Raw genomic sequence first — 72,089 nt, 5'->3', positions numbered from 1 at the left:
GGTTGATGCATTACAGGAAAAAGAAAGCAATGTTTGGAGAAAAAGGAGCACTTAAATGTTAAGTGAAGTGTTAAGAGTACATTTTCATAACTTTTCCAAGACTTGAACAAGTCAAACCATACATATTTGATGAGTGACTCCAGCCGGGTCTACTAAGCAACCAAATTGGCCCGGTTGCTAGGGAAGGTAGAGTCACATGGGGTAACCTCCTTGTGGTCACAATAATGTGGTTCTCGCTCTCGGTGGGGCGCGTGGCGAGTTGTGCGTGGATGCCGCGGTGGATGGCATGAAGCCTCAACATGCATCAGCCTATAGCTCCGCGGTAACACGCCCAACAAGCCACGTTATAAGATGCGCGGATTGACGTCTCAGACGCGGAGGCAGCTGAGATTCGTCCTCCGACACCCGGATTGAGGCGAGTCACTACGCCACCATGAGGACTTCGAGCACATTGGAAATTGGTCTTCCAACATCTTTTAGATGTCTCACTAATCAATTTTGGAAACCCTCTTTTTTTGTGCTCACCATTTAGAACAATGTCCCTTTAATGCTCTAAATGGTTTAAATGAATGCATAGCACTTAAATGAATAAGATGTTTCTTCATGTTTTTTCAGCAGGGGCCAAAACTAACTTTTAACCATCAATGGCTTTTCTTTCCTTTGTTCTAAGCTCCGAATATCCACTGACTCTAGAACAGCCCCTGGCCATTACTAACAGAATATTACAAAGTAACATGCACCCTGAAATTGTGTAAGACAGCCAAACAGAGACAAGCTTGTAATTGTGAGAATGCTCAAGCCATTCTTGTGAGCAATATGCATTAGACGGACCATGAATGATCCGTCTGCCGGTGAAAATGGGACTGAGGTATTGTGATGAAGCAAGGTAAAAGGTTTCTGATTATTTTCACTGTTGTTTTGGAAAGCTTTTATTCTACATATACAAAGCACCACACTAATGGAGAGAAATCCCAACAAAGAAAGCGGGGTCAGTGCACCAGTCGTGCCGTAAAGGCCTCACATGACATTTTCAAAAAGACTAATGACTGTTTTCGTACAACTGAAATTAAACTTGGTGCATATAAAGTTACTGAGTGTTACACTATACACTCACAGTATAGTACAATATGTCAACCCTTAGCACAGAGAAAAATATAAATCACACCTATTATTTAACACCTTTATGAAAGCAGAAATGCTGCTGGACTCCAGACACCATTTAGAATTATGCAACTCGTGCACGACACATCTGAATAATGATTATTATATTACCAGAGATGTTTTATATTCTGGCAGTAAAATTATGAGCTTGTCATGACAATCACATTTATAAGCCATAACACACACCGACAACACACCTAATGCAGCCCTCGTTATATCATTACTTGAGTCATACTAAAACATGAACAATGTTTCACTTCCAGTTTTTGTGTCTGCAGCGTAAAAGCGAAACTAATTGAAACACAACATCCCCTGAAACTGGAAAACACCATCAAACCGGCCTTGAGCAAGTATTTCAATTCCCACGGCAAGCTGTTTCAATTAAAGGGATAGTTCCCAGTGTGGTCCGATTCCCAAATGAATTATTATTTTGAGCCAGCTCTTTTAAATCTACAGCATAAAACGACCAAAGCGACCAGTAGAGCCTGACTCCCGAAAGAACGACTCTTACCAGATGGTTCTTTTTTTTTGTTATTAACAATTTTTATTGATTCCATTCATGCACAAACACAACATAAATTATGGGATCATTATATAAATTAACCCCACTCCCCGAGAACCCTCCAAAAAAGCCAAATATCCACCCCACTTCCTATCAAACAAATCCCATTTTCCCAGCCTTCTAAAAATCACCTCCTCAATCTCCCGATGATGACATCCCCACGCACCACTCCCAAAACGAGGGTGCCCCAGCCGACTTCCATCCCTCTAGGACCCAACTTTTTAAATGACTGTAATCTAGTTCAATGGAAAGGAGGAGGCGAGAACCGGCTTGACGATGTAAATAATATTTTAATGAGAAACTTAAAAGACAAACACACACATGACAGACATGTCTGTAAATGATCTCTCTCTCGTCGCACCTCCGTCTGCCATCAGCCTTTATCCCTCTCGGAGGCTTAATTAGCCTGATAAGGGACCGGGTGTGTATAATCACAACCCAGCCCCACCCCGCCCTCCTCCCTGCCACATTCCTCCCTCGTTCTCTCAGGCTGGGGAGCCCCCGGCATGACGTACATCCCCCCCTCGCCTTCCCCTGGGGGAGGGCGGGACCGAGTGTGTATAATCACGACCCGGCACCGCCCTCCACCCTGCCAACATTCCTCCCTCATTCTCTCAGGCTGGGGAGCCCCCGGCCTGACGTACACACCCCCCCCTTTCCCTGGGGGAGGGCGGGACCGAGTGTGTATAATCACGACCCGGCACCGCCCTCCACCCTGCCACATTCCTCCCTCATTCTCTCACACTGGGGAGCCCCCGGCCTGACGTACACCCCCTCCACCTCTTTCCCTGGGGGAGGGCATGCTTTAAGCCCGGTCTGCCGGCAGGTCATCCCCATCTACCTGGACGAGGGAGGGGACAAGGGGAGGGAAACAGAAATAATAAAAATTGGGGGGGTACTTCCTGTAACAGTGTAGTTCCCAAAAAACACTGTAAAACACTGTTCCCAAAAAACACTGTAAAATTTAAACGAGAGGGAAAAGGCCAACGCAGAGCGGCAGTGAGAGAGAAAAAACCTACTCGCCAGTTCTCAGATACACCGTTGCATGGTCCTCGATCACTTCTTCACCCTCTCAGGTGGACAACAGCTGCTTCTCCCCGGGCGGACCGGAGTCAGACTCACGACCCCCGGAGGTCAGAACGCCCCTCCGCATTCTTGGCGACTCGTGGGGACACTCCTCCGCCCCTGGCAGCGGCACTACCGCTCAAGGCAGTCGGGGAGACACTTCCCTCCTCCCCTCGTGGACGGCGGTCTTCCTTCGACCCCTCCGCGTTTCTGGGGGATGGCAGGGCTCTCCTCCGCCCCTGGCAGTGGATCCATTGCTCCAGGCGGTCGGGGAGTCCAGTCCCCACTCGCCTCGTGGACGGCTGCCGTTCACCGCGTCCGGGCGGTCGGTCTACTCCCTCCCCCCGGTGGATGGCAGCGGCGCTACCCTGAGTGGACGGCAGTGTCGAGGACTCCGCGACAGGTATCCCTCCTCCTTACCAGGCTTCGGCACAAGTGTAACGTAGTTCAATGGAAAGGAGGAAGCAAGAACCAACTTGAAGATATAAGTAATATTTTAATGAGAAACTTAAAAGACAAACACACACACATGACAGACAAGTCCGTAAACCATCTCTCTCTTGTCGCACCACCGTCTGCCATCAGCCTTTATCCCACTCAGACGCTTAATTAGCCTGATAAGGGACCGGGTGTGTATAATCACAACCCGGCCCCGCCCTCCGCCCTGCCGCAATGACTATCCCCAATACAGATACAGAGTCTGGGGCAAAATGGAGTGTCCAATACATCACACATAAAGTTCTGAACCCTCAACTAAAATTCTTGGACCTTAAAACATCCCCAAAAAACTTGGGTTGTGTCCCCATCTTCTGATTGGCATTGCCAGAAGGTGGGTGTGTCTTTAAGACCAAGCCTATACAATCTAGAGGGGGTCCAATAGACTCAACCAGATGGTTCTTTTTAGTGAATGGAAAAACACTGAACCTCAAGTCATTAACTTCCGGATAACTGGATAGAAGTTGATATAACAATGTGTAATAATATAAAAAAATACACATTTGTGCACGAATTCACTAAACACTAAACTTTTGTCCCATGGGATTTCAAAGCAAAAACTCGCACCACCCGCAATTTAGATTAAGCATGTTTATACAAGTTTTATTGTAATTTGTGGTATTTCATACACAAGAATAAATTAATAAAATATCTTAATTAAAAAGATAAAAAATACATGATCTCTTTATTTGGTAACAAGTTAATACAACGAGAATTTAAAAAAAAAATTGAGGTCCAGATATTTCTTCCTCAAAACTACTAAAAGAACCGTAAATAGAATCATTGAGGATCCAGAAAAGTTAAGAGGAATCTGAATCATGAAATTCTTAACAATTCCCATTCTTAGTGCCTTTTTTGTCCTTTTTGGAGCTTGACAGTATAAATCACTTCAGTATAAAGCTTTCATTGTATAGAAAAGAGTAACTCATCACTTCTTCGAAAAATCTCTTTTTGTGTTCCACTGAAGAAATCCAATTTCACCCAATTTGGAATGCCCAATTCCCAATGCACTTTTAAGTCCTCGTGCGTAGTAACTCGCCTCAATCCGGGTGGCGGAGGTCAAATCCCAGCTGCCTCCACGTCTGAGACCACCAACCCACGCGCATCTTATCACGTGACTTGTGGAGCACGTTGCCACGGAGACATAGTGTGTGTGGAGGCTTCACGCCATCCACTGCAGCATCCACGCCCAATTCACCACACGCCCCACCAGGAGCAAGAACCACATTATAGCAACCGCACGGAGGTTACCCCATGTGACTCTACCCTCCCTAGCAACCAGGCCAATTTGGTTGCTTAGGAGACCTGGCTGGAGTCAATTGGATTCGAACTTGCGACTCTAGGTGTGGTAGTCAACGTCTTTACTTGCTGAGCTACCCAGGCTCAAACATACTTGCAGTGATATACCTTTTGTAGGTTCAAAAAATTCATTTCAACAAGGCTACAGATAAGGCAGCAAATTCCTTATTTTTCTCCATCATATCTGCAATGAGTTATGAAGCTCTTGTCCTTTATGACAGCTGTGCGTTTGTGCTCTAAAGCGCTGTAGCCCAAGGATATTAGAGATGCTGTCAGTGACTATTACAGCACCCAGACTCTTATACATTACAATGAATCCTATTTGCACTGCCTCTTTTTTCACACAGTATTATATTGATTTAAATCACAGATTAATGAACTGCCCATGTATTTTGTATGTAGACCAGAGGGTGGACAGGATTTGTTGCGCTGACAGTAATGACACTGATCCCTGAATAAACAAAATCTTGTTTACACTTTAATAACCTTCAGTGTGCACACAGTCTAAATAAAGTGCCATTTAAAGGTTAGATGTAAAGCAGATATCACGGCTCAGGGAGGGAAATCCAAACCACAAAGCCTGGAATGATAACCGTGTAAAAGAAACCACCGATCGGTATCACTTCCTCAGGTGCTGTTTTAGTTCAACTGTAGTCTTGCAAAGCCAAATATTTGACTCAGCATAAAGTCTGGTCCACTTTAGAGTTAACTGTGCCAAGAACCACCCACTTTGACAGGAAATGACTGACTGAGCGACATCTAAAGAGTCCAATCACAGTTTGTTCTGATTTACATACCGTTTAAGGTTGGGTATATCTGATATTGTTGCAACCACAATAATAGTGCGCAATGGTCTGGTTCTGTAAGTAAAAATCCCATATATTTTTTCCATAGGGGAATAGCTTATTAACAATCTATTATAAACCTTTAAAGGCAGACCTACCGTGAGCTCCGAAGTTGTTAATCGATGGTACGTACAGTTGAAGTCATTAAAACTTGTTTTTAACCACTCAACAAACTATTAGCAAACTATAGTTGGGTGATTCTCGCGAAATTAGACATATGAGGTGTCATGAAACATTTTGATGATAAAAGTAAATGCTATCAAAATAAGGATACAGTTGTAAAAACATCTCTTCATGTACTATTTTGCACATGATTTCAAATGACATCATAAATACCAATTTTGTTGTTTTTTCCACATTTAAGGAGAAATTTTTCATTACCGCAACGTGTCCATGACTGGATTTGTGTTCTTTGAGATGGAAATATTTATAATTAAAAAATATAAAAAATAAAAAGCTTCAGTGCATGTTATACTATAAACATTTACAGTAAAGAAACATGTGGTATTTGGTGATCAATGTTAAATGTAGTGACAATAATAAGGAATATAAATGTGTCCAAGACCAATTTTCTCATCCTCCGCAACAATTTTCAATCATTGTTTAAGTCCTCAAGGAACTAACATTTTCAAGAAATTTTGTTGGAAGGGACATAATTGACTGTGACACTCAAGATGGCTACCAGGTAAGCAGTTCTTATTTTTTCTCTCCAAATAAAAGTTACAATTTTGTTTGTCATAGTACCTACACAACTTTTTAGTTCTCATTACTGAAACATGAGTTTGTGAAGTTTTAAAAAATGTTGCCGTTTTAATTTTTTGATTACTATATACCCCGTTATGGTCTAAATATAAAAAGAGAGGGAACGTTTAGCTAACCCTCATTTAGCTTCCACAGTTAGCAAGAATGTTTAAGGTCGCTCATCCTCCGCAACACCATTATCATTCACCGCAACAATTGAAGGCCTGTTGCGGTGGAGATACTCAATGTTTCGGTAATGACAAACAGACTTATGAAGGAGGGACACGCACTATAACTCTTGCTCATTTCAATATAACTTGATATTTGCCTTAAACACGAGTAAAATGTATTTAGCCTGCCTCTGCCATCCAGCACCCCCCTTCCCCTCTCCCGGATTTGTGTACCCAAATGTTGACAGATAACAGGCTGCGTGTGTGACACGACACGAGATTAAACAACTCAGGCAACGCGACGTCGGAAAGTACCTCCTACTCTGTATCAAGGATATGTATCAGATTTCTGAACCCTCTGTCCTCAACTATGGAGAACAGCTGGTCATCCAGGGCCATGAATTGCATAATTTTCCTCGTAATTGCTTTGGTCTTTTCACTGTTCATACCAAGGAATGATAGGAGAGGCTGCTGACTTGTGGCTCTGAGCTCTGGCTAGCTTTAGCCGCTTTCACTTTTTAGCTTCTTTTTTAAAATGGGCATTTGCAGCTGGGTGATGGTGTTATAAGTGTCTAATTAGGTTTGTTGTTCCGAAAGTTATTGTGGTGGTTCACCCACATGTTAACTTTGGCCTTACAATTATTACACATTTCGAACTTTATATATACTTCACTCACACAGTGAAGATCTCCCACGCCAACCACATGTTTACATGTGGCTGTGACGTTATTGCCTGCGACGCTGGCAACAAAACGGACCGGCTTTGAATCGGTAAGACGTGAGGCTGACCGGCCGGTTACCGGTCCGGGCCGAGCATGCGGAAAATCGGCTAATTCCGGTCCCTGGCCGGTCGATCGGTGCATCTCTAGTACAAAGCAGTCGTTCCAGTTGTTTGTTTTAGTTGTTTGACCAACTCATAAATCGAGTTGCTGCTATTCAAGTTCTTCACATGAAATTATTCTCAGAAAAAGGTTGTGTGGTTGAATGTCAGGACCAAAGTGTTTTAGCTAAACTAAAATCTTTTACAAGAGCACATGATGCTGTTACATTTAAATGTTTCTCAGGACCACATGATAATATGTTACATTGAAAAAGTTCTCATGAACACATGATTATATGTTATACTAGAATGATAATATTTATACTAATGGTTGTATATTTGTTAGTACTACAGTGTAGGCTACATGACATGATTCTTTATGAGCATAACATTGTAACTTATATACACAACACTTGTTAACACAAGGCATGGTACTGTGATGATTACGTATAAATGAGAAAATGAAACTCTGTTCATGAAATAAATATTATTTTAAAAATTGTATGCGTTTTAAATATGTAAAATAGGGTTAGGCATCAAACCCCTTTGTCAACAGTTAATGTGTGAGCTAAATCTCATTTCGAAACATTGATTCTCATTACCGAAATGGCATTTTCATTACCGCAACATGTATCTTTTTACAAATTAAGTAATAATTAGATAATCATATTTTGTTTTAAAATGTATATACATATTACACAACACTACTTATGTAAGGTCTGCTACATAACAAATGTGTATGTTATCTATTAGTAAAACAATTAAATAAAAGAAATTGTAAATCATCACGTATGTTTCGGTAATGAGAGAAAATAAGGAAATTACAAAAAAATTATAAATATGAAAACGTAATCTCTCCAGAGTTTTACATAGCTTTGAGCACGAGTAATAAGAGTCTACTTTAACATTAGCCAAAAATACACATTTTTAACCATATATTTAATGTAATGTCATGTTGCGGTAATGATAATTTTTTATGGGCTTCGTCTAAAAATGTAAATAATTATATAGGAAATATTTTTTTAAATCTTGTAAAAATAATGGTTATAGTAAGTTCAGACCTTAATCTTATATGTGCAAAAAGAAAATTGGCTTTAAGGGCATTTTAAAAATTCTGATGCTGGACACCTTCTAAATCTGGATTTCGTGAGAATCACCCAGTTTTGGCCTACCTTCAAACTCAGTGCCTCATTACTTGACATCATGGGAAAATCAAAAGAAATCAGCCAAGACCCTCAGAAAACAATTGTGGACCTTCACAAGTCTGGTTCATCCTTGGGAGCAATTTCCAAATGCCTGAAGGTACAACGTTCATCTGTACAAACAATAGTATGCAAGTATAAACACCATGGGACCACACAGCCATCATAACGCTCAGGAAGGAGATACATTTGGTCTCTTAGAGATGAACGTAGTTTGGTGCAAAAAGTGCACTCAATCCCAGAACAACAGCAAAGGACCTTGTGAAGATGCTGGAGGAAACAGATTGACAAGTATCTATATCCACAGTAAAACGAGTCCTATATTGACATAACCTGAAAGGCTGCTCAGCAAGGAAGAAGCCATTGCTCCATAACCGCCATAAAAAAGCCAGACTACAGTTTGGAAGTGCACATGGGGACAAAGATCTCACTTTTTGGAGAAATGTCCTCTGGTCTGATGAAACAAGATTGAACTGTTTGGCCATAATGACCATCATTATGTTTGGAGGGAACAGGGAGAGGCTTGCAAGCTGAAGGACACCATCCCAACCGTGAAGCATGGGGGGTGGCAGCATCATGTTGTCAGGGTGATTTGCTGCAGGAGGGACTGGTGCATTTCACAAAATAGATGACATCATGAGGAAGGAGAATTATGTGGATATATTGAAGCAAAATCTCAAGACATCAGGAAGTTGAAGCTCAGTCGCAAATGGGTCTTCCAAATGGACAATGACCCCAAGCATACCTCCAAAGTTGTGGCAAAATGGCTTAAGATCAACAAAGTCGAGGTATTGGAGTGGCCATCACAAATGCCCTGACCTCAATCCGAAAGAAAATTTGTGGGCAGAACTGAAAAAGCGTGTGCGAGCAAGGAGGCCTACAAATCTGACTCAGTTACACCAGTTCTGTCTGGAGGAATGGGTCCACTTTAAATAAAAGTGGAAATAAATAATTAGCTATCTCAACTATTATTGTGACATTTCACATTCTTAAAATAAAGTAGTGATCCTAACTGACCTAAGACAGGGAACGTGTTCTACGATTAAAATTAAAAACTGAGTTTAAATGTATTTGGCAACATCATATTTAAAAAATCGTGTTTAACAGCTGAATTTATGGAAAATAACTACACTACCCATGTTCCTCAGTAAAGATCAACCAATCAGAGAATCACAGTAAACAAACCACACCACAAGATTTGTTAGCAGGGAGGGAGGAAGGGTGCTGAAGGAGGTTTGCCCAGGGCGCCATACAAGCTAGAACAGCTACTGACCCTGACAGCTGAAAGTTTAGCCAGCGAATCAAACTACAACTGCAAAACTGCTTTTTTTTTCTGTGCAATTGTCCAATCCTCTCCAGGTGACCACAAAACATGCCACAAAAAGAACAAATCTGTGAAGCAGTGTTTATTGTAACACAAATAATTGCACTGTCAATCAGAAGTACCCAAAGCACCAGCCGCATCGGAGCATGAATCTAATCTGAGTCAGATAATGAGCAGACACGACCATGATTTTCTGCAGTCATGCAAACAGATCAAGCGCATTGTACACGACTCTTATCGCTGTATGAGAGCTTTCTCTCAAATGATAGGGCTCATTTCCTTTTATAATCTCGTCCCCTTGAAAACAGGCTGATCAGCTGTCCTGCAGTGACTGAGGAAGGCAAGCAAACCATGTGACTGGTGTGTGTATCCAAGTCACATTACAACACTTACACAAGTACACAAACTGCATGCATAAAGCACTTAAATGCACATACACACTCAAACCTATTTACTTGCACACACATAAACATTCAAGCACTCAAACACACTCACTTGCAAAGCATGCATGCATACTGTAAGTATACACAAATGAACAAGCACTCAAACAAACCCACTGCATGCATGCACTCACACACTCAGATTTATACATACAGACACAAACAAATGCACATACAGTATACACATGCATTCTCACACAGAAACAAAGAAGCACTCAAACATACTTTCACGCATGCATACACACACGAACAAGCACTCAAACGCACTCTGGCATGCATTTATAAACACTTAAACCCATGCACATACATACAACACATGCATACACACTTCCATATTCATACAAACATCGCGCGCGCACTCTTCAGTCTGACAGCTCGTGCATTACAAGCTGCGTTGTCAACTTATATTGCTTAAAATACCAAATGCAATACCTGCCCTTCTCTTTTAACCTACCCATGTATGTAAATGCACATATAAAGTTTGCAAAACACACTCACATGCACGAGTTTAATAATCAGAGATGGCTTTAAAAGCCCAGTGTGAATAAACGCACGCATGGGATACCGCCGCCACGCCATAAGCGAATTCGCAAAAGACAAACTACAGGTCATATAAATATTGTTTTAAAATATTTACTCACTTATGCTATTTCCACCCGCTCGTCTAGTTTATGTCACAGTTACGTATCCATAAATGTACAGGAATGACTGAGGGCACGAGAGTCCTTCAACAGTACTTTCACCCACTTCAGTCTAACATGGAGCGAGTTCGGATTGCTGATTGACAGCGGTATGGGCCAATAGCGGAAGAGCATATAAATCCCAACGTCGCGTCCACAAATAGCAGCCAATCAAATTATTCTGAAGGCGGGGCATATTGGTTTCCACTAGCGAGAAAGGTTGTGCCTGTTCCATTGGACTGTCAGGTACTGTTAAAAGTGTGCAGTTACGCATTGTGTAATTCTTGACGGAATAAACACGTTTTATTACCTAAGTAACATTATTATACGTGTATATATATTATTGTAAAAATAATTAATGGCATAAAAATAAATCAAACCTGACATAAAGCCCTTACTTAAAGTACTGCGGCGGTACCATGGTACTGAATGATTACCATATTCATGTTTCATGCTATTTACATGCATCTTAAAGGTATTTCAAAGAATGCCATTGTACATGACAATATTGCAATAGTAGGGCATGCCCAAATAGTAGTACCATGCAGTTTTAACTACCATAAATATTGAGAAAGCATGTTCCCATCCCATATTAATATAAAGAATTGATATTAACCAAATTATGTTTGATTTGACATCAATTATATAGTATATATAATTTTATAATTATATATATATATATACACTGATAAGCCACAACATTAAAATCACATGCCTAATATGGTGTAGGCCCCCCTCATGCCACCAAAACTGTGCCAACCTGATATTCTTCTCACCACAATTGTACAGAGTGGTTATCTGAGTTACTGTAGACTTTGTCAGTTCAAACCAGTCTGGCCATTCTCTGTTGACCTCTCTCATCAACCAGGCATTTCCGTCCACAGAACTGCCGCTCACTGGATGTTTTTGGCACCATTTGGCATCAGAGTAAATTCTAGAGACTGTTGTGTGTGAAACCCCCAGGAGATCAGCAGTTACAGAAATACTCAATCTAGCCCATCTGGCACCAACAATCATGCCACGCTCCAAATCACCCCATTCTGATGGTTGATGTGAATATTAACTGAAGCTCCTGACCCGTATCTGCATAATTTTATGCACTGTACTGTTAACACATGATTGGCTGATGGATGTTTGTTGGTGCCAGATGGGCTGGTTTGAGCATTTCTGTTACAGCTGATACTTGTCTACCTGTTTCCTCCAGCATCTTCACAAGATCCTTTGCTGCTGTTGTTCTGGGATTGATTTGTACTTTTCGCAACAAACGACGTTCATCTTTAGGAGATCGAATGTGAATGAAAGCCAGGCTATTGTTTTCAAGTGCACATGGGGACAAAGATCTTAGAAGAAGTTGTTAATTGATGGTACGTACAGTTGGAAGTTTACGTACACTTAGGTTGACGTCATTAAAACTTGTTTTTTAACCACTCCACAGATTTAATATTAGCAAACTGTAGTTTTGGCAAGTCATTTAGGACATCTACTTTGTGCATCGAGTAATTTTTCCAACAATTGTTTACAGACAGATTGTTTCACTTTTAATTGACTATATCACAATTCCAGTGGGTCAGAAGTTTACATACATTAAGTTAACTGTGCCTTTAAGCAGCTTGGACAATTCCAGAAAATGATGTCAAACCTTTAGCCAATTAGCTTCTGATAGGCTAATTGGAGTCAATTTCAGGTGTACCTGTGGATGTATTTTAAGGCCTAACTTCAAACTCAGTGCCTCTTTGATTGACATGATGGGAAAATCAAAAGAAATCAGCCAAGACCTCAGAAATAAATTGTGGACCTCCACAAGTCTGGTTCATCCTTGGGAGCAATTTCCAAATGCCTGAAGGTACAACGTTCATCTGTACAAACAATAGTACGCAAGTATAAACGCCATTGGACCACACAGCCATCATACCGCCCAGGAAGGAGATTAATTTGGTCTCTTAGAGATGAACGTAGTTTGGTGCAAAAAGTGCACTCAATCCCAGAACAACAGCAAAGGACCTTGTGAAGATGCTGGAGGAAACAGATAGACAAGTATCTATATCCACAGTAAAACGAGTCCTATATTGACATAACCTGAAAGGCTGCTCAGCAAGGAAGAAGCCACTGCTCCAAACCCACCATAAAAAAGCCAGACTACAGTTTGGAAGTGCACATGGGGACAAAGATCTTACTTTCTGGAGAAATGTCCTCTGGTCTGATGAAACAAGATTGAACTGTTTGGCCATAATGACCATCATTATGTTTGGAGGGAAAAGGGTTAGTCTTGTAAGCCAAAGAACACCATCCCAACCATGAAGCATGGGGGTGGCAGCATCATGTTGTCGGGGTGTTTGCTGCAGGAGGGGGACTGGTGCACTTCACAAAATAGATGGCATCATGAGGAAGGAAAACTATGTGGATATATTGAAGCAACATCTCAAGACATCAGGAAGTTGAAGATCAGTCGCAAATGGGTCTTCCAAATGGACAATGACCCCAAGCATACCTCCAAAGTTGTGGCAAAATGGCTTAAGATCAACAAAGTCAAGATATTGGAGTGGCATCACAAATCCCTGACCTCAATCCAATAGAAAATTTGTGGGCAGAACTGAAAAAGCGTGTGCGAGCAAGGAGGCCACAAACCTGACTCAGTTACACCAGTTCTGTCTGGAGGAATGGGACAAAAGTCCAGCAACTTATTGTGAGAAGCTTGTGGAAGGCTACCTAAAATGTTTATATATATATTAGATTGCAACCATTTTTTCCCGAATGCATATACTTAATATTTAAGACAAGGCAAATTTGCACAAAAAAAATTTGCACAAAAAAAAATAAAAATAATATATATATATACACACACACACACACACACACACACACACACACACACACACACACACACACACGCATTCCCAATTGCATACTAACAATTCATATTTAAGACAATAATTATGAAAAATATAGATTGCAACCAAAAAGATTCTCATTTGAATACTTCAAACCAACAATAATTAATATTAAGGCAATAATTAAGACACAGGTTTAAGTGATATGTTTATTTAACAGGTGCACTGGTATGATTCTAACAAAAACAATTTTTCGACTACAAAATATTCAAATATGGAATAATTCTTCTAAAAGCAGTGGGCTCAAGCTCCAATCTGTCATCGATCAATATTCAAATATTCACATTAACACCAGGAAGAGCCAATGAGGACCAATTCTGAACAATGCAAGTGCTTTTCGAAACTAAACAGCAATTAATACCCTTTAAACGACATCATTAAAACAGCAGTTTAGTGTTCTGGTAAACAGAAATATACAGAGTAAATACTGTGTATTTATTTAAAAGGTTTTCTGCTTTACAAAATGTTTCAGTTCATTGTTTAAAAAAATTAGAACACTGTAAATACATTCCATGTTTGTTCAAAATAAAATTAGAATAATAAACAGTTATTCTAAAAAAAAAAAAACAATCTTTAACCTGTTTTAACCACCATATCTGCAAGTAGTTATTAGTGCCGTAAGGGACACAGCAGCCCAAATCACGGAGTGATCCCAGACAGCCGAGCCACCTCCTTCAGAAGTTCTCCAGCCTCATCCTTGTACTTTGGACTCAGTTCTTTTGCTCTTTTGGCCTCTCTGATGTTTTCCTTCAGGTTGTCTTCCAGCCTCTTCCGCTCCTGGTGTTGGGATTCGGCATCTTCAATCTGTTTGGTCATGTTCTCCTTGGCCTTCAGAAGAGAGTCGATCATCTCGTTGAGTTTTGTGCCGACAGATATGACGGCCTTGGCGGCTTTACTCAACTCCCCGATGTTCTCTTGCGTCCGCTTCAGTTTCTCCGGAATTTCGGCTTCTGGCCTCACCACTAGTAGGAAGTCGTAACCTTTAACCTCCAGACTGATATGATGTTGATCTAACAGATGGAAAGGGAGACACAAAACTGAAGGTGGAATTTGATACATCCGAGTTAGAAACATTCAATATAATGTTCCCTATGTAATATATAAACTCAAAAAATGATTTACACTTTTCAATTTCCTATCAAAAATGTTTCAATTTAATACAATTAAATAAAAAAAATATTTACGTTTATTTCAAGCGAATTAAATTCAACATTTTATTAAAAATTGACAGCCCTAGTAATAATGCAATAAGGTGTAAAATGTAATGTATATTCATTTTTGAGCATCTGTGTCAACATTGTATTTTATTTATTTTTTATTAAAAATTGTTTTCTGTATGTACAAAAAAATGCTTTGATGAAAACAAGATCATTATCAATGTAATTAATACAATGCACAATATTTATCTGCCAGTTGACAATGTAAAATGTACAAAAATATGAAAGTAAAATTAAGTCCCTTACAAAAGAGCCCAGGTTCGGTAACAAGTTACCATGATATTTACATGGCACTCTATATACTATATACGTGGTAAAAAATACCATAGTTATACCATGGTATGTGTCCAAACAAAACATGATATTACTGTGGTTCATGTCCAAATAAACATGGTGGTATTATCAAGCCCAAAAGTAGTAGTTAGGTTAGCTAAACTAACCTAACCCTAAGTAGTACAAAAAGTACTGTTGTGGTAGTAGCATGGTCCAGTGATGTTATCAAATGGTAATACGATGATTCTTTAATATATATATATATTAGGGCTGTCAATTTAACGCGTTAATTCAGTGCGATTCATTTTATAAAAAATAATGCGTTAAAAAAAGTTATGCAATTAATCGCAGTGCCCCCGTATGAGGAAGATTCCTCAGAAATGCAAGCTTGTAGTACCACCTGTTTACTCCTGGGGGCAGTAAGTGAAACTTCAGTTGTATGAGCAACACACAGTTTATACAGTGAAGAAACACTTCAGCAGGAACAACAAAAACATGAGTTACATTCTTGCGTTCAAAACACTTGAAGGAGCGCAAATCTGAACTAAGAGATCTCAAGATGTGTTCTAAGTATTAAACTATATTTAACTATGGGAGTGGTGGTGGTGTAGTGGTCTAAAGCACATAACTGCTAATCTGGTAAGCAGAAGGTCGCTGGTTCGAGCCCCACAACCATTGTGTCCTTGAATCAAGGCACTTAACTCCAGGTTGCTCCGGGAGGATTGTCCCTGTAATAAGTGCTCTGTAAGTCAATTTGGATAAAAGTGCATAAATGTAAATGTTTATGACGCAACGCACCTGAGACGCTACACAAGCATGTCTGACGCAGGTGTACATTGACGGTCCTTAAACAAGCCCTCATAATAAATCTCCAACTGATTGACAAATTCACTTGTGTAATGGATTGCTGTGAACTGTGTGCCAATGATTGACTTATGATCAATAATATGGTAGTAAACAATACATTGTATTCTAAAGCAGCTTTTTGTATCGTCTTATTAATGATTAACTCTTCTGCCACAAGAATGTAATGCATTTTAATTATCTGAATATTTGTTAATTATATTATATATATATATATATAGACATCCTAGATACACTTGATTTATAATGGTATGTTTTAAATGTAGTGCTTTAACACTACTTAGATATTTAGTTGGGTAAAATGCTTTATTCTAGCCTCTGAATGTAGCACATATTCTCATTTTCTGATTGTGTGTCCTCCGGGCAGATTGTGCCCCCTGCAGGTCGTGACTCACGATTGAGGGTCTCACCATGTTCCTCTTTGATTCTCTCCAGGGATTGTGACAGGCTGTCATTAGTCTGGCAGTTGTACCGGCTCGCGATAGTCTGAAGCTTTTCTTTCATGTTATTATAGTTCTCTTGCTGTTTGTTGAACGTTTCCGCAACATCCGTGAAGCGCTGGTCGAGGTCGGGCACACCAACATGCCGGGCAGTAAATCTGCCTGTCCTCTGAACGGTGTCTGCTAGAGTCACAATATTCAGCTTCAGTTAATGATGCATTTATTACATGTATATACAGTATATGAAATTTAACTGACACAATTAAGGATTAGAATAAGCCATTTGATTGGTCTAAAGATATAACAAATGCTTTTTAGATAGATAAGACAGATAAGAGAGATAAGAAAGATACAGACAGACAGAGAGTGTTAGATAGACAGATAGATAGTGTGACAGACAGACAGAAAGACAGACAGACAGACAGACAGACAGATAGATAGGCAGGCAGGCAGACAGTGTCAGAAAGGCAGACTGATAGATAGGACAGACAGGCAGAGTGATAGGTAGATAGATGGACAGACAGAAAGACAGACAGACAGATAGGACAGACAGGCAGACAGACAGTGTGATAGGTATATAGATAGATAGACAGACAGACAGAGTGACAGAAAGACAGACAGACAGAGTGACAGAAAGACTGATAGATGGACAGACAGAGTGACAGAAAGACAGACTGACTGACAGAGACAGAAAGACAGTGATAGACAGACAGACAGACAGAGTGACAGAAAGACAGAAAGACAGACAGACAGAGTGACAGAAAGACTGATAGATGGACAGACAGAGTGACAGAAAGACAGACTGACTGACAGAGACAGATAGTGACAGACAGAAAGACAGACAGACAGAAAGACAGTGATAGACAGATAGATAGACGGACAGACAGACAGAGTGACAGAAAGACAGAGTGTTAGACAGACAGATGGACAGACAGACAGACAGAGTGACAGAAAGACAGAGTGTTAGACAGACAGATGGACAGACAGACAGATGGACAGACAGACAGATGGACAGACAGACAGATGGACAGAAAGACAGACAGACTGATAGATGGACAGACAGACTGACTGACAGAGACAGATAGTGACAGACAGAAAGACAGAGTGATAGACAGATAGATAGACGGACAGACAGACAGCAGACAGAGTGATAGAAAGACAGAGTGTTAGACAGACAGACAGATAGACAGAGTGACAGACAGACAGATAGATAGACAGAGAGACAGATAGATAGACAGAGAGACAGATAGACAGACAGACAGAGTGACAGAAAGACAGTGTTAGACAGACAGACAGACAGACAGAGTGACAGAAAGACAGTGTTAGACAGACAGACAGACAGATAGAAATGCCACAAATGCTGTCGATTGATCTTAACTTGTTTTGAACCCAAAATATTCCTTAAATGTGCATTTTTATCACTTGTAAACATCTTTGCACAGCCAGACTATTAATATGGTTTAACTCTGCCCTGTTCAGCAATGTCTAATGGCAATGGTTATTATTTCAATGTATTTTGGTGATAAGTCATTGATATAAGCAATTTAATTCAAATATCAATGACAGAACCTGTTGAAATCGCTACAAATAACAGGACAGGACACATTTGATTTAACTCATCTAAAGTATTCTATATACACTTTTTTTTTGAGGTTATAAAACATTTTTGGTTCCATTTAGAAGCATTTGTTTTCTCAGAGTGATTATGAATGTATAATGGACCTATAAAACTGACCTTTAGCAGCTGAGCATGGAGACCTCACAGATTGAGGTTGAAGTGCTGATGGAGACCTCACAGATTGAGGTTGAAGTGCTGATGGAGACCTCACAGTTTGAGGTTGAAGTGCTGATGGAGACCTCACAGTTTGAGTTTGAACCAGTCGACGTCTCTGAAAGTGATGGAAAAGATTTTTGAAACTTAAGTTATTTATTAGTCACTACATTCATGTTTTGTTTGGTGCAAATACGTTTCATTAAACAAAAAAACATTGCTTAACTTAAAAAAATACAAATAGGAAGCATATCCTAATTGCTACTAATAGTTTTGAATTATTCTGCTCATTGCCCTGTTGCTCTCTTCATGACTACTAACACTTGCACAGATTACAAAACAGGATTGAACTAAAACTTTCAGATATAATTCCACTGCATTGAGTTTACTGTAATAATCTTCAATGCTCAATGTTTCCTTTCCTCTGTTGGTCAAACCTGTTTTACAGCTGACCTACTCTAGATTGTCCTGAACCACTGGCGCGTGAAACCAGTCTACAATACAAATCTACTGATTTAATAACGAAATGGTTAATAAACACAATCTCTACTGAATCCTCTCTGTTTCCTATATCTAACACAGCTCAAGAGAAGTCACAGACACAAAAGGGCTTCCAGATTCAGATTTCATGTTTAAACAAACACATTTCTAATTCCAACACACCAGCAAAACTTCGTCCGATAACCATTAAAAACTGTCCTACCTCGTCTTCTTCATCGGGAGAGGACTGGCAACATCCCATTTTTTTCAGCACGAAGGAATATTCACTGAAATAAAAATAAAAAAAATGTGTTAAAACGAAAGTTTGTTGTCGTGTGTGACGTGACGTGACGTGACGTCACACTGTCCCACTGCCCCGCGTGACAGTCAGGTGCATGACACCTGCGTTAAAAAAAAAAGTCCCGTTTAAATACCAGAAACAACAACAAAAAATAGGCTTTCCGTAGTTAACCTTGTGTTTTGAATGTAAAATTGTACTTTTTTAAAAAAAAATTATTATTATTTCTATGCATTTAAATGCAATTTTATGTGCAACAGTCTTGAACAGACAAAAAGAGAAAGTGTCTTAATTTATTTGTAAAGTTGAAACATGAAATGAATTTATTTGGAATTATATTTTTTTATTCAAGTTTCATATGCAATTAAATCATTCGGTATTTTATGCAATTAAATCATTCGGTATTTTTCCCAAATGTTGTGCTTGGAATCAAGGATATCACAATTCTCTATATTGATGTCTAGAGGGCGTCATTGAATCACTTTTACTGGGCTCTGCTTCTTATTCTGGTGTATACAGTAGAGTCCAATGTATCATTAATTATCATTTCATATACAGTTGAAGTCAGATGTTTAAAAATACACATTAGTCAAATACATTTAAACTCAGTTTTTCACAGTTCCTGACATTCAGTCGTAGAAAACATTCCCTGTCTTAGGTCAGATAGGATCACTACTTTATTTTAAGAATGTGAAATGACAGAATAATAGAAGAGAGAATTATTTATTTCAGCTTTTATTTCTTTCATCAGAATCATTGTTCTGAAAGCAGGCTGTCATCTGCTCAACCACGACCAACGCAAAGCTGGTGATGAGGAGTAGTCGTGTGAAGGGTTTGTCCGGGCTGCACGCTTCTGCTGACTAGCGCTGTTTAGTCACACTTTAAGATTTGGCATGCAGCTGCAAAGGGCTTCAACATGTTGATAATTCATACTCCTGTCTCTTGCTGTCGCTCGCGTGAGAGTGAGTGATTATTACAAATGCCAACAATGGTGGATCAAACAGTAATTTGCGGACCCCCTGTGGTACAGCCGCGGACCCCTGTTGAAGGCCCTCGCTTTAAATTGTTTAACATTGGTCAAACGTTTTGAGTATCCCTCCACAAGCTTCTCACAATAAGTTGCTGGAATTTCTGTCCCATTCCTCCAGACAGAACTGGTGTAACTGGAGTCAGGTTTGTAGGCCTCCTTGCTCGCACACGCTTTTTCAGTTCTGCCCACAAATATTCAATCGGATTGAGGTCAGGGATTTGGGATGGCCAAAGCCCTTGATCTTAAGCCATTTTGCCACAGCTTTGGAGGTATGCTTGGGGTCATTGTCCATTTGGAAGACCCATTTGCGATAAGCTTTAACTTCCTGATGTCTTGAGATGTTGCTTCAATATATCCACATCATTTTCCTTCCTTATGATGTCATCTATTTAGTGAAGTGCACCAGTCCCTCCTGCAGCAATGCACCCCCACAACATGGTGCTACCACCCCGGGATGGTGTTCTTCGGCTTGCAAGCCTCACCCTTTTTCCTCCAAACAAATGATGGTCATTATGGCCAAACAGTTCAATCTTGTTTCATCAGACCAGAGGACATTTCTCCAAAAAGTAAGATCTTTGTCCCCATGTGCACTTCCAAACTGTAGTCTGGCTTTTTTATGGTGGTTTTGGAGCAGTCGCTTCTTCTTCGCTGAGCAGCCTTTCAGGTTATGTCAATATAGGACTCGATTTACTGTGGATATAGATACTTGTCAACCTGTTTCCTCCAGAATCTTCACAAGGTCCTTTGCTGATTTTGTAGGTTTCATTTTCACTTTTCGCACCAAACTACGTTCATCTCTAAGAGACAGAGTGAGTCTCCTTCCTGAGCGTTATGATGGCTGTGTGGTCCAATGGCATTTATACTTGCGTACTATTGTTTGTACAGATGAACGTTGTACCTTCAGGCATTTGGAAATTGCTCCCAAGGATGAACCAGACTTGTGAAGGTCCACAATTGTTTTCCGAGGTCTTGGCTGATTTCTTTTGATTTTCCCATCATGTCAAGCAAAGAGGCACTGAGTTTGAAGGTAGGCCTTAAAATACATCCACAGGTACACCTGAAATTCAGTACACCTCCTATCAGAAGCTAATTGGCTAATTGCCTAAAGGCTTGACATCATTTTCTGGAATATTCCAAGCTGCTTAAAGGCACAGTTAATTTATTGTATGTAAACTTCTTCCCATAAAGAATTGTGATATAGTCAATTAAAAGTAAAAAAAAAATCGGTCTGTAAACAATTGTTGGAAAAATGACTCAATGCACAAAGCAGATGTCCTAAATGACTAAATCTTCAATCTGTGGAGTGGTTAAAAAAAAACAAGTTTTAATAACTTCAACCTGAGTGTATGTGAACTTCTGACTTCAACTGTAGTTTTTGTTTAGTTGTTGTATTTTTCTTTCTTAATGTAGGTGTTTTGCCAATCTTGATGTTTACTGTCTTAGTTTATTCTGCACTGAGTGAGAATTTGTTCAAGGTGTCCACCAGATACACAGTCTTGGCTAATCTATGATGATAGTTATAATAAATACAAAATCAAGTCGGCCTATCAAAATGTGTAGAATGAAATCAATCAAGATTACACGCTGTGATGGTTTCAGGGCTCAAAGGTTACATCTACACAGATTTCACAGCAGAACATTACTACACTATAAAGATGCATGTCCAGAAATGCTGTCTAGGTAAGCAGCTGACTATGTGCTTTTGTGGGATTATCATTTCTGGGGCCCGAGCAAAGCTCAGATTTCAGAGTAGACTGATGTCTGTGTAGGCAGCTTAGTTGGCTATGATGCTCAGGGTAGCAGTGTTGGGTAAGTTACAAAAAAGTAATCCATTAATCACATTATTAATTACTTTACTAACACTGAATAAAGACATTTTCTCCTTGTTCATTGTCGCGCACCCTTCAGCTGTCACAGAAATGCAAACAGACGTACATATGAACATACCAATTCACATTTTAATAAATAATATATTTTTAGAAATATTTGTAACTCAAGTAATGTACTTAAAAGTAATTACTTTCATTGAAAGTCAGTAACTATAATCTGATAACAAGAATTTAAAATGTAACACATTACACTACTTTGTGCCTAAAAGTAATTAGATTACAGTAACCGATTACTTTGTAATCCAATTACACCTAACACTGTTGGGTAGCAGGGTCTTCTTGCTAGCTGCCTAAGGTGCCCAAATAATGCTTTACTATCACTAGATATTTATGCTCATCCTAAAACTGCTGTTTAGGTAAGCAGCTCAGTAGGCCCCCACAATGCTGTCTAGTTAGGCAACTCAATAAGCAAGGATACCCAAAATGTTGTCTAGGTAGGCAAATCAATTAGGTGCCTATGGTGCCCAAAATACTTGCAACAGTAAATAGACAATGCATTAGGTGTCTGTCATGCCAAAATATGCTTTCTAGGCAGCCTTTCCTAAAATGCTGACAAGGTTGGAGGCTCACTAGGTGCCTACCATGCCCACAATGCTGTATATGTAGGAACTCACTATGCAAGGATACCCATAATGTTGTCTAGGTAGGCAAATCAGTTAGGTGCCTATGATGCCCAAACGCTGCAGTAGATAGACAACTCATTAGGAGACTTTGATACCAAAATATGCTTTTTAGGTAGGTAGCTCACTAGGTGCCTACGATGCCCACAATGCTGTCTATGTAGGAAGCTCACTATGCAAGGATACCCAAAATGTTGTTTAGGTAGGCAGATTAAAGTGCCTATGATATCCAACATACAGTCTTTGCTATATAGACAGCCCATTAGGATTCTATGATGTCCCGATATGATGCCCGTAAATGCAGTCTAGGTAGGCAGCTCACTTTGTACCCATGATGTATAGATTTGTTCAAATTGTTCACTAGATATCGATGAACATGCCCAAACTGCTGTCTAGGTATACAGCTCAGTAGGTCCCTATGATGGCTCATAGGTAGCTTATTATGTCCCTGTGATGCCCACAATGCTGACTAGGTAGGCAACTGAATAAGCAAGGATACACATAATGTTGTCTAGGTAGGCAAATCAGTTAGGTGCCTATGATGCCCAAATGCTGCAGTAGATAGACAACTCATTAGGAGACCCTGATACCAAAATATGCTTTTTAGGTAGGTAGCTCACTAGGTGCCTACGATGTCCACAATGCTGTCTATATAGGAACTCACTATGCAAGGATACCCAAAACGTTGTCTAGGTATGTGGTTCACTGGGTGCCTATAATACACATAATGCTCACTATATAGCGATACACATGCCCAAATGGCTATCTAGGTAAGTGGCTCAGTAGGTGGCAATGAGTCCCAAAATACCAAGTAGGGAGCTCAAAAGGTGCCTACTACAATGCCCACAAATGTTAAGTAGGCAGAGACAGCCACTGGTTTCTTGACTTTGAGTGCCAAGTGCTTGGAAACACAAAAGAAATCGAGCTAAACAAAGCTTAACCAGCTGTTTGTAATTTGCCTTCTTTATGTACTGCTCACAAACAGCCGCAATCTGCTGGGAAACTGGCGCGCTGCGCGGATGGCCCACACACCCTGTGATTTCCCACGCAGTTTGCGCCTGTACCGTATCATTTCGCTGTCATCAGCACGGCCGTTTGCTGAGCGCATAAGTGAAGGTTTGCGGAATAAAGGAGTATTGATGGGGGATGTCTCCGGATGCAGGTGTTTGTGCTGACAAATGGTAAAAAGCGCTCCACTAGGTACTAATTGGGCAGATAAAATGAACAAGAAGTACAAGAATGAGACAGCCATTATTTGTGGGCGAAGAGATGCTCATCCAATCCAAGAAATCACATGTCAGATAACACAATACACAACTTTACATCTGATGGACTGCTTAGATTTTACCTTCCAATGTCTTTATAAATCAAGAGATGCATGCTTCCATTATACTGTTATGCATGATATAAGTGACTATAAAATACATGTAGCAGATTGTTCATATACATATAAAGGCCTACAAATAATACACTTTAGTGTATTATATTGCAATATATAGCATGGTAATCTGGGTCCCCTGACTGTATCTTGCTCTGGGCCCCTTTCCTATTAAAATATACAATTTAGAATTTGCTGTGGGGCCCCCTGGATCTTTGGGCCCCTAGAATCGTTACCACCTTACACCCCACTAGCTACGGCCCTGACTGTAGTATAACTTGTTCGTTTTTCTGGTATTTATCTGATATTTTTGGATCATCAAAATCTAACAAGCTACCTCCCAGAAAGCACACGTACATCTCCGAGATGTCTGTTTTCAATCTTTTCAGCTGGAAAGCATCTTGTTAACTTCTGCTAAACTAAAACGTCTTTAAACATCTTAAAGACATCTGCTGAATGTCTTAATTCTTATTTTATTTATATTTATTTTCTCCCTATGTGGAATGCCCAATTCCCATTACTTAGTAGGTCCTCGTGGTGGTGCGGTTACTCACCTCAATCCGGGTGGTGGAGGACGAGTCTCAGTTGCCTCCGCTTCTGAGACCGTCAATCCGCACATCTGATCACGTGACTCGTCGTGCGTGACACCGCGGAGACTCACAGCATGTGGACGCTCATGCTACTCTCCACAACCCAAACACAAATTACCACACGCCCCATTGAGAGCGAGAACACCTAATCATGACCACGAGGAGCTTACCCCATGTGACTCTACCCAGGGGCAGACTGGGAAGAGAAATCGACCCAGGATTTTACAAGGGGGGGTTGTTGATGTACTTTTCTGCATATCGCTGCCCCCTTCAGCATATCCGCTTTGTTGCCCGTTCTGCATAATGCGGCGGCCCATTTCAGCTTATCGCGGCCCATTCGGCCCTGTTTCGGGCCCAGCCCATCGGGAAAAGTATCGATTCTCCCGATGGCCAGTCCACCCTGACTCTACCCTCCCTAGCAACCGGGCCAATTTGGTTGCTTAGGAGACCTGACTGGAGTCACACAGCACACCCTGGATTCAAACTTGTGACGCCAGGGGTGATAGTCAGCGTCAATACTCGCTGAGCTATCCTCAGGCCCCCCTGCAAACAACATTAAGCAAACAATGTTAAAAATACTTCCTTCAGATGTAAACACACACACATCAAATAGACGTCTGGGTGATGTATGTGTGCCATCAGGGCTTCCTAGAAAGCAATTTCGGGCATTGACCTCAAAGCTTTGTGAGCTGTCTACTTAGACAGCGTTTTTGGGTTTCAGCAGCAATAAGCACACAGTGAGATACCTATCTAGAAAACACCTGGTGAACTCTTTATATTGACAGTATTCATGTACATATACAGTTGGTACGGAAAGTATTCAGACCCCCTTAAATTTTTCACTCTTTGTTATATTGCAGCCATTTGCTAAAATCATTTAAGTTCATTTTTTACCCTCATTATTGTACACACAGCACTGACAGAAAAACACAGAATTGTTGACATTTTTGCACATTTATTAAAAAAGAAAAACTGAAATATCACATGGTCCTAAGTATTCAGACCCTTTGCTGTGACACTCATATATTTAACTCAGGTGCTGTCCATTTCCTCTGATCATCCTTGAGATGGTTCTACACCTTCAATTGAGTCCAGCTGTGTTTGATTATACTGATTGGACTTGATTAGGAAAGCCACACACCTGTCTATATAAGACCTTACAGCTCACAGTGCATGTCAGAGCAAATGAGAATCATGAGGTCAAAGGAACTGCCTGAAGAGCTCAGAGACAGAATTGTGGCAAGACACAGATCTGGCCAAGGTTACAAAAAAATTTCTGCTGCCCTTAAGGTTCATAAGAGCACAGTGGCCTCCATAATCCTTAAATGGAAGACGTTTGGGACGACCAGAACCCTTCCTAGAGCTGGGCGTCCGGCCAAACTGAGCTATCGGGGGAGAAGAGCCTTGGTGAGAGAGGTAAAGAAGAACCCAAAGATCACTGTGGCTGAGCTCCAGAGATGCAGTCGGGAGATGGGAGAAAGTTGTAGTAAGTCAACCATCACTGCAGCCATCCACCAGTCAGGCCTTTATGGCAGAGTGGCCCGACGGAAGCCTCTCCTCAGTGCAAGACACATGAAAGCCTGCATGGAGTTTGCTAAAAAACACCTGAAGGACTCCAAGATGGTGATAAATAATATTCTCTGGTCTGATGAGACCAAGATAGAACTTTTTGGCCGTAATTCTAAGCGGTATGTGTGGAGAAAACCAGGCACTGCTCATCACCTGTCCAATACAGTCTCAACAGTGAAGCATGGTGGTGGCAGCATCATGCTGTGGGGGTGTTTTTCAGCTGCAGGGACAGGACGACTGGTTGCAATCGAGGGAAAGATGAATGCGGCCAAGTACAGGGATATCCTGGACGAAAACCTTCTCCAGAGTGCTCTGGACCTCAGACTGGGCCGAAGGTTCACCTTCCAACAAGACAATGACCCTAAGCACACCGCTAAAATAACGAAGGAGTGGCTTCACAACAACTCCGTGACTGTTCTTGAATGGCCCAGCCAGAGCCCTGACTTAAACCCAATTGAGCATCTCTGGAGAGACCTGAAAATGGCTGTCCACCAACGTTTACCATCCAACCTGACAGAACTGGAGAGGATCTGCAAGGAGGAATGGCAGAGGATACCCAAATCCAGATGTGAAAAACTTGTTGCATCTTTCCCAAAAAGACTCATGGCTGTATTAGATCAAAAGGGTGCTTCTACTAAATACTGAACAAAGGGTCTGAATACTTACGACCATGTGATATTTCAGTTTTTCTTTTTTAATAAATGTGCAAAAATGTCAACAATTCTGTGTTTTTCTGTCAATATGGGGTGCTGTGTGTACAATAATGAGGAAAAAAAATGAACTTAAATGATTTTAGCAAATGGCTGCAATATAACAAAGAGTGAAAAATTTAAGGGGGTCTGAATACTTTCCGTACCCACTGTATGTCTAAAAAAATCTAGTAATCTGTCTACTTTTGGGGTAACTTGGTGAGCTGCCTATCAAGACATCATGTTTGGGTAGGCACCTATTGCAAAACAAGAAAGCAATTTTGGGCATGAACTTAAAAACTAGCAATCTACTCAAACAGCATTTCTAGTCATCGCATGCACTTATAGGTGCATTGTCGACCTATAGAGCTATAAACTGGTGAGCTGTCTATCAAGACAACAATTTTGGGTATCATATGCACATAAATGTATCTATGAAGGGCATAGATTTGGCTTGAACATTGCAGGGTTGCAGCGTGAAACATTTAACCATGTTCTCATTGATCATGGTATAAATAATCAAATCTTGTTTTGATTATTGGGGGAGTTACGCCCCTGTCTCTTTGTAACTCAAAGAAATCTTTTTGATTTCATAACTGAAAGTGAAATAATGTAGTTTAGTATATGCTATGGTTAGCACAGAATTAACCAAGCAAGCAATACATTACATGTGCAAGATCTACCTTATCTTAAAAAATAACTTTAAAAACGTAACCTAAAAGTATCCCCCTTTATATTCATCTAGCACAAAAAACATAATAAGAAAATAAAACTTTCATTTTAACATTTCTCTCACTATCGAGTCCCGTGCAAATCATGCTGGGAAATGTAAATGCCCTGCAGAGTTTCATCACTGCTTCATTAACACTACAAAAAGTTGTCATGTAGTCCCAACTCAAATAGATTGAGTAAACTTCCATTTGACACATTTAAATGGATAGAACAAAATGAAATGTTCTAGAATGATAGATTCTAGAATATATATATATATATATATATATATATATATATATATATATATATATATATATATATAATCTATAATCTATAATTCTAGAACATTTAATTGTGTTCTATCCATTTAAATTTGGCAAATCCATACATTTGGCAAAATCCAGAAATAAATATTCTTTCTCTGCCTGCAGAATATGCTATACAACGTTTACTATTCATTTATAGACTACTATACGTTTCATACTGTGAAACTAGTGTTCTGGTTGTAATTGTTTCTGTTGTATTTTATTTATTTTTTTAGATTAATATCTTCAACAGACCGTGCAAATGTTAAAGTGACTATATAAATGCAATATTTTGTAGTATATGCACTGTGCTCGTGAGTGATGTGTGTGCACGTGCCACATTTCCCGCGAAACTGCAGAGCGACGGATCATGGACGGTTCCATTTAGAGCACAGGGTGGCGGTGCGGAGAAACCAACTTTCAAATCCACGTCAAGATTTTTTTTTATTATGTTAACCATTACTTTAATACTTGTATTACTAGTTTATGTTTATCTAAGGTGCAATTCTTCAATAAAAAGCAATCCAACGTGAACTCGTGAAATCTTGAGTGTTGACTCAACACCCAGTCACCCCTGCGTACTGACAAATGATTCGGTCCGTTCATGTTGTTGTTTTTTTTATCCATTCATTCACTGAGAACTTTTAAATCACACACAAACACTGATCAATATTATTTTATTATAAATGATCGAAACCCGCAAAACTTCCATGGAGGTAAGAGCGAGAATGAGCGTTTTTCAGTTTACAAGGATACTTAAAATCTTACTGGCAAACGTGCAGAAAGTTTTAAAACTTTGAATAAACGCACATTATTGAGACACATAAAGCCCGATCAGCAAATGCATTATAATTGTGATTAAACTGTTACATTGCAGAATTGTTTATCTATTGATCTGGATGAACTGATTGGCAAAATAACTCTTAAAAATTAATTTAAAGGAATGTTAATTAATTTCGAGTCGTCCGTCCTTTTCTTAAAAAAGCAAAATCTGTGTTCCAGTGAGGCACTTACAATGCAAGTCAATGGGGCCAATTTTTTATGGGTTTAAAGTCAGCCATGTGAAGCTTATAATTTTATAAAAGCACTTGCATTAATTATTCTGTAAAACTCATGTATTATAAGCTGTAAAGTTGTTAAAGTCGTATTTTTGCGGTTGTTTTGGGATTTTAGGGTTTACAGCGTTACTTCATTATGGCAACAAAATTGTTAAATTGGATTTAACTTCACATAAAAAAGGCTATTAAGTGATTTTATCGCACTACAATCATGTTAATATTTAAGTTTTGTGGCTGTACATTTGAAACAGTGAGTATTATAACGTTTACGGATTGGCCCCATTGACATCCATTGTTAGTGCCTCACTGTAACACCGATTTTTGCTTATTTTGTATTTTTTTTAAAGAGAACGAGGGACGAGTCTAAATTATAATTGTTTTTGGTAATTAAGATGATGCCACAAATGCTGTCGATTGAGCTCAACTTGTATTGAACCCGGAAAATTCCTTTAATCTACTTTCTTTTCAATTATTAAAAATACTATTAGTAGAAGCAGTTTGAATTGGGGCTCAACCAAAAGTGGATTTTGCCGATACCGATAACTAAGGTGTAGAAAAGGGGCCGATAGCCGATTAATCGGCCGATAGCGTTAAAAATTGATTTATAGAATGTAAAAAAAAAGCTTTCTCGGCTTTTTCTTGCTGTGACCAAAAGTCCAAAATGAATAAAATCCCAAATGCAGTTCACAGTGTTTATAAAAAATATCAGAATTTTTGCACCTTTTATATAGGTTGTAATTTTTACATTAAAAGGTGCAAAAATTCGGATATTTTTTTATATAATAAAAAAAAAAATCAAAGTGACTTTTTAGAGAAAAATAAAAAACCTAACTGCATAAGTGTGCACACCCTTTTATATTTGGGCATGTGTCTGTGTTCAGAATCAACCAATCGGCAAGCTCATGTGAAACAGTTACACACCTGTCTTCACCTGATTAACTCCAAATAAATCTCAGCTGTTCTTGTTGGACTTTTCTGACATCTTCTTGGTTGGATGCTTCTATAAGAGCCACAAAGAGCTTACAGAGCATCAACGGGACCTCATTGTTGAAAGGTATCGCTCAGATGAGGGCTACAAAAACATTTCCAAGGCATTAGATATAGCATGAATCACAGTGAAGACAGTCATCAACAAGTGGAGAAAGTGTGGCACAACAGTGACATTATCAAGAGCAGGACGTCCCTCCAAAATTGATGAGAAGACGAAGTGAAAACTGGTCAGGGAGGCCGTCAAGAGACCGACAGAAACATTAAAGGAGCTGCGGCTCCTTCTGGCAAGTACTGGTCGCCCCCTACATGTGACATCTATCTACCTTATTCTTCACATCAGCAGAAGAACAGCATACTCACGGTGAAGCATGCTGGTGGCAGCGTCATACTTTGGGCTGCTTTTCTTCACCTGGAACTGGGGCTTTAGTGAAGGTGAAGGGAATCACGAATAGCTCCAAGTGCCAGTCAGTTTTGGCACAGAACCTTCTGGCGTCCACTAGAAAGCTGAAATGAAGAGATCTGTCACCTGTCAGCATGAAAATGATCCGAAATACACTTGAATCAGGACTCTTATTTTGAAATGACGGCGACTTGGTTACAATACTCTATATTTAACTATTTACCAAATTAAGCTTTTTATAGCCTAATATATTCATCAGGTTAAAGACTTCGTATATATATATATATATATATATATATATATATTTCACCAGTATGTTGAACACAACACAATGCATGTGCTGACAGGGCAAGTTTCCAAATAGTCAAATGTTTTTACAGATAGTCCAAAAAGCAACTATCGGCACCTATTAATCGGTCGAACCGATATATCGGTCAAAATCTCTCGTTAGGATTACAATAGATTAATACGATTACTAATGACCAGTATTCATTTATTTTTAGGCAAAGCAGCTGGCCATGACCGATCTGTTTGAGGATAGCAGAGACGGTGTCCAGTCCAAGGGATACTGGAAAATGGTTAGTATCATCCACGGTCCGAAATCAACTTCAAAACATTAGTTGAAATATTCTCATTATACTGGACACAAAATCCTGGCAGGTCTCCATGTGTTATTTATCTCTTGGGGTTTGGCAGTAGAAGTAAAACAGCGCTATCAATAATATAGTTTTCGCTCAATCCAGGAATAATAATGTGTTGTTGCTCTCTCTCGCAGGGTCTTTGCTTCAGGTCCGGAGACATCACGGATGAGTTGGCTCAAATCTTTAGAGACACGGACAGTGAGGGGGAATTTGAGGGTTTCTCCGAGGACGACTCTGAAAGGAGCAAATCTGTGGTAAGAAAAAAATCTGTCTTCCATATTCTAAAAGGAAAAACATCATCTCTAATATAATGAAAGGCAATTTAAAAATCTCAACTCTCTTATTTCTCATGCCGGCAGACTTCGGCGTCTGACAAAGACCGTGACGACATCGGATTTTATTCCGACGGTGAGGAGCCAGCGTCGAAAAAGCAGCGCAATTCTGGGCTGTGTGTCGCGTTAAAGTTTCCTACCAAAACAAGCCCCGCCCATCAATGGAAAGTGGCTAAACAAGGCATCAAAGAAACCCCGCCCACAGCCCCGCCCATCGGCAGCAAGTCTGCTGGGAGAAACGGGAAGCGCAAGCCAGGACAAACAAAAGAGCTTGTTTTACTTGACCGTAAACGCACCGAGAGACGGTCCAAACCGTCTGATACTAGAACCAATGTTGAGAGTCTACTGACGGATGAAGAAATGCAAATACTGAGCAAAAGAGCCAAAAACATTGAAGAAAATAAAGCAATGGTATTGTTTTAAGACACTATTGTGCTGATGGAATATTCTGGGTTTAGTACGAGTTGAGCTCAATCAACAACATTTGTGACCATGTTGAATACCGCAAAAATTTATTTCGGTTCGTCCATTGAAAAAGCAAAAATGTGGTTAACAGTGAGACACTTACAATGGAAGTCAATGGGGCCAATCCGTAAACAATAAAAGACTCGCTGTTTCAAAAGTACAGCCACAAGACGAAAACAAGGTGCGTATTAACATCATTTAAGTGTGATAAAATCTGTGTGAAGTTATTTATAATTTTACAACTTTGTTGCCATGGCAACATAACGCCATAAACCTATAAAAATACAGCTCGAATTATGTTCATCATGTTTTTACAGACAAATTATTTCTGCCTTCAAACCAGAGTGGTGGTGGTGTAGTGGTCTAATGCACATAACTGGTAAACTGGTAATCAGAAGGTCACTGGTTCGATCCCCACAGCCACCACCATTGTGTCCTTGAGCAAGGCACTTAACTCCAGGTTGCTCCGGGGGGATTGTCGCTGTAATAAGTGCTCTGTAAGTCACTTTGGATAAAAGCGTCTGCCAAATGCATAAATGTAAATGTAAACCGTCCAAAATTGCCCCCATTGACTTCCATTGTAAGTGCCTCGCTGTAACCTCGATTTTTGCTTTTTTACATTTTTAAGAAAAGGACGGACGAGTCAATTATACCACAAATGTTGTCGATTGAGCTTAACTTGTGTTGAACCAGGAATATTCCTTTATAATATAAAATGTCATTGATTTAATTCACTCTTGGGAATATGCCAGCTTTGCTTTCGACTAACTTTTATAAATGTGATTTTTTTTTCAGCTTGCAAAACTATTTGCAGATTTGAGTGCTTTACCTGAACCTCCTCCCAAAATAACACCTACAGTAAGAAGCCCCAAAAACCTCCACCAAACATGTCATAGAGCTCAAAACACACTCTTCCTAAATTCTTCCTTGTGTGTTCATTGAGCTTTTCAATATGTTTTTGTGTGTGTGCCTTAAATAGAAGAAAAAGAAGCCGTCCACTCCAAAACGTTGCTTATCGGAGGTTCAGAATGAGAGACGGAACCCAAGCCGCAAGGCGAGACCTCCAGAACATTTCGGGTTAGAAGTGGAGGAGAAATCAGCCCCCCATAAAAGAGAGATCAACAAAATCGACATCCAGCGCTTGATGGAGGTGAAAAACAAACTTATCTATAAGTTATATAAAAACAATATATATACACTCACCTAAAGGATTATTAGGAACACCATACTAATACTGTGTTTGACCCCCTTTCGCCTTCAGAACTGCCTTAATTCTACGTGGCATTGATTCAACAAGGTGCTGAAAGCATTCTTTAGAAATGTTGGCCCATATTGATAGGATAGCATCTTGCAGTTGATGGAGATTTGTGGGATGCACATCCAGGGCACGAAGCTCCCGTTCCACCACATCCCAAAGATGCTCTATTGGGTTGAGATCTGGTGACTGTGGGGGCCATTTTAGTACAGTGAACTCATTGTCATGTTCAAGAAACCAATTTGAAATGATTCGAGCTTTGTGACATGGTGCATTATCCTGCTGGAAGTAGCCATCAGAGGATGGGTACATGGTGGCCATAAAGGGATGGACATGGTCAGAAACAATGCTCAGGTAGGCCGTGGCATTTAAACGATGCCCAATTGGCACTAAGGGGCCTAAAGTGTGCCAAGAAAACATCCCCCACACCATTACACCACCACCACCAGCCTGCACAGTGGTAACAAGGCATGATGGATCCATGTTCTCATTCTGTTTACGCCAAATTCTGACTCTACCATCTGAATGTCTCAACAGAAATCGAGACTCATCAGACCAGGCAACATTTTTCCAGTCTTCAACTGTCCAATTTTGGTGAGCTCTTGCAAATTGTAGCCTCTTTTTCCTATTTGTAGTGGAGATGAGTGGTACCGGTGGGGTCTTCTGCTGTTGTAGCCCATCCGCCTCAAGGTTGTGCGTGTTGTGGCTTCACAAATGCTTTGCTGCATACCTCGGTTGTAACGAGTGGTTATTTCAGGCAAAGTTGCTCTTCTATCAGCTCGAATCAGTCGGCCCATTCTCCTCTGACCTCTAGCATCAACAAGGCATTTTCAGCCCACAGGACTGCCGCATACTGGATGTTTTTCCTTTTCACACCATTCTTTGTAAACCCTAGAAATGGTTGTGCGTGAAAATCCCAGTAACTGAGCAGATTGTGAAATACTCAGACCGCCCGTCTGGCACCAACAACCATGCCACGCACAAAATTGCTTAAATCACCTTTCTTTCCCATTCTGACATTCAGTTTGGAGTTCAGGAGATTGTCTTGACCAGGACCACACCCCTAAATGCATTGAAGCAACTGCCATGTGATTGGTTGATTAGATAATTGCATTAATGAGAAATTGAACAGGTGTTCCTAATAATCCTTTAGGTGAGTGTATATTCATTATATTTTTATTCTGGAATGGCTTTTCCCCCCATTAATGTATTTAAAAACATCCTCTCACTCTCAACTGCTAACTTAACATGTGTAAATATTTGTACGTCCATAAAAGATTCACTGACATGTGACTGACAGAAACGGATAATGTGTCCCTGAACAAAATCACAAGTAACAGTCAGTATCTGGTTAAGTACTGCAGTGCATCTCCTCCTCATGGACTGCTCCAGATTTGCCAGTTCTTGCTGTCAGATGTTACCCCACTCTTCCACCAAGGCACTTGCAATTTCCCAGACATTTCTGGGGGTAATGGCCCTAGCCCTCACCCTCCAGTCCAACAGGTCCCAGATGTGTTCAATGGGATTGAGATCCGGGCTCTTCGCTGGCCATGGCAGAACACTGACATTCCTGTTTGGCCGGAAATCATGCACAGATCGAGCAGTATGGCTGGTGGCATTGTCATGCTGGAGGGTCATGTCAGGATGAACTGCAGGAAGGGTACCACAAGAGGGAGGAAGTCTTCCCTGTAACGCACAGCGTTGAGATTTCCTGCAATGGCAACAAGCTCAGTCCGATGCTTTGACACACCAGACCATGACGGACCCTCCACCTCCAAAACGATCACGCTCCAGAGTACAGGCCTCGGTGTAAAACTCATTCCTTCGACGATAAATGGGAGTCCGACCATCACCCCTGGTGAGACACAACTGTGACTCGTCAGTGAAGAGCACTTTTTGCCAGTTCTGTCTGGTCCAACGTAGGTGGGTTTGTGCCCATAGGCGACGTTGTTGCCGGGGATGTCTGGTAAGGACCTGCCATTCAACAGGCCTACAAGCCCTCAGTTCAGCCTCTCTCAACCTATTGTGGACAGTCTGAGCACTGATGGAGGGATTGAGCTTTCCTGGTGTAACTCGGGCAGTTGTTGTTGCCATCCTGTACCTGTCCTGCTGGTGTGATATTCGGATGTACCGATCCTGTGCAGGTGTTGTTACACGTGGTCTGCCACTGCGAGGACGATCAGCTTATCATCCTATCACGTGGCTTGTTGTAATTAAATATTCAGATAATTAAAATGCATTACATTCTTGTGGCAGAAGAGTTCATCATTGATAAGACGATACAAAAAGCGGCTTTAGAATACAATGTATTGTTTACTACCATATTATTGATCATAAGTCAATCATTGGCACACAGTTCACAGCAATCCATTACACAAGTGAATTTATCAATCAGTTGGAGATTTATTATGAGGGCTTGTTTAAGGACCGTCAATGTACACCAGCGTCAGACCTGCTTGTGTAGCGTCTCAGGTGCGTTGTGTCATAAACATTTACATTTTTAGGTCACTGTTTCAAGTTAAATATAGTTTAATACTTAGAACACATCTTGAGATCTCTTAGTTCAGATTTGCGCTCCTTCAAGTGTTTTGAACGCAAGAATGTAACTCATGTTTGTGTTGTTGCTGCTGAAGTGTTTCTTCACTTTATAACTGTGTGTTGCTCATACAGCTGCCCCCTGGAGTAAACGGGTGGTACTACAAGCTTGCATTTCTCAGGCATCTTCCATATTACGGTCCGGGGGCATTACGATAAATTGCGTACATTTTTTAACGCGTTATTTGTAATAAAATTAATCGCACTAAAATAACGCGTTAGATTGACAGCCCTAATATATATATATATATATATTGCCCAGCCTTACTAGGTATCTAAACTCCAAGAGCCGAGGCTATTTGCTCTTAGTTTAAACTTTTTTTTGAATCATAATTATTTATTAATTCTATTGATTTCGATCGCTCTAGGTCCAGGAGGGTCTCAGAGACGTCAGACCCATACAGAGGAAGCGGCGTTCTCGTCAATCCATCCGTATGCCTGAGGACATTACCGAAGAAGAACTGGAGAACGTGGCAGATCGCGCAAAAGATAAAATCCTTGACAAAGATTATGTAAATTGGACCTATTCTGAATTATGCTCTTTATTTTGACGCATTGCATTTTTCCATCGTTGCTTTGCACGCCTTTTGATCTTTTATTTTGATATCCCTCAGGGCAGCACGTGTCATCAGTGTCGTCAAAAGACCCTCGACACGAAGACTGAATGCAGGGGCCTGTACTGCCAGGGGGTCAAAGGTCAGTTCTGCGGCCCCTGTTTGCGCAACCGCTACGGAGAAGACGTCCGCACGGCACTTCTCGATCCTGTGAGTCCAAATATCTAAATTGATTAATTTAATTGGTGGCGTTTGTCGTGAACTGTGCTGATAACGATGTATGTGTTTTGTTGCAGTCGTGGGAATGCCCCATCTGTCAAGGCGTCTGCAACTGCAGTCTGTGCAGGAAGCGGGACGGACGCTGTGCTACGGGCGCTCTCACAAGATTAGCCAAATATTACGGCCACGACAACGTAAAGGAGTATTTAGAGAGGTAATCCAGCACTTCAGTTCTCCCTGTCATCATTTACTCACATGCATGGCGTTACAAAACCAAAAGAGAGTAAATGATGATTTTTGAGTGAAATATTCCAGTGTTTAAAGTCTTTTTGAATTTTAAATGTCTCTATGTTCTTGCTTTTCAGCCTACAGAAGAACGGTGAGTAAAAGTGGATCATCTGGCCTCCTTGTGATACTGCAACACTTCTGATGTTTTACTGTCGACTCTTTTAAAGTTTAGCATGAAGCACAGATATGCAAATCAGTAGTTTTTTACACTTCTCGGTTTCATTCCGATGAATTTAAGTGAATGATATCTTGCAGATCATACAAATGCCATGAAAGCAGGTAAAAGATGTTTATGTTAAGATCACATACTGTTCTCTCATTTGCACCGTTTGTGTTTTTGTCTCTGTAAACTGTTGTTTTGGAAATTAGAGTTTTAATAAAGGTCCTTTTATTTCAGATTTCTTTGTCATGTGAAATCAGATCAAATTTGATGTTTTATATAAACTGATCTTTTTATCAATGCTATCAATTCCAATGACATTTCCAAAATGCTTTTGGAAATTTTTTAGGGCTTCTTTTACCTGAAATAAGTTGAAACCGCTTATCAGAACAAGTATTGCACTGTTATATCAGCTTGCAGAGGGCAATCCAAAGCAAGACCAGATCAAGTGTGCCGCACAAGTCCTCAAAAGTGAAGCCAAATCGTCTCGATCGCCCCCCGGTGACTGGTCCTAGTATAGGTCATAAACCCCGCCTCCCCATGTTATTCAACGGGACGTGAGACCAACTAAACAATTAAATTACACTTCACATATCTTTTTTCCAAAGATAGTTTCTGTCACGTTGATGTCATTTCAAGTGTTTGTTTTCAAAATAAGTTTGTTTTTAGTTATTTGATGCTATAAAAACGCTGCTGTGACATCATGATTGACAGCTGTGATTGACAGGTTCTCTGAGCGAAGTAGTTCACTGAAGCCCCAACTGACTTTTTTCGGGATCTTCGGAGGACTGAGGAGATTGGAGCTTTAAATGTAATATCTAAATTTCTATAATTAATTATTTCACACCGTCATAAGTCAAAAGTCAAAAGTGCAGGGGCGTGTCCTTGCGATTGATTCAGCGAGAGTGAGGGCGGGGCCTTGATTTCGCGGCTTTACTTCCTGCTCACTACTGCGCAGGTCTGGTCCCAAAATCGCAACTGCGCAGACTCAAGTCCCAAGATGTCAGCGCCATATCGGGACACTGGCGGCTTCAGTTCTCACCAATGGAAAAGAGCGAAGGGGCGTCGTCCATCTTTTTTTTACAGTCTATGGATCCAGATGGCTTGTAAATGGCTTGTAAAGCCACGTTGATTTTACTTTAAGGGTCTCCATGATAACTTGCTGCCTTTAAGTTTAGAGGACTGGGTGAGATTTGTTTTCTAAAATAGTTTTGCATTCCCTCGCAATACATTGAACACCGTTTTACTATAAGAACCATATTTTAACCGTGATGTTCGTCGTACAACCATAGTGATAATACAGGAAATCTATGGGAATAAAATTATGTATATCATTGTATTTACATGCCTACCACAGACAAACCATAGTAAATGATGTCTGCCAAAAATAAACAAAACATGGTTAATCTACAACAGTCATAGTTACTTCAATATTACTATAGTAAAACCATAATAACCACAACATTTATCTTTAGAGTGGGACACTCCCAAGGGTGGATTTTCTTTTTTTGAAGCCATTCTGTAGTGGATTTACTTCGATGTTTAGGGTCATTGTCCCGCTGCAACCCCAAACTTCTGAGCTTCAGCTGGTGCACAGACACCCTGATATTAGTCCAGGACCTGAAGCAGCAAAGCATCCCCAAATCACGATGCGCCCTCCACCGTAGGGATGATGTTTTCATGTTGGTGTGCGGTGCCCTTTTCATGCCATACGTAGCGCTGCGTGTTCTTCCCAAACAATTCAACCTTAGTTTCATCAGTCCACAAAACATTTTCCCAGTAGTGTTGCAGAGGGTCAAGGTGGTCAGCAATGTTTTTGTATGAAAGCAGCGGCTTCCTTCATGATGTCCTGCCATGAACACCATACCTGTTTAATGTTTTCCATATAGTAGACACATAAACAGAGATGCTAACCAGTTCCGATGATTCCTTCATGTCTTTATCTGTCACTCTAGGGCTCTTTTGTACCTCATTGATCATTCTGCGGTGTGTCCTTTGAGTCATCTTGGCTGGACGGCCACTTCTAGTGAGAGTACCTATAGTACTAAATCATCTCCATTTATAGACAGTTTGTTTAACTGTGGACAGATGAATATCTAACGGCCACTTCTAGAGAGAGTACCTATAGTACTAAATCATCTCCATTTATAGACAGTTTGTGTAACTGTGGACAGATGAATATCTAACGGCCACTTCTAGAGAGAGTACCTATAGTACTAAATCATCTCCATTTATAGACAGTTTGTCTAACTGTGCACAGATGAATATCTAACGGCCACTTCTAGAGAGAGTACCTATAGTACTAAATCATCTCCATTTATAGACAGTTTGTCTAACTGTGGACAGATGAATATCTAACGGCCACTTCTAGAGAGAGTACCTATAGTACTAAATCATCTCCATTTATAGACAGTTTGTCTAACTGTGGACAGATGAATATCTAACAGCCACTTCTAGTGAGAGTACCTATAGTACTAAATCATCTCCATTTATAGACAGTTTGTGTAACTATGGACAGATGAATATCTAACGGCCACTTCTAGTGAGAGTACCTATAGTACTAAATCATCTCCATTTGTAGACAGTTTGTCTAACTGTGGACAGATGAATATCTAAGTTCTTCAAGATAACCTTGTAACCTTTTCCAGCTTTATGCAAATCAACAGTTATGCAAAGCATTAGTTCTTGATCGTAGATCTTCTAAGATCTCTTTTTTGCAAGGTATGGTCCATGTCATCAGCAGGGGCGGAGCCAGGAGTTTTTCACAGGGGTGGCCGGGGAGGGGGCAGTGATCAGTCTGTGGTGGCACAGTAATATTAGTACAGTACATGTTAAGTATTGTGCTCAAAAATGACAATTGCATGTGGGGTGGGCAATGGTCAGTCCGCTAGCTCCACACTGGTCATCAGATGCTTCTTGTGAACACCAAACTGAAAATGTTTGAGTGCTTTTTATAAGTCAAAGTAGCTCTAACCCACACCTCCAATCTAGTCTCATTAATTGGATGCCAGGTTTGCCAACACCTGACTTAACATAGCTTTTTTTTACTTCACTGGCCTAGGGGTTCCCATACTTTTTCTAACCTACACTGTAAATGATTGAAAGATGTGTTCAATATCTACAAGAACAATCATTTGTGTATTAGTAGTTAAAACATTTTGTGTTTGTTCATTATTGTAACTTCGATGAAGATCAAACCAGTTGCTAAAACACATTTATACAGTACATAAATGCAGGTAATTCCAAAGGGTTCACATACTTTTGCCACTGTAGATATTAAGCCACATCTTTTTGCGAACCTACCTCCATGCTTAGAGTTACGAATTTCCTACCACGGCATATATAAATCATTTAGATATCCTATAATATTAAATATTATAACAAAAAACTGGGTGAGACCTGTCAAATGAACATTGTTTGAAGAGATACAGGTGCACTACAGCAGAGAAAGTCTTGGTGCAGATTGAGCGGCACAGATTCAGCAGCTGTTTAGTGGGATAAAAGCTTCACTTTTGTTGCACACTGCAGATACAGAGCTGTCAATCAAACTGAGAGAAAAACAAAAGAGTCCCGCCCACCTCCCCACCTGTGCTCATCATCACCATTTCCACCTCCACACACACACACGCACACGCACACTTTATTTCTGACTTTTAAAGGTGCATTCAGTCATTTTTTCCTCATTATAATAAGTGAAGTCTCCAGTCATAACATGAACCTTAAAAAAAGCTGTTTTATTCTACATGGGGAGGGTCCACACATGGGGGCTGCCATATACTACTCCCTTAATCTTAGTAAATGCCCTGTTATTGAACACTTTTACTCATAGATTAAATTAATCGTGGCTTATTGTGAATAGTGAATTTCTCCGATGGCATCTGAAACTTTTGTGTTTGATGACATATTCAAACAGTAACTTGACGCACCTTTAAGCTTGATTTCGTGCATCAAATGTCAAATCATGTTCCAAAATGTTTCAGACCGCAATTCACAACTTAAGTTGTAATTCTCAACATTGCCACAAGGGTCGCTATAGCGTGCATTCGTGTAAACTGTCCACTCCGATGGCAAGTTTTCTTTTTCAAGCCAACTACATACGTAGGGATGAACGATGCCACTTACTTTCTTTTTGATCCGATACCAAGTACTATCAAGGTCAAAATAATGCAGATATCTATTAAATGTTTTTTGTGTATGATTTCTGAGGACTTTTAGCTTCTCAACGTGTGTATGAAATATGATACACAACGTTTGACGGCTACTTTTTCACTCACTGTTCAAGCTGATGAGCCAAGCGAAGAGAAATCGGCCTGGGATTTTGCATAGAAACTGTCCCAAAACTTGTTCTGCATATCCCTGCACACTTAGGCATATAGCAGCGCCGTTTTGTGGCCCATTCTGCATAATGCGCCAGCTCATTTCAGCTTATTGCAGCCCAATTCGCGGTCAGCCCACCGGCCCGCCCGGTTCTCCCGATGGCTAGTCCGCCCCTAATCGGCCCACAGGGAAAATGCCCAGTATGCCAATCCTGCTTAAGCACCATCTAGTGGTTATTTGTGAAAAAATGGTTTCAATGTTTATATCGATCTATTTAAAATGTTACTGATATTTTAAAATGAGTATTGCTGAATATCAGCAACTTGTGCTTGATTAAAATATTGTATATTATTTTATTGAAAATACCCTTTGAAATCCATGTATCAAATATGTAATAAAAAGTTATAAAAGTAATAATAACAAGCAAGTACAACCCCCCAATATTTATACCATGATCAATGTAAACATGTAAATTCTTCACACTGTAATCCAATAATATGCAACTATTTGCTTATAGTAAATGTTTTTGTTACTTTGAATCTTATGAAAGCAATAGTTTTAGGGTAAATAAATAATAAAAGTCACTAGATAAGTAAAAAACCATTAGTATCCATATTTTTATGCATGTATCGATCGACTCAATACAACACCTGTAGGATCGATCTGTCCGTCACTTCTACTGCAGTTATTGGTGCAGCAATAGTTTGAATATTGGAACATTTTAGAACGCAATTACGAACAAAATAGAGCTTGCGTTGCTAGAAGCGTTCACGTACAGTTCTTCTGTAAAGAACTAAAATACAGTCAGTTGAAATCTGTGCGAATGGGAAATCCGGTGGCGAAGAATTTCCATACGTGAATTTGCAATGGCGTTCAACGCCTTCTTTACCTGCAGAATTTCGCCACGCCTTTAAGGTTAGTGGTTTGTTCAAAGGGTCTAAGGGTCGAAACATACTCTACGCAAGTATGTGTATGCAGTCGCATCATGCATCGCAAGCTCGATTTCACGCGTTAAGACCACAATTCGTAACACACCACAAGTATGCGATGCATTCTCAAAGTTGCCATGAGGGGCACTATACCGAGATTATTGTGAACTGTCCACTTCTACGGTGAGTTTTCTCATTCAGGTCAACTTCTGTCATGGCGGAGCAACAGTTTGAAGCGAATATATTTATAGCTACTTACCTGAATAATAACAGATCCAGTTTAATGGCACAAACCTTTGATGGTAACCCTATCGCCCCCTTGAGTACTGAGGTTTATGCCCAACACAGTAAAGCAAGAATGCATGTTAAGCATGTTCAACCGGACCGCTCGCTGGCCAAGCGGACGCATCTTCAGTCACTGGAGTGGTGGTGGTGTAGAGGTCTAAACCACATAACTGGTAATCAGAAGGTTGCTGGTTCGATCCCCACAGCCACCACCATTGTGTCCTTGAGCAAAGCACTTAACTCCAGGTTGCTCCGGGGGGGATTGTCCCTGTAATAAGGGCTCTGAAAGTCACTTTGGATAAAAGCGTCTGCCAAATGCAGAAATGTAAATGTACTTGCGTAGAGTATTTTTCAGCCTCAACTATGAGCATACACTTAACCTCTCATCCTGAAAACACATACTAATGTACCAGTAGAGGGCGCTGTTTAGGTGCATTAATGTTCCCTGTGTAGATTAAAATAAATAATGAAGAATTAGACTAGACATGGTATATTTAAAACAGAATTACTCACTTTAATTTCAAGTGTTATGCAGGCAAATTTTTGTATTCTTTTTCCTCGTTTTGTTCACTCAATACCATAACACGTTTGTACAAAGTTATTTTAAAAATATCAATAAACTGCATCCTTTCAGTCTAACCTGGCAACCCCCCCATTATCAAATGCCACAAGGACAAAGAAACACCTTAGAAAAATGATTTACAAATGAGGTGTCACTAGAAAATATTAAATAAAAAAATCGGTTGCCACAGAAAATATTACCAAAAAACATCTATTTATAATTGTTTGGTATCAACCACTTCTTTTTAGACTTATTTTTCGTTATGGTGTGAAAAGTCAGATAAATTAAAAGCCATGCTTTTACTTTCTAAAAGGACCACGTTTAGAAATAACAGATCGTTACTAAATAGATTAGCGAAAATGAACCATGCAGCACGTTATCTCTGCATTAACAGCACAACACACATTAGCAAATACTAATATAAGGATAAATAATAAATTACACACACAGGCGTCATCTATTCGTGCCGTGTGGTAACCAATAAGCAGGGCTTGAAATAAAACACACTCAAAAAATAAAGATAACAATAAGCAAACCTCAAAAACTCACGAATTAGAACGCTACCGCACACATTTCTGAACATCAAACTGAACTAAGTGGCTTTAAACAAAAGCTGCTTTTCCGTCATCGGGCCGAACGGTTTCAGTAGCATTCAGTGCAGAGAACGGTTCCGTACGGTAATAAAATCGTACTTTAGTACGTGGTGACGATTTGCCCAGGCAGTCCGTTCAAATCTTGATTTCAAAGCACCAAAATGGTACAAGAAACCGTGAACCGGAAAACCACGATTCCACAACGAAAACAGTTCGCCCCGATGGTGGAGAAGTGAATAAAGACATCTGGTACCATGGGTATTTATGCGTGAAACAGGGTTGAATCTCTTTGAGGTGATCACGAATGTCAATGGGCAACAGGTGGACACATATTTAAAGTGCCGAGCACTGATGTGGGTCGAGGGTTGGGTTCAGGACCTCAACCAGATACTATCTCGTCTTCACTGGCCACAGTATTCAGCATTGTATAAAAAGATTGTGTGGTCAGCTGGGCACTATGGCACATGAATATATTTTCAAATGACGCCAACGTCGCCACCCAGCTGTAACGTTGTGGTACTGCAGTCTTTGTTAAGGCATCAGAGTACAGTTCAAACGACTAGAGAGAGATGAGCGAGAACGTCTCTAGAAGTTTTCCGTAAAGAAACCTATTTTACCCTTCGGTAATGTAAACATGGTTTTTACAAAGATTGTCTTTTATAGTATTGCTTTCATTGAACATAGCATGTTTAGAAAGCTAGATTGGATTTGTCCAATGTCTTTCAAATCGCCATCTTTTCTTAAAGGGACAGTAAATCCAAACAGGAAAATTCCATCATTGTTTACTTACTCTCACGTTGTTCCAAACCTGTCTTTCTTCCGTGGAACACTCTCATTGCATCTTTTGATCCATAGAAGAAAGTAATGTGGGTTTTGAACAATTTAAGGCTAATTTGAGTAAATAATGAAAGATTTTATTTGATATCCCTTTAACTGGAATGCATCGTTTGTAAATTAAATGTGCTTTTTTTATTCATATTAAATTGCCCATAAATCCATTTCTATACTCTTGTTTCTCCCGTATAAATTTGATTTAACTGCCGCAAATCTGCACAAGTTCAACGCGTCGGGACACGTTCCTCGTGTGCGGAGCAGAATATTACAACTATACAAGAACATCCAAAACGCACGGCCTTAATTCCTAAACCATTCCGGACGTGAGGCTGTGATTGGTCAATAGCTGGCCACGTCACTCAAATAGCTTGTGCTACGTTTCTTAAAGGGATATTTCAACCAAAACGAGAACTCTGAAATCATTTACACATCTTCATGTGGTTCAGAGGAGATTTTAGCCAGAATGACAACCTCAGTCACCATTCACTTTCATTGTATGGAAATAGCTGCAATGAAAGCGAATGGTTAAAGAATGATGTAAGAGTAAAATATGACATAAGTGCTATTTTTTTTTTGGCCGAACATGCACTAAAGATTTTCATACATCTGACTGCTACCAACACAGATCGTGTGCGACCTCCTGGCCTGATCGCACGCACAACTACAGACCAATGCGCGATTGCAGCTAAGGCTTCGCGAGGCTTCAAGACAAGATTTTCATCCCCCGACTGGATCAAACTGTATACTCAATTCATAACAATTTTGACAACATATACTTTTTGTGCATAGCCACACATTTTCAGTCATCTGGAAACTTCTTGTGCTACTGCAGCTCATATTATTTCCATAGATTATTCTTTGTCATAATATCTGATAGTATTAAATTTCCATTTGAATAAAAGAAAAAGAACGAACTACGCTCAAACATCTGTCCATTCTCAATAGAAAAAGAACGAACATAAACAAGCGCACGTTTATAAAAAAAAGAAACAACAACATGGCGCTTTTAGCCAATAATATTTGGAGGGAAAACTACTCAAACTCCTCGTCTAAATTGTTTGAAGTCGTGGGCGTGGCCGGGTTGGAATTCTGCGAGAGCGACGCCACGGTAACATTCTGCGGCGAGCCCAGGACCTCGTCCACATCTTCCTCCATGTCCTCTGTGGTGATGATGGTAAGTGCCGCCCCACCTTTCTTGTTCTGGTGGGTTTTGATGTGCTTTGACAGGTGGTCGCTCCGCATGAACCTCTTGGAACATTCCGGACACTCGAACCTCTTCTCACCTGATTGGGACAGGGAGAATTATTCGCAGACTGAAGCAAGAAAAGACAATAGTTGTGTCTGTTAGTAGTCAACAGATATTTAGAGAGCAGGGTGGTCAATTTAAAATAGAATAATTATTATAATTATTATATAATTATAATGATTAAATTACATAATAATTTCTGGACAAATTCTAAATATAAATGGCAAGAATCTTATGCAGAAAAGTTAGAAATTTTATTACAATTATATTCAACTTTCAATACATAACTCAATCTTATTAAAATTGAGTATTATAATTTGAATAATCTAATTATATAAAAAAATAGGAATATGATTTTTGGACAAATTCTAAGGAAAAATGGCATAATCATATCCAGAAAAGTTTGAAATATTATTATAATTATTCTTTAATTTCATTCAATATCAAAAACTATCAATAGATGGCTCAGTATTATTAAAACGGACTATTACAATTAAAATAATCAAATTAATATACAACTATAAAACATTTTCATTTTCATATGTCTTGTTATATTTGTTGTGTTGTGCCTAGATTTGTAAGGCAAGAACGTGTTCGGTCTGAACGGCCCCTTAGAAAGTAGGCAGAAGACAGAAACACCGCTCACAGGGTTTCTGAAAAAGAGCTCATTTATCCCAAATATTTGAATGCAGAAAACAATGTGCATTATCCACACTAGGATGTAGATTGTGCCAGGAAGTCGATTTTACAGCTGCTAATCTTAAAATGACCGACACGCCGTCCATCGTTATAGAGTTTTAGCAATGTTTATTGCACGCCAGCACCCATACATGATAGTTTCAGCCTCAGCTGTGTGAATCTGTGCACATACACACCTGTATGTGTCCTGCGATGTCGCTGTAGCTCGTCGCTCCTCGTAAAGCGCTTTCCGCAGAAGATCCAGTTGCAGACGAAAGGTCTTTCTCCCGTATGCCAGCGCAGGTGAGCCCTCAGGTGAGATGTTTTACCGTAAACCTTTCCGCAACCCTCCATGTGACACACATGCTGTTTCTTCTTTGAGGGGTCGCTGTTGTTTCTGTCAATAGATAAAATGTTGTAATGATTTGAAACGTTTCATTATGTTAAAACTGGTCTTTTGCAAAGGAGGTTTTCTGTGCATCTTGCAATTTTGCAAATATGAGTATTGCCTCGGTGGTTGCCAGACCGTTGCCAAGTGTTTGCAATGCCCGTTGACTGGTTGCATGCACACTGCAATGTGGTTTCTAGGGTATTCTGGGCAGTTGGCAGATGGTTGTTGTGGTGTTCTGGGTGGTTTCAAGGTGGTTACTTCCTTATTGGCTCAAGTAAAAAGTACCCACCCCAAGTCTAATAGTTCTGACCATTTCACAACGTTTGCTAAAGTTATGTGAAGTTTAATACTGAGGTTACCCACACTATTTTACAGTGTTGGTACATCTTGGTCTTTTACAAAAATAAAAAGCCAGAAATTAGAGTGTAAACCATAAACTACTTTGTGAGTAAAAGCTCTTAATCTCTTACTGTACCATTCCCCCTTTACTCCCTCTTCTTTTTGGCCATACCTCCCCTCTCCATCTCTGCAGTTGGGACAGGAACAGGCCACCCTGCGTAGTCTCTTGCTGGGCTGACCTTCCTGGTCAGACAGGCTCTGGACCTGCCCCATCTGATCCGGACTCACTGCACCCAGGGTCGTGCTGCTGATGTTGCCAACAGTGACAGTCATTGGGGAAGACTGAATTTTGACCCCCTCTTGACCCTGCTGCTGACCTGTGAGATAGTTGAAACAGTAAAGGTGATTAAATCACACTCGAGGCTAGAGCAGGAAAACATGCTTTCACACACATGTTGCAACTGCATAAATAATGTTATGAGATTAATATTTTAAATGTAAAATTATGAATATAGAAATATGAAACGAACGAAAATATGAATGAATACTCCACCTATGTCGGGACTATTTCTTTCAATAAGTCAACCTCCCAATTATACTTTTGTAAATGTTTAATGTTACTTGAATTGGTGGTATTTTAGTGCATTTCTGTCTTTACACCGTGAAAGGCTTTGTTTGGAAAATGTTAATAAAGCATTACATAGTTTTCTTTTCTAAGATGTTAATAAATGTATTTTGAGAGGAAAATAAGTATATATGTTGTTCAATTTCACCATTATCAAAATCTGCGATAAATCACAATTAGCTACAAAAATCTGCAATTGACCGCGATTAACTACAAAAAAAAATCTGCGGTTAATCGCGAGTAACTACCAACAATATGAAATTCATCGCGATTAACTACCCAAATTATGCGATTAATCGCGATTAGCTACAAAAAAATATATACAATTAATCGCGGCTAAAAACCAAAAGTGTACAATTAATCGCGGCTAACAACCAAAAATATACAATTAATCTCAGCTAACTACCAAAAATATACAATTAATCATGGCTAACAAAAAAATAAATACAATTAATCTCAGCTAACTACCAAAAATATACAATTAATCGTGGCTAACAAAAAAAAAAATACAATTAATCTCAGCTAACTACCAAAAATATACAATTAATCGCGGCTAAAAAACAAAAATATACAATTAATCGTGGCTAACTACCAAAAATATACAATTAATCGTGGCTAACAACAAAAAAATATACAATTAATCTCAGCTAACAACAAAAAAATATACAATTAATCTCAGCTAACTACCAAAAATATACAATTAATCGCGGCTAACAACAAAAAAATATACAATTAATCTCAGCTAACTACCAAAAATATACAATTAATCGTGGCTAACAAAAAAAATACAATTAATCTCAGCTAACTACCAAAAATATACAATTAATCGTGGCTAACTACCAAAAATATACAATTAATCGCGTCTAAAAAACAAAAATATACAATTAATCGTGGCTAACTACCAAAAATATACAATTAATCGCGGCTAACAACAAAAAAATATACAATTAGTCTCAGCTAACTACCAAAAATATACAATTAATCGCGGCTAACAACCAAAAATATGCAATTAACAACAAAACAAAATCTGCGGTTAATCGCGAGTAGCCACCCAAAATATGCAACTAATCGAGATTAAAATAAATAAAACATCTGCGATTAATCATGCGCAACCACCAACAACAGGCAATTAATCGCGATTAACTACCACAAATATGCAATTAATCGTGATGAACAAAAAAAATAATTATGTAATTAATAGCGATTAACTACCAAAAATATGCAAATAAGCGTGGCTAACTACCAAAAATATGCAATTAATCGTGGCTAACTACCAAAAATATACAATTAATCGTGGCTAACTACCAAAAATATACAATTAATCGTGGCTAACTACCAAAAATATACAATTAATCGTGGTTAACTTCCAAAAATATACAATTAATCGTGGCTAACTACCAAAAAATATACAATTAATCGTGGCTAACTACCAAAAATACACAATTAATCATGGCTAACTACCAAAAATATACAATTAATCACGGTTAACTCCCAAAAATATACAATTAATCGCGGTTAACTACCAAAAATATACAATTAATCGCGGTTAACTCCCAAAAATATACAATTAATCGCGGCTAACTCCCAAAAATATACAATTAATCGCGGCTAACTACCAAAAATATACAATTAATCGTGGCTAACTACCAAAAATATACAATTAATCGTGGCTAACTACCAAAAATATACAATTAATCGCGGCTAACTCCCAAAAATATACAATTAATCGCGGCTAACTACCAAAAATATACAATTAATCGTGGCTAACTACCAAAAATATACAATTAATCGCGGTTAACTCCCAAAAATATACAATTAATCGCAGCTAACTACCAAAAATATACAATTAATCGTGGCTAACTACCAAAAATATACAATTAATCGCGGTTAACTACCAAAAATATACAATTAATCGCGGTTAACTACCAAAAATATACAATTAATCGCGGTTAACTACCAAAAATATACAATTAATCGTGGCTAACTACCAAAAATATACAATTCATCATGATTAACTACCAAAAATATACAATTAATCATGGCTAACAACCAAAAATATACAATTAATCGCGGCTAACAACCAAAAATATACAATTAATCGCGGCTAACTACATTTCAATGCAGGTGTACATTGACGCGTCCTTCAGCCCTTATAGTAAATCTCAGACTGATTGACGAATTCAGTTGCAAAATGGATAGCTGTGAACTGCAGGCCAATGATAGTCTTATGTTCATTAATATGGAAATAAACGATATATTGCATTGTAAAGCCGATATTTGTATTGAGTTTTTAATGCTTTACTTGTGTGCCAAAATAATGTATTTGAATTTTCTGTAGTATTTTTTCATAATATGTGTATTTTATTTATAATTTAAATATATCAATTTATAATTATTATATATATTGAATTATTGCTATTTGAGGGGCTTTCTCAGCTAATATATATGTATGCGATTAATTGCAATAAATTATATGAATTAATTGGTATAACTTATTTAATTAGATTAAAATTGTTAATTGATTGACAGCCCTAATAAATACATAATTATAAATAAATAAATATATATATATATATATATATATATATATATATATATATATATATATATATATCGCGATTAACTACAAAAAAATTCTGCGGTTAATCGCGGCTAACTAACAAAAATATGCAATTAATTGCAATTAACCACCAAAATGTATGTAATTAATCGCGATTAACAAAAAAAAAACATCTGCGATTAATCGCGAGTAACTACCAACAATGTGAAATTCATCGTGATAAACTACCAAAAATATGCAATTAATAGTGGTTAACTACCAAAAATATACAATTAATCGTGGTTAACTACCAAAAATATACAATTAATAGCGGTTAACTACCAAAAATATACAATTAATCGTGGTTAACTACCAAAAATATACAATTAATAGTGGTTAACTACCAAAAATATACAATTAATAGTGGTTAACTACCAAAAATATACAATTAATAGCGGTTAACTACCAAAAATATACAATTAATAGTGGTTAACTACCAAAAATATACAATTAATAGCGGTTAACTACCAAAAATATGCAATTAATAGTGGTTAACTACCAAAAATATACAATTAATAGTGGTTAACTACCAAAAATATACAATTAATAGCGGTTAACTACCAAAAATATACAATTAATCGTGGTTAACTACCAAAAATATGCAATTAATAGCGGTTAACTACCAAAAATATACAATTAATCGCGGTTAACTACCAAAAATATGCAATTAATCGCGGTTAACTACCAAAAATATACAATTAATCGCGGTTAACTACCAAAAATATGCAATTAATCGTGGTTAACTACCAAAAATATACAATTAATCGCGGTTAACTACCAAAAATATACAATTAATCGCGGTTAACTACCAAAAATATGCAATTAATAGCGGTTAACTACCAAAAATATACAATTAATCGCGGTTAAAAAAATATTGACTGAAAGCCCTATATATATATATAAATATTAGGGCTGTTGATTTAATGTGTTAATTCGGTGCGATTAATTATATAATTTATATAATATTATTATATATTTAATTACATTAAAATTGTTAATTGATTGACAGCCCTAATAAATATATAATAATTATAAATAAATAAATAATATATATAAATAATAATAAATATATATATATATATATATATATATATATATATATTACATTGTATTAACAAATAAACATATAATTCATGTAAAATATTTCAAATTAAATATAATAAATTATATTATATAAAATATTATATTATATAATATAATAAAACAAATAAAATATATAAACGATAAACAAATGAATTTAGTGTATACATATAAAATATTAATCATAAACAACAATCGATGTACTGAAATTATTTTCTATAATTACGTTTTAAATACTTTTACATTTAATAACATGGGAAGTTGTGAAACAATAAACATTTGGAGTCATTGTGGTCCGACGCTCCCTAAAGTACCTCTCTAGCAGAAATCTGTGGGAGCAGCCAGAGAAGGGAGGAACGTAACGTGAAGAGTCTGAAATCTGACACCTCACAAAGGATTTCCAAACATTCAGACTCCAACTCATAAAATATAAATGCATTAATTTGCCATTTACTGCACAAGTAATAATAAAGAGAGTATGATAATAAGACATAACAGCATTTTATGCTACAGTTCCAGTCAGCGGTTTTACATAGCTTGATGTTGCTACATCTTCTGGATGTACGGTTACAAATATGTGGTTATATTGATAACATATGCTAATTGAGAATGTCACTACTTACTCCAGATCCTTAAGTCAACATGATCCAGCATTCCCAAAGCTGTTTACTTCTGTAATGTGACATATTTATGAGTGAAACCAAATACTCAACACGAAATTAGGGTAGGACTTGATTATATCCATTGGCAATTGGTTGGATTGTGAATAATGGTCTTTGAATGACATTATTTATGTTTGTTAGGGGACAGGGTTGAAATCGGCAGTCGAAAACTCATTCCAGAGGAATTCTGATGATATATTTTGAATTGGAATAACATGGACCGATCATCATCATCATCATCATCATCATCACCAATGTACTGTACAGTACAATGTGTTCGCAAGAACTTTTTACATACAATAAAACCCACAATAAAACATAATAATATAGACCCAAAAGACACACAATAACAAACAACAGAAAACATCACAAGGCTTGTTTAGGCGTTTTTAACTTGGTAATAAATATGTAGTGTTGGAGCGGTTCTGATAGATGTTGGTCAGCTGAGCCAAAGTTTAGGTGCGCTCGATCACCCTTAGATTTTAGCTTCGACTTCGGAACAGTTAATAAACTCTGGTTGGCGGACCTAAGAGCTCTTCCTGGACTGTGTTCACACAAAGGGTCGGAGAGGTAGGCAGGGGCTCGGCCATTTAAGGATTTAAATCCAAGCAAGAGCACTTTAAAATCAATTCTAGAACGGACAGGATGTGAAGACCCTAAAACAGACACCCCTTAAAAGTCTCGCAGCTGCATTTTGAACCATCTGTAATCCAGATACGGAAGAATTGTTTATTCCCAAATATAGGGAATTACAATAGTCCAGTCTAGAGGTTTATTTTTCTTCCACTTTTTCTCCCAATTTGGCATGCCCAATGCCCAAGTCCTCGTGGTGGCGTAATGATTCGCCTCAATCCGGGTGACGGAGGACGAATCACAGCTGCCTCCGCGTCTGAGACCATCAACCCGTGCATCTCATCACGTGGCTTGTTGAGCGCGTTGCCAAGGAGACATAGTGCTTGTGGAGGCTTCACGCCATCCACCGCGGCATCCCCGCTCAACTCACCACGCGCCCCACCGAGAGCGTACCACATTATAACGACCACGAGGAGGTTACCCCATGTGACTCTACCCTCCCTAGCAACCGGGCCAATTTGGTTGCTAAGGAGACCTGGCTGGAGTCACTCAGCACACCCTGGATTCCAATTCGCGACTCTAGCGGTGGTAGTTTTCACACAAGTTTTAACCGAAGAGGATAAAATCATTCACAACCAGACCAGGAACATATTAAGAAAGTAAATACATTTTATTGTCATGTCTTTGACTGTAAACTATGTTTCGGGTCCAATACAAGTTAAGACAGCATTTTTGGGACAATGTAGATTTCCCTAAAACTCTATTTAGGCTCGCCCTTGATTTATTTGATAAAGGTGGTTATAGTAGGGCACTTACAATGGACGTGAATGGGGCCAGTCCATAAACTTTAACATACACTTTGCTTCAAAAGAATAGCATCGAAATTTAAATATTATGAGTAAACGTGACTTTATTGTGATAAAATCACTTACCTTAACCAGTGTAAAAATAAATCCAACATTACAACGAAACCCTTTAATCCTGGTACTGGATATTACTTTACACAGATAAGGTAAGCGATTTTGTCCAACTAAAACCATGTTAACACATACTGTATATAATGTTTACGTTTTGTGGCTATTCTTTTGCATCAATGTGTATTTCACGGTTTATGGACTGGCCTCATTCACCTCAAGTGCCTTAATGTAACCCTTCTACTGTCTTTGGTCATTTTTGACCGATGTGATATTTATATTTTTTTATATTTTTCGCACAGCGCGATTACAATGCAATGCAAAGATGCGAATAGATGCGAATCTTGGATGGCGTGAAGCCTCCACAAGCACTATGTCTCCTTGGCAACGCACTCAACAAGCCACGTGACGAGATGCACGGGTTGACGGTCTCAGACGCGGAGGCAGCTGGGATGGGTGGCGCGAATGAAGCGAATGGCGCGACTCGAAGACTATCAGCATTGAGATTGTCCGGATTTCACTGACGTACTGACGTGGTAGCAGAAGAAATCTGGAAAAATGGATGGAAACATTGTTGTAGCGGTGTGTGGGCACCCGGAATTGTATGACACAACGTCATACATGTACAGAGACCGGACGTCGAAAAAAGACATCGCTTGAAGGAAAGTGAGCGAGGAAGTTGGACAACTCGGAAAGTTCTGAAAATATGCGCGTCTACTTGATTCCAGCTGTTGGTTGAACTTTACTATGAACCAAGTTGTAGAAGCCCCTCCTCCTGTCCTTTTCCGGAAGAGAAGTGGGAATACTCGCGGGTTTGCGTTAATCGGGCGAACGCAAGTTTAAACACACATTTATAATCCAGCGGTCAAACTCGCGCAAGCAATGCAAGGCGAAAAGTTTCTTTGCGTTGTATGTGAACGCACCATGAGTTTTCTCTTTGTAACACCATGGTCATGTTTGACTGCAAATATAAAAAAGCTAAACTTTGACAAATATTAGTCTTTAATAATATCTCAATTTATAACAAATTCATAACTTGTGATAATGTCTAAAAATTAGCTGTATGCCCAATTACTGTATCCGGTCAAATTTCACCAGGAACTAAGAGTGTCTGGCTATATCGAAGACTACAGAAGGTTTAGTAAACAGTCCTTTAAGATAACCGTCAACATTATTATTATTTTAAACAGGTAAGTCGATCAGGTCTGATGTCACAAGATGCATGGCTGCCCAGGTGTGATCTTACCTTGCACACCGATGGTGATCGGTACACCCTGCATCTGGACCCCAGCCGTACCCAAACCCGCGATATTCACTGTCTGCAACCCCGTCCCAGAGGACAGCTGTGCGGTGCTGAGCGAGATGGGCGATCCTCCGAGCGTCAGTGGGGCGATTTGAGTGAATGTGCCCCCACTCGCGTTTGACGTCACTGGGGCGAGAGTCAGCTGTTGGGGTAAGCCCATGTTCTGCAGCTGGACGGTCTGCCAGCTGATCTGCCCTGAGGGCGTGAGAGTTGGCGTTCGGATCAGAACCTGCGTTGGGTTCTGGAAGGCCTGAAGCTGGAGGTTCTGCTGGACTGGTTGTAAAGTCTGGCCTGGTTGGATCTGTATGGATCCCTGGACCACCTGCTGCTGGGGCGATTGGATCTGGAACTGTTGGAGAACCGGATGACCCACGATTTGGAATTGCTGGATTTGGCTGGTCTGTTCTGATGCGGGTTGAATCCCGTTGGATTGAGCTATGTTCTGGGCGTCCGTCTCGCCCGAATGGCCCTGATTGTCCTTCTGGGCCTCTGTAGATCCAGTGGACACCACAGCTGTTGTAGGTAACGTTGTAACATCTGTAGAGGTTGCAACAATGGAATCGGTTCCTGGCGAAGTAGTTGTGCAAGAAACACCCATGGATTCGGCGGTACTAGCGACGGTTGTCGTCATCAACTGGTTGCCATTCGAAATACTTCCGTCACTTGATTGGACTAGTTGAACAGACCCTCCACTTCCGCTAACGTTGTTGATAACTGGTAAAGCCAACGTTACGCCGCCAATATTGATGGGTAACGTAGTCACCATAGGCGCTTGCGTACCCTGAATGGTTTGCAATTGGAGAGGGTATGATGGCCTGATCTGAAGCGGAATCGTCTGATTGGCTAGATTCTGCGTGACAATGCTGGCTGACCCCGCCCTTTGGGATGTGGCAAAAATGGCTTGGTTGTTTCCGGTAGGGATAAGCTGGAGCTGTTCCGGCTGCACGCTTAAGGCCGCAGGATTATTTGGACTTATTTGGATCTGCTGTCCATCGGCGGTCTGCAAATGCGGAATCACCTGATATTGAATTCCCCCTGTTGAGTTAGGCAAATTCTGCACCTGGATGATTTGAAATTGTTGCTGTCCAGCATTCGCATTATTTGAAGCAACCGCCTTAAACTTCCGTCCAGCCGTGCCTTCACTGGTTGCAACCCCTGACTGCTGAACGTTGTCCTTGGTTACGGTTGTGGCCGCAGAAGCAGGGGAAGTCGCAATGATCTGCCAGCCATTTCCTGTTAACTGCGCAGGAACTAGCTCGAGCTGTTGAGTAGGGTTCTGGAGTTGCAGAAGACCCTGATTCGGGTCGATAATTATCTGCTGTGGTGTGCCACCCTGACCGTCACCACTAACACCTCCTATTTTGCTGCATGTTGCTGCAAGCAATGCGAGGGGGGATGGCTGTGCATCCTACACAAACACAGAAAGAGTAGTGTGATGCCAGTGTCATCAGATGTGGGCGGGTGTGTGAACCACAATCTCTCAAATTCTCTTTCACAGGTTTGAGAGACAGGCTCTTTATTGCAAAAAACATTCTGAGACAATTCAGATAAAACAAGCTTATTATAAATAATAATATCAAACAAAGTGGGGCCTAAAAGTCTGAGACTACTAGTGAAAATACTAACTTTTAGTAAACAGTTTAATTTAAAGATTATCATACATGTCTTAGTATTTAGTGCCTCTTTTGCTTCAATGACAGCATGCACTCGAGCTGGCACGAACTCCTCAAGTTTGTACAAAACCTGATGATTATGTCATCTATTAGGATTTGAGAATGCTTCAATGAAAGCAAAGAAATCTGAGCATCTGTACAAATGAGTTAACACGGTCAATGCCACAATTGTGGTTCTACAATTAGGCTCGAGACCTAGAAGTAGTGCATATTATTTCCTAACTTTTCTTTGTTTTAAATATTTAAAATTTCCACATTTTTCAGTGTGCCTTAGACTTTTGGACCCCAGTTTATTGAACAAATGCATTATAATTAAATGTTTGGTAATGCGTGCCAATTCTAAAATCCTTAAAGTGTTACATAACACAGTTCACAAATGTTCAACACACAAAGCACAACAGGTTAAGACAGGAACAGCATGTAACTGTGCCGAAGCAATAATCAGGAAGTGCTTACAGTGCAAAAACTGAGCTGGCACACAAGCAACAGCCTTCCATCAAAACTTTACATTTCTAATACCTGTGATGCACAACTTTTCCCTTTCGTACCCCCTTCTCCACTGGTTTTCCCCCCATCTGTGGACATAGCTTCCATTTTTGGCTCTGTAAAAAGAGTTTTGTAAGATTTAAAAAAATAATATGTGGGGAACTGTAAATTAAATACATGCAATAACACATTACACTTAAAAAAGCATCATACTAAATAATAAAAATATGAAGTTTAACAATGCAAAACATTCCTGGATACTTAAACATAGAAGCATCTCCTAAAGCAGGAATGCCTTTAGAAGCATTGCACAAGCCCAAAAACGGATCAATGGGCACAAATAAACAGCAGATCCCATATTAACCTAAGGTGGGACACAGATGGATAGATGGCACAGATGCACGCTTGGAGAAATAAGGGGTGGAGACGCATAAGGAGGGGAGGGTACGTACCACTCATTCCGCATTAATGAAACTCGGAGAGGAGTTGTTTAAGAGAAAAAAAAGGCCGGACGCCGTGGAAGGAAGGCAGGCAGGCAGGCAGCACCCCAGAAGAAGGACGGCCTATTTTCTCCAGCGGCCGCAGACTGTGGCGCAGCTCTGACGCACGGACCCACCCCGCCAGGAAGGGCGGTGCCAATGCAAAAACACCCTTCGATAACGAGACAAAATGCCAGTGGAGTCCAAGCCGGTCGGGTCCAACAGAACCGGTCCTGTGCGCCTGTGTGTGTCCGGCCTATTTGAATTAAATGATATTCCTCCGCGGATATATTTGTAGGTCTGTCAAAGAGCTCCGTGCGCGCGAAGGCCCACCCACTCCCACTTAAATATATATTAATGCCAAACCATCACGTCCGGGCTATTTCTCTCTTTTCTATCGGGCCAGGATGAGTTTGGATGAGATTATTCCGCGGAATTCTCTCACGAATTTTCACTTTTTTAGTGCACTATTGCCTTTGGAGCCTCACTAAAAATTGCTATGGCTTTTGTGGGCGGATACTCCCCGCCCACATATTCAGATTGGATGGAAACCGACTGCCAGAGCGGTGACTTGTGGGGATTGTAGTTTAACAGAGCGCGCTGCCCGTTCGCTCTCATCGATAAAGAACTACAACACCAATGACGCTCTACGCTGACGTGCTTGACGTTCCGTAAGGGGGTGTTATCACGTTCGGTTGTTTGGAAAGAAGAAGGACGGGCTCTTGTGGCATGTGGGGGTTGGGCGAGTGGAAACGGGTGGAGAAACACGAACCATCGGCCTGGTTCAGTCGGATAAACGCGCAACCCACTCAAAATACACGCCCCAAACCACACGCAGGCTAACACAATTGTTAAAAACGGAAATAAATAACCACCGCACTAAATAACTGTCAAATATAATTAGGAGTGCTATATGTTTGATTTAGCTTTGCAATGGCTGCACCTTACAGGCCAATAAATTTAATTCGGACACTTAAAAATGTATAAATGTCACTGCATTAGAAAACTAAATATCCTGCTGGCATTTCATTTAAAGTAAAATAGCGCGCGCGCGCGCATGCGCATACTGTAAAAGCAAAATATCTCACACAAACATGAGATATTTCGTTCAAAATGAATGTATTTGTGACATTTTGATTTGTCAAATGTCAGTGGAGCATGTCCATAATTAATTAGGTGAATTATACCTGTGGTTACTCTGCTAGGACACCTGTGAGATCTTGAAACATCCACTAAACATCACCTTGACACCAGTTGGTTAAAAGCAATTACTAGAATTTGTATTTATTGATTTATTTTTGCAGTTGACACTTAAAAAAAAAAAAAAAATCATACATTTAAGTGTGGGTCAAAGAGTCCAAATACATTTTTGGTGCCAGTGAATGTGAAATACTTCAACCACCTTTTCTTTTTACAATTTGTGAAATGTACACTTAAAGGGACAGTACACCCCAAAATGAAAATTCTCTCATCATTTACTCACCCTCATGCCATCCCAGATGTGTATGACTTTCTTTCTTCCGCTGAGCACAAACTAGGATTTTTAGGAGAATGTCTCAGCTCTGTAGGTCCATACAATGCAAGTGAATGGGGCCTGAACTTTGAAGGTCCAAAAAGCACATAAAGGCAACATAAAAGTAATCCATACGACTCCAGTGGTTTAATCCATGTCTTCAGAAGTGATATGATAGGTGTGGGTGAGAAACAGATACATTCTTAAGTAATTTTAAATTATAAATCTCTACTTTCACTTTCACTCTCACTTCCACATACTTGTTCATTTGTTTTTGGCGATTCACTTTCATCGTGCGCATTCACACCTACTGGGCAAAAAGGAGAATTTAGAGTAAAAACTGACTTAAATATTGATCTGTTTCTCACCCACACCTATCATATCGCTTCTGAAGACATGGATGAAACCACTGGAGTTGTATGGATTACTTTTATTTACTTTATGTGCTTTTAGGACCTTTAAAGTTCTGGTCACCATTCACTTGCATTGCATGGACCTACAGAGCTGAGATATTCTTCTAAAAATCTTCATTTGCAGAAGATAGAAAGTCATACATGTCTGGGATGGCATGAGGGTGAGTAAATGATGAGAGAATTTTCATTTTGGGGTGAACTGTCCCTTTTTGTCTTTCGGGATTTCAATGAAATATGTATTTTTGAATACAAGGGTGTAGATTACCCATGTTTCCATTGATCATAGTATAAATACCAGGAAGTGTGTGTACACACTCCAGCAACTTGCAAAATACTACAATACTACCCTTACTATATCTGCCGTATATAGATATAGAGATATGCAGAATAATACACAGGCAGAAATAGTGAAAGTATGCCATTCCAAATTCAGCAAGAGTTTATGTATGAATTATTTCAAACTATGAATATTTTTTAATTTGATTTAAAATGACATTTTAAGGTTAAATTAATCATTGTTAATTTATTCGAAATTTAAATACAAGCATTTTGCATTTAAGTTCTCTGATTTTGGTGTTTTCAAGTGGATGTGTCAGTGTCGCCCCCTGGCGGTTGTGTAAAGCGTTGCACTGGAAGTTGTCCATATTTAATAAAGCTGACCTGTGTAACGTTTTTGTTGTTAAAATACTTCCTCCTATCCCACATTGATATGTAGAGACAACTATGAGTAAATCAATTTGCATGTTTCGGTGGCGCTATCTTTTTGTTTTGAGCGACCCTTCCTGCCCAACACAGCAACACTGAATCAACCAATGGCGTGAATTGTGGGTGGGACTATTTGTTAGTTTGTTTGACCGCAGTGGGGGCGTATTTTGAAGGCTGTTTGAAAACTATGTTTCATTTTTGCAATTCCGTTCAGCGGTGCTGGTGGTCGCGAAGTTACTCACTTTTGAATTAAAACAAAATATATAAACTAGTATAAACTGTAATTCTTGCGTGTTGTGTGACTCCAGTCAGGTCTCCTAAGCAACCAAATTGGCCCGGTTGCTAGGGAGGTTTGAGTCACATGGGGTAACCTCCTTGTGGTCGCTATAATGTGGTTCTCGCTCTCGGTGGGACAGGTGGTGATTGGATGCCGCGGAGAATAGCGTGAAGCCTCCACATGCACTAGGTCTCCATGGTAGCGCACTCAACAAGTCACGTGATAAGATGCGTGGATTGACGGTCTCAGACGGCGGCAACTAAGATTCGTCTTCCACCACCCGGATTGAGGTGAGTCACTACGCCATCATGAGGACTTAGAGCACATTGGGAATTGGGGAGAAGAGAGATCAAGAGATCAAGAGTTCAAATGTCTGATTGCTTGGGGGAAGAAGCTGTCATGGAGTCGGCTGGTGCGGGTCCTGATGCTGCGATACCACCTGCCTGATGGTAGCAGTGAGAGCATCACATGACTCGGGTGGCTGGAGTCTCTGATGATCCTCCGAGCTTTTTTCACACACCGCCTGTTATATATGTCCTGGAGGGAGGGAAGCTCACCTCCGATGATGTGTCTTGCAGTTCGCTCCATCCTTTGTTGGTCTTTGTGGTTGTGGGCGGTGCTATTGCCGTATCAGGCGGTGATGTAGCCAGTCAGGATGCTCTCTACAGTGCTGGTGTAGAACCGTGTGAGCATGTGGTGGTTCATTCCAAACTTCCTCAGCCGTCTCAGGAAGAAGAGGCGCTGGTGAGCCTTCTTCACAGTGGCCTCAGTGTGGACGGACCATGTGAGATCTTGAAGCTGCTGACTCTCTCCACCGGTGCTCCATTAATGGTGATGGGCTGTGTTCTCTGTCTGCTGACATTGAGGGAAAGGTTGTGCACTGGACACCAGCGTGTCACTGCACTAGTAACAATGTAATTATTGCCATCAAAAAATGTAATTTGTACTAGTAAGAATCACACATCGTTGTGAAGGTCTAATATTGAAAATGCAGTTACAGATATCACGTTTTTACTAGTTAAAAATCAAGAATGTGTATTTCTGCTATGTGTCATTTTTCATATCATGTTTTTACTAACGCAAATGTAATTACTCATATAGAAAATTAGACTGTTACTAGTAATTACATTACTGATACTACTAAGAATTTTACTTTAACTAAAGAAAATGTAATTGTTGATATCAACAATTAGGGCTGCAACTAACGATTATTTTGATAATCGACTAATCGGCGATTATTGCAACGATTAATCATGAGCTCTTAACTGATTGTTGACTCCGCCCTCTAACGGACGACAGCCGCGCCTCTCTGGGTGGATTGGAGGCAGACCTCCAGCCCCTGGCGGACGGAACGCCCCGCAGCGTTCTTGGGGAACAGAAGGGGTCTCCCCCACCCCTGGCAGCGGTTCTCCCGCTCCAGGCGGTCGGCAGCGAGCCCCTCCCCACTCGCGGTCGGCGGTCTCCCGGCAGATGGCAGAACTCTCTCCTGCACCATCCTCCGCAGTCGGCCTTTATCCCTCTCGGAGGCTTGATTAGCCTGATAAGGGACGGGTGTGCATAATCACGACCCGGCCCCGCCCTCCGCCCTGCCACACTCACAAATAAACAAACTCTCTCTTATTAATAAAGCTGCGTATTCACAATTCTCTTCAGGATAAGAAATGCACAGTGACACATATATTATGATGCAATAAGTCGAGAGTCATCACGTTATAGTCCAGCTGCATTAAGCGTGTGCGCTAGAGGGACGAGTGTCCCGTGACAGAGTGGGCATCAGTTTCAGTCTCTCCCCCTCAGATCGGGACATTCACAACTCATAGAAGAGGCGCTGACCGCACAGAGAAATGCCAGAGTCGGAGTTTGTAGTTATTTACATGATCTGCATCTGTATTATTTGAACTTTAATAAAGCTGTAATGCATTAAATATGAACTGCATTAAAGATGTAACGCCGGGGTGTTTCCTTTAAAGAGCTCCGACACTTATTCCACAACGAGAGTGCTTCTGTATTTTCATAATTTGTATATGTGTATAATTCCCTCATACTTTGTGATCTACATCCCCTGAAGCTGTTTGGAAAGTCTAGAGTGCATCTGTGATCTGTGTAATTCTTCCTCTCCTCAGTCCGGTGTGAACTGCTGCTCTCATCATTAGAGTTTAAAGGGATCTCATGTTACGTTAAATTAGATTAATCGTTTCAGCCCAATCAACAATTCATATCCTGCGGATGCTTAAAAGTCAATTCAGCTTGCCTTACTGGAATGCCCCTAAAATCTGTCACAACAATGACCGCAATGGTCAAATTTTAAATGCAATGAACATCAAGTGAAAAAGAGTCAAATAAAAGTGATTTTAATTAGTCCCTCCTTTTATTTAAAAAAAGCAAAAATGGAGGTTACAGTGAGAAACTTACAATGGAAGTCAATGGGGGCAACTTTTAGAGGGTTTAAAGGCAATGTGCAGCTTATGATGTCATAAATGAACTTGCATTAATTCTTCTGTTAAAACTCGTGTATTATATGAGCTGTAAAGTTGTTTAAATCTTCATTTTACAGTTGTTTTAGGGTTTGTTGACATTACATCATTATGGCAATGAAGTGGTAAAATTGGCGTGTGTTCAACAAGTGTTAGTAAGCAATTTTATCACACTAAAATCATGTTAACACACATATTGTTTAAGTCTTGTGGCTATACTTTTAAAACAGTATTTTAATGTGGATTGGCCCCATTGACTTCCATTGTAAGTGTCTCACTGTTACCCAGATTTTTGCTTATTTTTGAAGAAAAGGAGGGACGAGTTGAAATGCATTTTTGTGGTTATCAACATTATGCCACAAATGCTGTTGATTGAGCTTAACTTGTATTGAGAACTGAATATTCCTTTAATGTTTTGGCAGTTGCATTGCAAATATGAGCACTAGGGGTCAGTAGAGGAATTGGTAATTGCACACTGCATCTTCTGCAAGTCACTAAAAACTTGAAAGGTAAAAAGAAAACCCAAACTGCAACCACTTGACACAAAATAGACACAAATGAGACAATAGAACTAAAGCAGATAGTTTAGATCATTTGGAGGAATTTGATGAGAAATTCTTGATTTCATGTTTCTTTGCAAACTGAGCACTAGTTCGAGACTTTGTTGAGATCTCTTTCGAAACTACGGAAGCCCTGAACCGCAAGGTAAAAAAAAAAAAAACGGTGAAAAAAAAAAAAGTATCTCAGTTCGTTCCTGTTTTTCCTAAGTCTTAAAAAAAACTCAAAAAACTTTTTTCAATCTTCAATTTTTTTTTATTTTTGCTCATCAAATTTAAAAAAAAAAAGGAATGCGGTACCAACCTTGGCCACCAGGTGCCACTATCAGTAAACATGTAATCTTATGCTTTTATTGCTTTCTCACAAATGTCATGTGCAGACTTTCATGGTAAAATGTTATTATGATAATATATTTTAATATAACAAGTTGTCTATGCTTTTGAAACCCACTGTCTACTGCAGAAGTGTCTTTGTTTATTGATACCTGTATATATTACTGAACCTGCAGAGTTGCGTTCACAATGTGTAAGAGCGAACTAAACTACAGAGCGCACTGCACGCACACATAGGGGCAGTGGTGGCTCAGTGGTTGAGGCTCAGGGTTACTGACCAGAAGGTTGGGGGTTCAAGCCCCAGCACCACCAAGATGCCACTGTTGGGCCCTTGAGCAAAGCCCTTAAACCCTATCTGCTCCAGTGGTGCCGAATCATGGCTGACCCTGCACTCTGACCCCAGCTTAGCTGGGATATGTGAAAACTAATAAATTTCACTGTATATATGCAAAAAACTGTGTGTATAATGTGTGACCAAAATAAAGGATTCTATTCTATCTATGCGCATCGGCGGCTTTTCTTTCGTCTGTTCTATATAATCACATAAACGCGTGTCTTTGCGTCTTTCTTCTTGTTACTTTTGAAGAGCGAATTTATGTTTTTTTTTTTAAAGAGTGAAAAAAACATTTTCTTTTGAAGAATTTTTTTTGTTTTTTTTGAAGAGTGCATTTTATTTTTCTTTAAGACTTAGGCTCAGGAACAAACTGAGACACAATAATTATTTTTTTTCACCGTTTTTTTTTTTTTCACCACCTTGTGGTTCAGGGCTTCCGTAAGAAACTCTCGAGGAGACACATGTGAGGTATTGGAGACTTGAGAAGCAGGAGACTTCAGCATAAGTTCCCATTTGATCACACTGCTGTCTAGGAGAAGCTATTTTTTCTTTGCGTCTGAAACGACAGTTTGGAAAGCTGTTTTAACATAAATGCTCAGATATGTTGTTGTGCACTTCACTGTAAGGTGTGATTCACGTATGTGCTGCAGTTGCGTGTATATGGCGTCTCTTTGTCTCTATATCCTGCGGGTGTAGCTATGACTAAGATTTACTGCCTTTAGTGAATGACATTTTTGGCACGCCGTGAATGTGTACTCACTCAGAAAGGTGTTGACAGGCCATCAAAAATTTCTTTTTAACCCTTAATGTACTAAAAAAGCCTCTTGTCTGATGTTTCGTTGTCAGTGAGTAGCTGATCTTGTCAACAGGTGTATGAATAGACTTATTTGGAGGGGAATGGACAGATGTACTGTTATAAGCCAGCAGAAAGCTCATATCTGAGATATGAAAGACACGATTAGCCACAGGAGTATCTTGATTTATTACGAAACAGCACAGTATACACAACTGGAAATGCTCAGACGTCCTAACGTCAAAATAACGAATTAACTGATCCATACAACATAGTCGTAACAATTCGTACGAGATGGCGAAACCGTCAGATATCGTTCGACTTGTTTTTTTTTTAACTTTTATGTCAACCAATCAACAAACTGAATTTCGAAATGATATTTTGCTACCGATTTCAATATTTTGCACTAATTATTACGGCTTGTCACGAAACCAGGTTGTATTTATCGGATTTAAACGCATGCCCTCAGGAAAAAGTGGTTGGGAATTTTTGGCTTCTCAAATCCAGCTGGTCTGAAAGTGTTTTATGTGCTTCTGATGTTGTTCTGGCAAGTCAAAGCGGATTTACTTCGGATAAAAGAAGCTGCTAAATATCAAAACATTGTGTTTATGTGGTGAAGTCATACTATATTAGATACTAGCATGCTGGGAGGGAATAAACTGTTTCTAACAACTGAGACAACTAAATGATGTACCGGCAGTCAGCAAATAAACAGCTTGAAACAACGTCAGATTACTGGGGTCAATTTCTCAGGAGAAACAAATCAGAAGCTGGAGACCTCAGAACAAGTCTCCATGTAATCTCGAGAGTGGTGGCGGTGTAGTGGTCTAAACCACAGTACTGGTAAACTGGTAATCAGAAGGTTGCTGGTTCGATCCCCACAGTCACCACCATTGTGTCCTTGAGCAAGGCACTTAACTCCATGTTGCTCCGGGGGGATTGTCCCTGTAATAAGTGCTCTGTAAGTCGCTTTGGATAAAAGCGTCTGCCAAATGCATAAAATCTAAAATCTAAATCTAATCTCATTGCTGTCTAGGAGAAACCACTAGGGGTGCACCGATGTATCGGCCAAACATCGGTATCGGACGATTTTCACCTTGTTGACTGACATCGGCCTATCGGCAAATACGATGTCATTCACCGATGGCAGTTACCGATGTTTATCTGTTTATATGTCTTGGTTATTTGCGGATGACTTGGACCACTGTTGCCTACCCAGCTGTTTCGGAGAAGATCCAACAGGTGGTGCTATAATTTAACCCAAAGCCACTGGCTGGACACTGACATAAGAGGGCAACGGATGCCGAGCGCACGTGTGGTTTGTTTACAAATAAGTGCAAGAACATGTCGGTGGTGATTTTACTGTCTGGTCTGTGATTTAGTCTAGTTTAATATGATTTAGCTGTATAGCAGGTGAATATCAGGCTAAAAAGGCTCTTGAAAAAGTCATTTTTTATTTGTTATTTGTTATTTGTTATTTGAAAGAAGGTTTCATAAATTTGTGTGATTGAATTTGTGCTCAAAGATAGTGTGATGCATTTCACTGGAACAAAAGGGGGATTAAATAACAGCAAAAACAAAATAAACAAACTGTATCACATCGGCCATTGGCCAAATTGTTATTTTAAACATCGGTATCGGTATCTGCCCAGAATCGCACAATCGGTGCATCCCCAGAGATCTAATTTGGGATTTTATTTCCCTACAGGAGACAATGTTTATTAAAGCATTGGATGCACTTTATATCAGTGTCTTTAACTAATATGTACTTAAATACACTACACTTATCATGTACTTACATGTTATTGCATTGAACTTACATTTAAAGTACCTGCATTTGTTGGAGGAAGTGAAGGATAACAACATTTTTGAGAGATTTCAGTCAAGTTTTAGAGAAAACCACAGTACAGAAACTGCCCTTCGTAGGGTGACCAATGATTTATTGAGGGTGGAGGATGCTGGAGAATGCTCCATATTAGTGTTGCTTGATTTAACTGCAGGTTTTGATACGGTTGATCATTCAGTTTTAATTGATATATTAAAGAGATGGGAGGGAATATTTGGGAAGGTTTTAGACTGGTTTGTTTCCCATGTGTCAAAAAGGAAATTTGTAGCATGTGTTGGAGATGAGATGTCCTCCTATACATCAATAAATTGTGGTGTTCCGCAAGGATCCGTGTTAGGGCCAATTTAGTTTTCTCTCTACACCTCATTTTCATTGCTATGCATATAATCTACACTTATATTTGTCGTTGAATCCCAATGATCTGTCTAGTTATATGTTCAAGAGAGTGTATAGCGGATATAAAACATTGGATGGCATGTAACTATCTTGGAGGTTGTTATAATCGGTCATGGTTTAAAAAGAATGTCTGATTGAGTCAGCACTTAATCAAGTGGTCCTGAATAAATGATTTTGAATATCACGTCAGGAAGTTAGTGCCGTCTTGTTTTTCCCAGTCTAGGAACACTTCCAAGGTGAGACAGGTTTTGAGTCTCAAGGATACAGAGAAGCTTAATCAAGCTTTCATTTAATCTCACATTGATTATTTTAATGCACTTTGTTTCAGCTTTAAATCAACGCACTTTAGCACGGCTACAATCAGTACAAAATGCTCTGATTAATTATGATTAATCAATTAATCATACTAATCCAGTTTTAGCTTTTTTGCATTGGTTACCAATTTATTTTAGGGTTGATTTTAAGATTTTGTTAATTACATATAAGGCTGTAAAGGGGTTAATGGAAAGGAGGAGGCGAGAACCGGCTTGACGGTGTAAATAATATTTTAATAATAAACTGAAGCACACAAACATAAACACACACATGATGGACATGTCCGTAAACGATCTCTCTCTCCCGCGCAATCCTCTGCAGTCGACCTTTATCCCTCTCGAAGGCTTGATTAGTCTAATACGGGACCGGGTGTGTAGGATCACGACCCGGCCCCGCCCTCCGCCCTGCCACAAAGGCATTACAATTCTATCGGGAAGACACGCAGGCTTGAGTGAAGTTTAAGATGCCATTTATTTGATAAATGTAAAACAGAAAGTAATGTCTCTCTCTTTGGCGTAGGCCCCGTCCGGCGGTCCGAGGGAGTTGTACCCGGAACCGTCATGTCCTGCCGGAGATAGGAGGCAGGTGGGAGAGAAGCCTACCCCTGTGCGGGACAGGGCTCAACTGTTGTTGGTGGGGTGGAGGAGGTTGCCGTGTTAGCACACTGAAACAGCAATTGTGAGCAGATTATAAAGCAATGGCTTACATGTGATTGGCTAGGAATTACCCGGCTAATGATGTGATGATGTACACCTGCTAGTCTTCCCGCTAGAACTACGCTGCGCTTCCATGGGTAGGCGCCTGAATATTTAGCAGAACTTTTAAGACCTTATGAAACAGTTAGACCTCTTAGATCTTCTCGTCGTGAATTGTTGGCTGTTCCGAGATCCAGATGCAAAATTAAAGGTCCCACGATTATGGAACAGCCATACGGGAAGTTGGCATGTTGTGTCAGAGAGATCTAGTACCCTAGGATCGCCCACATTATGTGGACTCACTGACAAGTGTCATCTCCTATCAGAAGTTCTTGCGTCGGCTCCAGCGTATTTGTTTATTTGTTTGGGAGAACCGGTTTTGGTCCTGCACTGAAACCACAATGTAATCATGTTCGCATAATCAACCAATAGTGCGATTTAGAAGTTACATTTTCCCCTCTACATTACATTTTTACTCCACTCATGGTTAGGTTTAGGTTTGAGGTTTGGGTTGGGGGTAGTGATGGGAAGTCCATTTCATTTCTGCGAACCGGTTCTTTTGGACGGTTCGTTTCAATGGACCGGTTCAAATAAACGGTTCTGCATGTCGAATAGCCTACAACTGACAAATATTGATTACATCTTGGATACGTTTACCACATTAAAGTTTTGCGCCTAAAGCACCCAATTCAGACACTGTCGCACAAATGCAGATGTTCTGCGTGTCTAAAACATATAAAGAAAATAATAAGCTAGTCTTAATCAACTCACCAGAAAACATGATTAAGCTTTTAACAACTTAAAATATAATCTGCATGCACAATATCACATCCATCACAGTGAACTACACAATTAATTAAGTCTAATTAAAAGATGCAAACACAACTAGAAAACTACTATATTATTATATTGAGACCTTCATTTGCATATATTTTTTAAATAATTCAAAAAATAACACAGAAACAATTTGTGACTTGCGTCATCAACCCAGAACTAAAGTTCGAATGAGTTTGATTTTTCAGTTTGATTTTGTCGGTTCAAAAAACCCGATTTGCTCAAGAATCGAACATCACTAGGTGAAGGTTCAGTTATTAAATATGCATTCCTCTTCACTGTATTACAGACTGCACAGCTGAAAACAACTCGCTTCACAACTCGCTTTTGGCGCCCCTCTGTGGACATTTCACCTGGAAAATGGAACTTACACTTACCACTTTGGCCACTGGGGACAGTGTTTCCAATTTTGGTAAGCAAAGAGCGATTTTACCTAAAGAAAACTCAACCTACTCTTTCTGATTTCACTGTTAGATCAGTAAGGCTCATATAGGTTATCTACATTTACATTTACATTTATGCATTTGGCAGACACTTTTATCCAAAGCGACTTACAGTGCACTTATGACAGGGACAATCCCCCCGGAGCAACCTGGAGTTAAGTGCCTTACTCAAGGACACAATGGTGGTGGCTGTAGAGATCGAACCAGCGACCTTCTGATTACCAGATTACCAGTTATGTGCTTTAGACCACTACACCACCACCACTCCCATCTATATATAATATTATATTATCTACAATCAAACATTATCTACAATATTCCATTAAAAAAAAACGTTTTTATCAACGACTAGCTGAGATATGCACTTGTCAAATAAAAACATTCCAGGCAATCATTCTGAGACACACCTCTTGGCCCAAATTCACAACAGAAAGACTGAAAGCACTAAACATTTATGTTCGGCTGACTTCATGTCATTCAGACATAAGGAAACATTAGTCAGCTCAGACAGATCGGAGACAGACCAGCACCCAATTCCAAGAATTTGACAAACACACACGCACACACACACACACACACACACACACACACACACACACACGCACATCTAGCTATGAGGACATACCGTATACTTGTATTGTTTTTATATAATTCTTATTAAAATTATTACAGACTAACTCAAAACCTAAAAGAAGTCTTTAAGCATTTTAGAATAAAAACATAGTTTTAAACGATTATTTTTAATTATTAAAAATATTATTATATGCTTTCTTTTCCAATTGAGGATGTCCTCGATGTGCCTAAAGGAAGGTTTTGACAGATTTTGTCCCCTAAAGTATAGCTCAGTAAACTAACAAGTTGGCTCATACGAAGCGTGGATGGGCCTTCAAGAAAAACAAATCTTCAAAATATTATTAACTACGGTTTTGACAAACACAAAATAGGTATCGTTGGAAAGCTTAGAAGCTCTACTTTACAACGTTTGCATTCATTATGACCAAAACTGAACAAGTGCTTTGAAATTTGCCAACAAATCAGAAGTGTTCTGTTTTGACAATGAACAAAAAATATTGCACTGTACATATTTTTGCAATCAGTAAAAACATCAAACTGATGAAATATCCATGTGTCATATGTTGTTGGAAAGTTCTCAAGGAGTATAATACAACCAGACTATTTGTTTTACTCACAGACAGAAATATAGTGAGTATATATATCTTTGACAGTTATGTTGGTGTCGCTTATATGCCACGTTTTCGCTTAACTTCATGACAAATAAACGGTTACTTAGAGTCTGTGATTATCTTTCAAACGAGCCCCCACACAAGATAATCAGATGTATAGATCATTAGATAATCCACATGAAGCACAATGTTACATATGGCCACCAGGAGATGGCGCCAAATACACGACACAGACCTAATGATGACTCAAATGGCACAGAATGAAACTCATTCTGTGAAATCTCATGACTATAATCATGTCTGCATGCTATGCTAACCTTTAGTCATTGTTGTGTTTGCATGTGTAATTAGTTCTTATGTACAATTGTTATGTTTTATTAGTTTGGAGAGTTTTTTGGACACTATCATAAATTATATTTGTAATGTTATAACTTGTGATTACTTTGTTGCATCAACACAAAATCTCAGATACAGTTGACATGATTGGGAACAAAACAAAAGCAGTTTTTGGAGCCACCTTATACACACCCAGAGATATATAATGTCAAAGGCTGAGAGTCTTAGATTGTCTCATAATCTATTTGATCAAAAACGTTTATATGTTTTCTTTACAATGATACCTAACACGTTACTCTTCTTATTTTACAAGTTATAAGCCTTTATTGTTGGCTATGCCACTGAAACAGGGAATTAATAAAAACTTTAGAGCTTAAAGAGTTAATAAACAAGCCAACAAACAATGTAATTTTTTGTTTCTTTTTTAAGGTATTACAGGTAATTGACGTACATCATTGTTGGAAATGAGGATAGATAGGATTTGGTGCCTTCATTGTATCAATTTGAAATTCTGTTTGTTGATTGGTCGGTTTCAGGGGTGGACTGGGAGGAGAAATCGGCCCTGGATTTGACATGGCAACTGGTCCAAAAGTTGTTGAACGGGGGTGGGGGGTGTTCGCTGTACTTTTCTGCATATCGAGGCACCGTTTTGTAGTCCATTCCGTATAACGCGCCGACTCGTTTTTGCTTATCGCGGCCCATTGGGCACTTTTTCGCGGCCGACCCACCGGCCTGCTCGGTTCTCCCAATGGCCAGTCCGCCCCTGATCACCCCCAAAGTGCGTCGGCCCACTGGGAAAATTCCCGGTATGCCAGATTACCAGTCTAGCACTGGTCGGTTTTCATATGAGTCAAATCGCACAATATGTTACAATTTCACCAATTTATTTATTACTACAAGTTGTCATGAGACACTGTTGGAGTTGCTGTGATTATGTTATCAAGCGCATATAGCCACAGTTTTCCTGCTCATCCGGCTCATCCAGTCCCATTTTAGAGTTGGAACTATTTGTTTAGTAATATTTATTTTCATAAATAAACATGAGAACATGCAGGAATTTTTATTTACAATGGGGTTCAACAGAGACCACAATAAAAATATGGGAATCAAAGATTACCTTAAACCTGGAACCAAACAAAGTTTTAGGATTTAAAAAAATGGGAAAACAAAGAAAAGATCATTTAAAAAAATAAAAAAAAATAAAAAAATAAAAAAATAAAAAAATGTTTAGTGATTTTGGGAGACTGACCATGTTAACTGCTTTCAACTTCACTAAAATTGTTGGAAAAAAATTATA

The 72,089-nt window shown here is 39.6% G+C and overlaps 4 protein-coding genes across 9 annotated transcripts in view; 1 reads left to right on the top strand and 3 right to left on the bottom strand.

The window, feature by feature from the left end:
* Nucleotides 1–10,903, bottom strand: part of hycc1 (hyccin PI4KA lipid kinase complex subunit 1) — a 51,868-nt gene extending 40,965 nt beyond the window's left edge. For all 3 annotated transcript variants that reach the window (XR_007967619.1, XR_007967620.1, XM_052092780.1), the window contains exon 1: nucleotides 10,766–10,903. The gene's annotated coding sequence lies outside the window, so the exon portion shown is untranslated. The remainder of the gene's footprint in view (nucleotides 1–10,765) is intronic.
* Nucleotides 10,904–13,842: 2,939 nt separating this feature from the next.
* si:ch73-345f18.3 (uncharacterized) lies at nucleotides 13,843–19,101 on the bottom strand. Of its 3 annotated transcripts, XM_052092793.1 has the most exons (5): nucleotides 18,961–19,101; nucleotides 18,311–18,375; nucleotides 18,222–18,277; nucleotides 16,457–16,669; nucleotides 13,843–14,702 (listed from the first exon to the last, which is right to left on the bottom strand). In XM_052092793.1, exons 1-5 carry the CDS (start codon nucleotides 18,997–18,999, stop codon nucleotides 14,332–14,334), a joined length of 744 nt encoding a protein of 247 aa, XP_051948753.1. In that variant the 5' UTR covers nucleotides 19,000–19,101; the 3' UTR covers nucleotides 13,843–14,331. The 3 variants fall into 3 exon arrangements, with proteins under 3 accessions (XP_051948753.1, XP_051948751.1, XP_051948752.1); XM_052092791.1 differs by having other exon boundaries at nucleotides 18,222–18,375; XM_052092792.1 differs by having other exon boundaries at nucleotides 16,457–16,666; nucleotides 18,222–18,375.
* Nucleotides 19,102–28,505: 9,404 nt separating this feature from the next.
* Nucleotides 28,506–36,961, top strand: LOC127619796 (cell division cycle-associated 7-like protein). The gene is made up of 10 exons (XM_052092786.1): nucleotides 28,506–28,535; nucleotides 30,771–30,845; nucleotides 31,043–31,162; nucleotides 31,268–31,651; nucleotides 32,501–32,563; nucleotides 32,685–32,855; nucleotides 35,924–36,067; nucleotides 36,170–36,319; nucleotides 36,406–36,542; nucleotides 36,694–36,961. Exons 1-10 carry the CDS (start codon nucleotides 28,506–28,508, stop codon nucleotides 36,713–36,715), a joined length of 1,296 nt encoding a protein of 431 aa, XP_051948746.1. The 3' UTR covers nucleotides 36,716–36,961.
* Nucleotides 36,962–42,960: 5,999 nt separating this feature from the next.
* On the bottom strand, nucleotides 42,961–57,834 carry LOC127619790 (transcription factor Sp4-like). 2 transcript variants are annotated; one of them, XM_052092774.1, is made up of 6 exons: nucleotides 57,318–57,834; nucleotides 56,899–56,981; nucleotides 54,650–56,114; nucleotides 47,123–47,327; nucleotides 46,418–46,617; nucleotides 42,961–45,579 (listed from the first exon to the last, which is right to left on the bottom strand). In XM_052092774.1, exons 1-6 carry the CDS (start codon nucleotides 57,322–57,324, stop codon nucleotides 45,329–45,331), a joined length of 2,211 nt encoding a protein of 736 aa, XP_051948734.1. In that variant the 5' UTR covers nucleotides 57,325–57,834; the 3' UTR covers nucleotides 42,961–45,328. The 2 variants fall into 2 exon arrangements, with proteins under 2 accessions (XP_051948734.1, XP_051948736.1); XM_052092776.1 differs by lacking the exon at nucleotides 57,318–57,834 and adding an exon at nucleotides 57,230–57,258.
* Nucleotides 57,835–72,089: the final 14,255 nt, after the last annotated feature.

This window comes from Xyrauchen texanus, chromosome 26, assembly GCF_025860055.1.
Source record: "Xyrauchen texanus isolate HMW12.3.18 chromosome 26, RBS_HiC_50CHRs, whole genome shotgun sequence".
Lineage (NCBI taxonomy): Eukaryota > Metazoa > Chordata > Actinopteri > Cypriniformes > Catostomidae > Xyrauchen > Xyrauchen texanus.
This window is presented reverse-complemented; position numbering and strand designations above follow the sequence as displayed.

Excerpts from the sequence above, each read along its gene's own strand:
- si:ch73-345f18.3 (XM_052092791.1), bottom strand. The coding sequence starts at position 18,999 with ATGGGATGTTGCCAGTCCTCTCCCGATGAAGAAGACGAG. Across the intron at positions 16,670-18,221 it reads TCCATGCTCAGCTGCTAAAG|CAGACACCGTTCAGAGGACA; the intron begins GTCAGTTTTATA and ends TTGTGACTCTAG. Across the intron at positions 14,703-16,456 it reads GAGAATCAAAGAGGAACATG|ATCAACATCATATCAGTCTG; the intron begins GTGAGACCCTCA and ends TCCATCTGTTAG.
- LOC127619796 (XM_052092786.1), top strand. The coding sequence starts at position 28,506 with ATGATCGAAACCCGCAAAACTTCCATGGAG. Across the intron at positions 32,564-32,684 it reads CTCCCAAAATAACACCTACA|AAGAAAAAGAAGCCGTCCAC; the intron begins GTAAGAAGCCCC and ends TGCCTTAAATAG. Across the intron at positions 36,320-36,405 it reads GCACGGCACTTCTCGATCCT|TCGTGGGAATGCCCCATCTG; the intron begins GTGAGTCCAAAT and ends GTTTTGTTGCAG.
- LOC127619790 (XM_052092774.1), bottom strand. Across the intron at positions 47,328-54,649 it reads GATCACCATCGGTGTGCAAG|GTCAGCAGCAGGGTCAAGAG; the intron begins GTAAGATCACAC and ends ACTATCTCACAG. Across the intron at positions 45,580-46,417 it reads ACATCGCAGGACACATACAG|GTGAGAAGAGGTTCGAGTGT; the intron begins GTGTGTATGTGC and ends TGTCCCAATCAG.